This window comes from Salvelinus fontinalis, chromosome 40 (assembly GCF_029448725.1).
Source record: "Salvelinus fontinalis isolate EN_2023a chromosome 40, ASM2944872v1, whole genome shotgun sequence".
In the NCBI taxonomy this organism is placed as follows: Eukaryota; Metazoa; Chordata; class Actinopteri; order Salmoniformes; family Salmonidae; genus Salvelinus; species Salvelinus fontinalis.
In genome coordinates, this window is record NC_074704.1 from 2,171,146 (window position 1) to 2,243,234 (window position 72,089).

Consider the following 72,089-nt stretch of genomic DNA (forward strand, 5'->3'; position numbering starts at 1 on the left):
TTCCCCCCCTGTCAGTCACAGAACCTTAGAATCGTCCTAACTTCCCCCCCTGTCAGTCACAGAACCTTAGAATCGTCCTAACTTCCCCCCCTATACGGCGCCCTTGTCAGTCACAGGCCCTTAGAATCGTCCTAACTTCCTCCCCTATACGGCGCCCCTGTCAGTCACAGGCCCTTAGAATCGTCCTAACTTCCCCCCCCCTGTCAGTCACAGAACCTTAGAATCGTCCTAACTTCACCCCCCCTGTCAGTCACAGAACCTTAGAATCGTCCTAACTTCCCCCCCTGTCAGTCACAGAACCTTAGAATCGTCCTAACTTCACCCCCCCTGTCAGTCACAGGCCCTTAGAATCGTCCTAACTTCACCCCCCCTGTCAGTCACAGGCCCTTAGAATCGTCCTAACTTCCCCCCCTGTCAGTCACAGAACCTTAGAATCGTCCTAACTTCCCCCCCTGTCAGTCACAGAACCTTAGAATCGTCCTAACTTCCCCCCCTGTCAGTCACAGAACCTTAGAATCGTCCTAACTTCCCCCCCTGTCAGTCACAGAACCTTAGAATCGTCCTGACTTCCCCCCCCTGTCAGTCACAGAACCTTAGAATCGTCCTAACTACCCCCCCTGTCAGTCACAGAACCTTAGAATCGTCCTGACTTCCCCCCCTGTCAGTCACAGGCCCTTAGAATCGTCCTAACTTCCCCCCCTGTCAGTCACAGGCCCTTAGAATCGTCCTAACTTCCCCCCCTGTCAGTCACAGGCCCTTAGAATCGTCCTAACTTCCCCCCCTGTCAGTCACAGAACCTTAGAATCGTCCTAACTTCCCCCCCCTGTCAGTCACAGGCCCTTAGAATCGTCCTAACTTCCCCCCCTGTCAGTCACAGAACCTTAGAATCGTCCTAACTTCCCCCCCTGTCAGTCAGAGAACCTTAGAATCGTCCTAACTTCCCCCCCTGTCAGTCACAGAACCTTAGAATCGTCCTAACTTCACCCCTCTGTCAGTCACAGAACCTTAGAATCGTCCTAACTTCACCCCCCCTGTCAGTCACAGAACCTTAGAATCGTCCTGACTTCCCCCCCTGTCAGTCACAGAACCTTAGAATCGTCCTAACTTCACCCCCCCTGTCAGTCACAGAACCTTAGAATCGTCCTAACTTCCCCCCCCTGTCAGTCACAGAACCTTAGAATCGTCCTAACTTCCCCCCCTGTCAGTCACAGAACCTTAGAATCGTCCTAACTTCACCCCCCCTGTCAGTCACAGAACCTTAGAATCGTCCTAACTTCCCCCCCTGTCAGTCACAGAACCTTAGAATCGTCCTAACTTCCCCCCCTGTCAGTCACAGAACCTTAGAATCGTCCTAACTTCACCCCCCCTGTCAGTCACAGAACCTTAGAATCGTCCTAACTTCCCCCCCCTGTCAGTCACAGAACCTTAGAATCGTCCTAACTTCCCCCCCTGTCAGCCACAGGCCCTTAGAATCGTCCTAACTTCCCCCCCTATACGGCGCCCCTGTCAGTCACAGGCCCTTAGAATCGTCCTAACTTCCCCCCCTGTCAGTCACAGAACCTTAGAATCGTCCTAACTTCCCCCCCTGTCAGTCACAGGCCCTTAGAATCATCCTAACTTCCCCCCCTATACGGCGCCCCTGTCAATCACAGGCCCTTAGAATCGTCCTAACTTCCCCCCCTATACGGCGCCCCTGTCAGTCACAGGCCCTTAGAATCGTCCTAACTTCCCCCCCTACACGGCGCCCCTGTCAGTCACAGGCCCTTAGAATAGTCCTAACTTCCCCCCCTATATGGCGCCCCTGTCAGTCACAGGCCCTTAGAATCGTCCTAACTTTCCCCCCCTATACGGCGCCCCTGTCAGTCACAGCCCCTTAGAATCGTCCTAACTTCCTCCCCTATACGGCGCCCCTGTCAGTCACAGGCCCTTAGAATCGTCCTAACTCCCCCCCCCTGTCAGTCACAGCCCCTTAGAATCGTCCTAACTTCCCCCCTCTGTCAGTCACAGCCCCTTAGAATCGTCCTAACTTCCTCCCCTATACGGCGCCCCTGTCAGTCACAGGCCCTTAGAATCGTCCTAACTTCCCCCCCCTGTCAGTCACAGCCCCTTAGAATCGTCCTAACTTCCCCCCTCTGTCAGTCACAGCCCCTTAGAATCGTCCTAACTTCCCCCCCCTATACGGCGCCTCTGTCAGTCACAGGCCCTTAGAATCGTCCTAACTCCCCCCCTATAAGGCGCCCCTTAGAATCGTCCTAACTTCCCCCCCTATACGGCGCCCCTTAGAATCGTCCTAACTTCCCCCCCCTATACGGCGCCCCTTAGAATCGTCCTAACTTCCCCCCCTATACGGCGCCCCTTAGAATCGTCCTAACTTCCCCCCCTATACGGCGCCCCTTAGAATCGTCCTAACTTCCCCCCTATACGGCGCCCCTGTCAGTCACAGAACCTTAGAATCGTCCTAACTTCCCCCCCTATACGGCGCCCCTTAGAATCGTCCTAACTTCCCCCCCTATACGGCGCCCCTTAGAATCGTCCTAACTTCCCCCCCTATACGGCGCCCCTGTCAGTCACAGAACCTTAGAATCGTCCTAACTTTCCCCCTCTATACGGCGCCCCTGTCAATCACAGAACCTTAGAATCGTCCTAACTTCCCCCCCTATACGGCGCCCCGGCAGGGGATCAATAACATGGGCCTGGTTTAGTTGGAAGCCCTTTCACCACGTCAAGGTACAGGCCGAGAGAAGGATTTCGTTTTTTAATTAAGGCCTTTAACGTCCCTGCACTATCTTTGTAGTGTGTGACCTGATGGAGCTTGGATAGGTGTAGCAATATGGTGATGACTCAACCCGGCTTTGAAATGGACTCCGGGACACTTCTGCCATATTACATACACAGATCTAGAACCTCCAGATATGCAGATACTAACTAGAAACCAATGTCCAATTCCATACCAACCCTTGGTCTAAAATGTGATTTGGAATTGGACACAAAAGATTAATGGCTAGGGAGCAGGGGTTAAGGACCAGGTAGCCTAGTGGACCGGACTACAGGTATTAATCTGACCCAGGCTCCAGGGTAGGCGTCTCATTGAGGGGATTCCATTAATCTGACCCAGGCTCCAGGGTAGGCGTCTCATTGAGGGGATTCCATTAATCTGACCCAGGCTCCAGGGTAGGCGTCTCATTGAGGGGATTCCATTTATCTGACCCTGGCTCCAGGGTATCAAATCAAATCAAATGTATTTATAAAGCCCTTCTTACATCAGCTGATATCTCAAAGTGCTGTACAGAAACCCAGCCTAAATCAATGCAGGTGTAGAAGCACGGTGGCTAGGAAAAACTCCATAGAAAGGCCAAACCTAGGAAGAAACCTAGAGAGGAACCAGGCTATGAGGGGTGGCCAGTCCTCTTCTGGCTGTGCCGGGTGGAGATTATAACAGAACATGGCCAGGATGTTCAAATGTTCATAAATGACCAGCATGGTCAAATAATAATAATCACAGTAGTTGTCGAGGGTGCAGCAAGTCAACACCTCAGGAGTAAATGTCAGTTGGCTTTTCATAGCCGATCATTAAGAGTATCTCTACCGCTCCTGTGGTCTCTACAGAGTTGAAAACAGCAGGTCTGGGACAGGTAGCACATCCGGTGAACAGGTCAGGGTTCCATAGCTGTGTTTTGCACCGGGTCAAAACAAAGGAGTAGGATCCTGTATTTTCACATGCTAAAGTTACAGCTTTTGATTAAAACGCTTTATCTGCCTTCCCAATGAAAACTAGTGTGACATGTCAAGGGCTGGTCCTGTGTTTCATAAGCTGGAATAAGGTCCTATAAATGTTCCATGAGCTGGAATAAGGTCCTATGACTGTTCCATGATCTGGAATAAGGTCCTATAAATGTTCCATGATCTGGAATAAGGTCCTATAAATGTTCCATGTGCTGGAATAGGGTCCTATAAATGTTCCCTGAGCTGGAATAAGGTCATATAAATGTTCCATGAGCTGGAATAAGGTCCTATAAATGTTCCATGAGCTGGAATAAGGTCCTATAAATGTTCCATGAGCTGGAATAAGGTCCTATAAATGTTGCATGAGCTGGAATAAGGTCCTATAAATGTTCCATGAGCTGGAATAAGGTCCTATAAATGTTGCATGAGCTGGAATAAGGTCCTATAAATGTTCCATGAGCTGGAATAAGGTCCTATAAATGTTGCATGAGCTGGAATAAGGTCCTATAAATGTTTCATGAGCTGGAATAAGATTCTATAAATGTTCCACGAGCTGGAATCAAGGTCCTATAAATGTTCCACGGGCTGGAATAAGGTCCTATAAATGTTCCATGAGCTGGAATAAGGTCCTATAAATGTTCCATGAGCTGGAATAAGGTTCTATAAATGTTTCATGAGCTGGAATAAGGTCCTATAAATGTTCCATGAGCTGGAATAAGGTCCTATAAATGTTCCATGAGCTGGAATAAGGTCCTATAAATGTTCCATGAGCTGGAATAAGGTCCTATAAATGTTCCATGAGCTGGAATAATGTCCTATAAATGTTCCATGAGCTGGAATAAGGTCCTATAAATGTTCCATGAGCTGGAATAAGGTCCTATAAATGTTCCACACACCATTCATCAAAAAGATGATTTCTCTCAAATTTTGTGCACATTATTTGACATCCCTGTTAGTGAGTATTTCTCCAAGATAATCCATGTTGAAGTCATTGTCTGTCTGTCTGTCTGTCTGTCTGTCTGTCTGTCTGTCTGTCTGAGCTGAGTCTGTTTAATTAGACCCATAGTCACCCTCTCATATCCCTATCTTCATAACATATGTTATCTACACACACACACACCCAGACACACACACACACACACACACACACACACACACACACACACACACACACACACACACACACACACACACACACACACACACACACACACACACACACACACACACACACACACACACACACACACACACACACACACACACAGTGCTGAAAAGTCACATGATTTCTGAGAAAGGAGCGCAAAAGCGAAAGTGAAAGTGTGTTCTGACCAGCTGGCAGGAACCCAAGGCCCTTGGGAACAGACACGTGCGTGTATACACACACACACGGGCACACACACGGGCATGTATACACACACACACGGGCACACACACGGGCACGTACGCACATGAACACACACGGGCACGTACTCACACACACACACACATGGGAACACACACGGGCACGTACGCACACGAACACACACAGGCATGTACTCACACACACACACACACATGGGAACACACACGGGCACGTGCGTGCACTCACACACACTCACACACACGGGCATGTACGCACGCACTCACACACACGGGCACACACACAGGCATTTATGCACACGAACACACACAGGCATGTATACACACACACACGGGCATGTACGCACATGAACACACACAGGCACGTACTCACACACAAACACACACACACATGGGAACACACACGGGCACGTACACACACACAAACACACACACACACGGGCACGCACGCACACACACACATGGGAACACACACGGGCACGTGCGTACACACACACACATGGGAACACACACGGGCACGTACACACACACACACACACACACACACACAAACATGGGAACACACACGGGCACGTACACACACACATACACACACACACACACACACACACACACACACACACACGGGCACGTACGCACACACACACACATGGGAACACACACACACACATGGGAACACACACACACACACACACACACACACACACACACACACACACACACACACACACACACACACACACACACACACACACACACACACACACACACACACACACACACACACACACACACTTATGGAAACACACCTATAGCCTTGCAGCCTGGTCTCAGACTAGACGGAACATATTTAACGTATAACCTGGGACGCTCAAATGACACTAAACAAAACTATAAACGCAACATGTAAAGTGCTCGTTCCTTGTTTCATGGGCTGAAATAAAATATAGCAGAAATTTGCCGTACGTATAAAAAGCTTATTTCTCTCACATTTTGTGCAGAGATGTGTTTGCATCGCTGTGCCAAGATATTCCATCCACCTGACAGGTGTGGCATATCAAGAAGCTGATTAAACAGCATGGTCATTACACAGGTGCACCTTGTGCTGGGGACAATAAAAGGTCACTCTAAAAGGTGCAGTTTTGTCAAACAACACAATGCCAAAGATGTCTCAAATTTTGAGGGAGCCTGCAATTGGCATGATGACTGCAGGAATGCACCCCAGAGCTGTTGCCAGAGAATTTAATGTTAATTTCTCTACCATAAGCCACTTCCGACGTTGTTTTAGAGTATTTGGCAGTACATCGAACCTGCCTCACAACCGCAGACCACCTGTAACCAGGCCAACCCAGGACCTCCACATCCGGCTTCTACACCTGCGGGTTCATCACAGTGTGAGTGTGTGTGTGTGTGTGTGTGTGTGTGTGGGGGGGGGGGGGGGGGTTCTGCTGAGGAATATTTCTGTCTGTAATAAAGCCTTTTTGTGGGGGGAAAACGAATTCTGATTGGTTGGGCCTGGCTCCTTAGTGGATGGGCCTGGCTCCTTAGTGGGTGGGCCTGGCTCCTTAGTGGCTGGGCCTAGCTCCTTAGTGGGCCGGCCTATGCAACATGCAACGATTTCTAATGTTTTACTGAGTTACAGTTCGTTTAAGGAAATCAGTCGATTGAAATAAATTCAGCTACGCCCTGCCCATAGCTACGCCCTGCCCATAGCTACGCCCTGCCCATAGCTACGCCCACCCATAGCTACGCTCTGCCCAGTCATGTGAAATCCATAGATTAGGGCCGAATGAATTTATTTACATTGACTGATTTCCTTCTATGATCTGTGACTCAGTTAAACCTTAGAAATTGTTGCATGTTGCGTTGATATTGTTGTTCAGTTTAGATTCACCCCGTCACACACTCAGGTAGCCTAGTGGTTAGAGGGGGTGGGGGCAGGTAGCCTAGTGGTTAGAGGGGGTGGGGCAGGTAGCCTAGTGGTTAGAGGGGGTGGGGGCAGGTAGCCTAGTGGTTAGAGGGGGTGGGGGCAGGTAGCCTAGTGGTTAGAGGGGGTGGGGGCAGGTAGCCTAGTGGTTAGAGGGGGTGGGGGCAGGTAGCCTAGTGGTTAGAGGGGGTGGGGGCAGGTAGAGAAGTGGTTAGAGGGGGTAGGGGCAGGTAGCCTAGTGGTTAGAGGGGGTGGGGGCAGGTAGCCTAGTGGTTAGAGGGGGTGGGGGCAGGTAGCCTAGTGGTTAGAGGGGGTGGGGGCAGGCAGCCTAGTGGTTAGAGGGGGTGGGGGCAGGTAGCCTAGTGGTTAGAGGGGGTGGGGGCAGGTAGCCTAGTGGTTAGAGGGGGTGAGGGCAGGTAGCCTAGTGGTTAGAGGGGGTGGGGGCAGGTAGCCTAGTGGTTAGAGGGGGTGAGGGCAGGTAGCCTAGTGGTTAGAGGGGGTGGGGGCAGGTAGCCTAGTGGTTAGAGGGGGTGGGGGCAGGCAGCCTAGTGGTTAGAGGGGGTGGGGGCAGGTAGCCTAGTGGTTAGAGGGGGTGGGGCCCGGTAGCCTAGTGGTTAGAAGGGGTGGGGGCAGGTAGCCCAGTGGATAGAGGGGGTGGGGGCAGGTAGCCTAGTGGTTAGAGGGGGTGGGGGCAGGTAGCCTAGTGGTTAGAGGGGGTGGGGGCAGGTAGCCTAGTGGTTAGAGGGGGTGGGGGCAGGTAGCCTAGTGGTTAGAGGGGGTGGGGGCAGGTAGCCTAGTGGTTAGAGGGGGTGGGGGCAGATAGCCTAGTGGTTAGAGGGGGGGGGCAGGTAGCCTAGTGGTTAGAGGGGGTGGGGGCAGGTAGCCTAGTGGTTAGAGGGGGTGGGGGCAGGTAGCCTAGTGGTTAGAAGGGGTGGGGGCAGGTAGCCTAGTGGTTAGAGGGGGTGGGGGCAGGTAGCCTAGTGGTTAGAGGGGGTGGGGGCAGGTAGCCTAGTGGTTAGAGGGGGTGGGGGCAGGTAGCCTAGTGGTTAGAGGGGGTGGGGGCAGGCAGCCTAGTGGTTAGAGGGGGTGGGGGCAGGTAGAGAAGTGGTTAGAGGGGGTGGGGGCAGGTAGCCTAGTGGTTAGAGGGGGTGGGGGCAGGTAGAGAAGTGGTTAGAGGGGGTGGGGGCAGGTAGCCTAGTGGTTAGAGGGGGTGGGGGCAGGTAGCCTAGTGGTTAGAGGGGGTGGGGGCAGGCAGCCTAGTGGTTAGAGGGGGTGGGGGCAGGTAGCCTAGTGGTTAGAGGGGGTGGGGGCCGGTAGCCTAGTGGTTAGAAGGGGTGGGGGCAGGTAGCCCAGTGGATAGAGGGGGTGGGGGCAGGTAGCCTAGTGGTTAGAGGGGGTGGGGGCAGGTAGCCTAGTGGTTAGAGGGGGTGGGGGCAGGTAGCCTAGTGGTTAGAGGGGGTGGGGGCAGGTAGCCTAGTGGTTAGAGGGGGTGGGGGCAGGTAGCCTAGTGGTTAGAGGGGGTGGGGGCAGATAGCCTAGTGGTTAGAGGGGGGGGGGCAGGTAGCCTAGTGGTTAGAGGGGGTGGGGGCAGGTAGCCTAGTGGTTAGAGGGGGTGGGGGCAGGTAGCCTAGTGGTTAGAAGGGGTGGGGGCAGGTAGCCTAGTGGTTAGAAGGGGTGGGGGCAGGTAGCCTAGTGGTTAGTGGGGGTGGGGGCAGGTAGCCTAGTGGTTAGAGGGGGTGGGGGCAGGTAGCCTAGTGGTTAGAGGGAGTGGGGGCAGGTAGCCTAGTGGTTAGAGGGGGTGGGGGCAGGCAGCCTAGTGGTTAGAGGGGGTGGGGGCAGGTAGAGAAGTGGTTAGAGGGGGTGGGGGCAGGTAGCCTAGTGGTTAGAGGGGGTGGGGGCAGGTAGAGAAGTGGTTAGAGGGGGTGGGGGCAGGTAGCCTAGTGGTTAGAGGGGGTGGGGGCAGGTAGCCTAGTGGTTAGAGGGGGTGGGGGCCGGTAGCCTAGTGGTTAGAAGGGGTGGGGGCAGGTAGCCCAGTGGATAGAGGGGGTGGGGGCAGGTAGCCTAGTGGTTAGAGGGGGTGGGGGCAGGTAGCCTAGTGGTTAGAGGGGGTGGGGGCAGGTAGCCTAGTGGTTAGAGGGGGTGGGGGCAGGTAGCCTAGTGGTTAGAGGGGGTGGGGGCAGGTAGCCTAGTGGTTAGAGGGGGTGGGGGCAGATAGCCTAGTGGTTAGAGGGGGGGGGGGGCAGGTAGCGTAGTGGTTAGAGGGGGTGGGGGCAGGTAGCCTAGTGGTTAGAGGGGGTGGGGGCAGGCAGCCTAGTGGTTAGAAGGGGTGGGGGCAGGTAGCCTAGTGGTTAGAGGGGGTGGGGGCAGGTAGCCTAGTGGTTAGAGGGGGTGGGGGCAGGTAGCCTAGTGGTTAGAAGGGGTGGGGACAGGTAGCCTAGTGGTTAGAGGGGGTGGGGGCAGGTAGAGAAGTGGTTAGAGGGGGTGGGGGCAGGTAGCCTAGTGGTTAGAGGGGATGGGGGCAGGTAGCCTAGTGGTTAGAGGGGGGGGGGGGGGGGGGCAGGTAGCCTAGTGGTTAGAGGGGGGGGGGGGCAGGTAGCCTAGTGGTTAGAGGGGGTGGGGGCAGGTAGCCTAGTGGTTAGAGGGGGTGGGGGCAGGTAGCCTAGTGGTTAGAGGGGGTGAGGGCAGGTAGCCTAGTGGTTAGAGGGGGTGGGGGCAGGTAGCCTAGTGGTTAGAGGGGGTGGGGGCAGGTAGCCTAGTGGTTAGAGGGGGTGGGGGCAGGTAGCCTAGTGGTTAGAGGGAGTGGGGGCAGGTAGCCCAGTGGTTAGAGGGGGTGGGGGCAGGTAGCCTAGTGGTTAGAGGGGGTGGGGGCAGGTAGCCTAGTGGTTAGAGGGGGTGGGGGCAGGCAGCCTAGTGGTTAGAGGGGGTGGGGGCAGGTAGAGAAGTGGTTAGAGGGGGTGGGGGCAGGTAGCCTAGTGGTTAGAGGGGGTGGGGGCAGGTAGAGAAGTGGTTAGAGGGGGTGGGGGCAGGTAGCCTAGTGGTTAGAGGGGGTGGGGGCAGGTAGCCTAGTGGTTAGAGGGGGTGGGGGCCGGTAGCCTAGTGGTTAGAAGGGGTGGGGGCAGGTAGCCCAGTGGATAGAGGGGGTGGGGGCAGGTAGCCTAGTGGTTAGAGGGGGTGGGGGCAGGTAGCCTAGTGGTTAGAGGGGGTGGGGGCAGATAGCCTAGTGGTTAGAGGGGGGGGGGGGGGCAGGTAGCCTAGTGGTTAGAGGGGGTGGGGGCAGGTAGCCTAGTGGTTAGAGGGGGTGGGGGCAGGCAGCCTAGTGGTTAGAAGGGGTGGGGGCAGGTAGCCTAGTGGTTAGAGGGGGTGGGGGCAGGTAGCCTAGTGGTTAGAGGGGGTGGGGGCAGGTAGCCTAGTGGTTAGAAGGGGTGGGGACAGGTAGCCTAGTGGTTAGAGGGGGTGGGGGCAGGTAGAGAAGTGGTTAGAGGGGGTGGGGGCAGGTAGCCTAGTGGTTAGAGGGGATGGGGGCAGGTAGCCTAGTGGTTAGAGGGGGGGGGGGGGGGGGCAGGTAGCCTAGTGGTTAGAGGGGGGGGGGGGGGCAGGTAGCCTAGTGGTTAGAGGGGGTGGGGGCAGGTAGCCTAGTGGTTAGAGGGGGTGGGGGCAGGTAGCCTAGTGGTTAGAGGGGGTGAGGGCAGGTAGCCTAGTGGTTAGAGGGGGTGGGGGCAGGTAGCCTAGTGGTTAGAGGGGGTGGGGGCAGGTAGCCTAGTGGTTAGAGGGGGTGGGGGCAGGTAGCCTAGTGGTTAGAGGGAGTGGGGGCAGGTAGCCCAGTGGTTAGAGGGGGTGGGGGCAGGTAGCCTAGTGGTTAGAGGGGGTGGGGGCAGGTAGCCTAGTGGTTAGAGGGAGTGGGGGCAGGTAGCCCAGTGGTTAGAGGGGGTGGGGGCACATAGCCCAGTGGTTAGAGCGTTGGGCCACTAACCGAAAGGTAGCTGGATCGAATCCCCGAGCTGACAAGTTAAAAATCTGTCGTTCTGCCCCTGAACAAGGCAGTTAACCCACTGTTCCCCTGAACAAGGCAGTTAACCCACTGTTCCCCTGAACAACGCAGTTAACCCACTGTTCCCCTGAACAAGGCAGTTAACCCACTGTTCCCCTGAACAAGGCAGTTAACCCACTGTTCATCCTGAACAAGGCAGTTAACCCACTGTTCCCCTGAACAACGCAGTTAACCCACTGTTCCCCTGAGCAAGGCAGTTAACCCACTGTTCCCCTGAACAAGGCAGTTAACCCACTGTTCCCCTGAACAAGGCAGTTAACCCACTGTTCCCCTGAACAAGGCAGTTAACCCACTGTTCCCCTGAACAAGGCAGTTAACCCACTGTTCCCCTGAACAAGGCAGTTAACCCACTGTTCCCCTGAACAAGGCAGTTAACCCACTGTTCCCCTGAACAAGGCAGTTAACCCACTGTTCATCCTGAACAAGACAGTTAACCAACTGTTCCCCTGAACAAGGCAGTTAACCCACTGTTCCCCTGAACAAGGCAGTTAACCCGCTGTTCCCCTGAACAAGGCAGTTAACCCGCTGTTCCCCTGAACAAGGCAGTTAACCCACTGTTCCCCTGAACAAGGCAGTTAACCCACTGTTCCCCTGAACAAGGCAGTTAACCCACTGTTCCCCTGAACAAGGCAGTTAACCCACTGTTCATCCTGAACAAGGCAGTTATCCCACTGTTCCCCTGAACAAGGCAGTTAACCCACTGTTCCCCTGAACAAGGCAGTTAACCCACTGTTCCCCGGTAGGCAGTCATTGTAAATAAGAATTTGTTCTGCACTGACTTGCCTAGTTAAATAAAGGTTAAATCTCTCGCTCACACACACACCTGATCAGAACCTAACCCACAGGTTACAGTAAACAGGTACAGTAGGTAGGTACAGTAGGTAGGTACAGTAGGTAGGTACAGTAGGTATGGAAGCCAAAAAACCCTTTGTCACCCGTGTCACACTCCTGCTGCCAGAGACGAAATGTCATTGCAGATTTCCGCCCTCCCATCTCATCACATGAACATGAACACATGAACAGGATTCTCGTCCTGCCCTTCTCACCATGGCATCATACGTGTACAGATTTTAATATACCTACTATATACTGTCTAACAAGGGACCGGTTTAATGAAGTATTACAATGTATAACGAAAGCGAACGTTTCGAGGGTTCTTGGAAAACGCATGCGGTCACAGGACTCGGGACACTTTAATGGGGGGGGAGGAGTTACGGTGATGTGTTCGTTTGAACTTTTTGGGGGATTTGGTTAAATTCGAGATACCGTTTCAGGCAGACGGCAGTAACGACAACGTGGTTGACTGGCAGGCTAATACATCCAAGATCTGTACACCTTAAGTAGCACATATGGTTACATGTGTCTGAAAACGGGACATGAAAACCTTGACGGTGACGGCAATGTAAGGGTGTGATTTATCCACGCTGAGTATCTACATTCTTAAAGTGCGAAGTCTCCCACCACCGACCCATTTGGTTATTAACGTCTCATGCGTCTCCAGAAAACGGTAAGCACCTGACGCTCGCCAACTTGCTCCGTTTGGAACAAGACGACGGTCATATTTTTTGTTTCATTTATCGGGAATATATAAAGGCATTTTACTTTGAATGGAGCTGGGCGGTGTTGTGCTGTAATGGGTTAAACAGATGAGTTATATAAGGAATATAAAGAACGTTTGAATGGCAACTGGTGAGCTGTAGCTTGAACAACGAGAGAGTTTTGCAGAATGAGCTGGTTTGCATGTCCAGGCGTTATGAATGAACCCACAGCAGAGCTGTTACGACCGTCAGACTGAAAGTGAAAGTGTTTCCTACAACCCGTCTTGCTGATGCCGCTGCCAGAATCTTCCAAACAGACTGTTATCTTCTTATGTTTATAACAGCCAATGAACAGGAAGATAAGACACTGTCCTGTTAGCAGCTATAACTAGGAAGATACTACACTGTTTGATTATTTGTTTTATTTGACCTTTTATTTTTTTTAAATCAAAATCAAATTTTATTGGTCACATACACATATTTAGCTAATGTTATTGCGGGTGTAGCGAAATGCTTGGCAGGTCAATGAAGAACACATTATTATTTAGAATGATTTCCTGGCAAGAAGCAGAAAGCCTGCGGGGGGCGGGGGGCGGGGCTTAAAAGAAAGGAGTGGCGCAGCGGTCTAAGGCACTACAGACCCTGGTTCCATTCCAGGCTGTATCACAGCGGTCTAAGGCACTACAGACCCTGGTTCCATTCCAGGCTGTATCTCAGCGGTCTAAGGCACTACAGACCCTGGTTCAATTCCAGGCTGTATCACAGCGGTCTAAGGCACTGTATCTCAGTGCTAGAGTCGTCACTACAGACCCTGGTTCCATTCCAGGCTGTATCACAGCGGTCTAAGGCACTACAGACCCTGGTTCCATTCCAGGCTGTATCACAGCGGTCTAAGGCACTACAGACCCTGGTTCAATTCCAGGCTGTATCACAGCGGTCTAAGGCACTGTATCTCAGTGCTAGAGGCGTCACTACAGACCCTGGTTCCATTCCAGGCTGTATCACAGCGGTCTAAGACACTCTATCTCAGTGCTAGAGTCGTCACTACAGACCCTGGTTCCATTCCAGGCTGTATCACAGCGGTCTAAGACACTCTATCTCAGTGCTAGAAGGCGTCACTACAGACCCTGGTTCCATTCCAGGCTGTATCACAGCGGTCTAAGGCACTGTATCTCAGTGATAGAGTCGTCACTACAGACCCTGGTTCCATTCCAGGCTGTATCACAGCGGTCCAAGGCACTGTATCTCAGTACTAGAGGCGTCACTACAGACCCTGGTTCCATTCCAGGCTGTATCACAGCGGTCTAAGGCCCTGTATCTCAGTGCTAGAGGCGTCACTACAGACCCTGGTTCCATTCCAGGCTGTATCACAGGGGTCTAAGGCACTGTATCTCAGTGCTAGATGCGTCACTACAGACCCTGGTTCCATTCCAGGCTGTATCACAGGGGTCTAAGGCACTGTATCTCAGTGCTAGAGGCGTCACTACAGACCCTGGTTCCATTCCAGGCTGTATCACAGCGGTCTAAGGCACTACAGACCCTGGTTCCATTCCAGGCTGTATCACAGCGGTCTAAGGCACTACAGACCCTGGTTCCATTCCAGGCTGTATCACAGCGGTCTAAAGCACTACAGACCCTGGTTCCATTCCAGGCTGTATCACAGCGGTCTAAGGCACTACAGACCCTGGTTCCATTCCAGGCTGTATCTCAGCGGTCTAAGGCACTACAGACCCTGGTTCAATTCCAGGCTGTATCACAGCGGTCTAAGGCACTGTATCTCAGTGCTAGAGTCGTCACTACAGACCCTGGTTCCATTCCAGGCTGTATCACAGCGGTCTAAGGCACTACAGACCCTGGTTCCATTCCAGGCTGTATCACAGCGGTCTAAGGCACTACAGACCCTGGTTCAATTCCAGGCTGTATCACAGCGGTCTAAGGCACTGTATCTCAGTGCTAGAGGCGTCACTACAGACCCTGGTTCCATTCCAGGCTGTATCACAGCGGTCTAAGACACTCTATCTCAGTGCTAGAGTCGTCACTACAGACCCTGGTTCCATTCCAGGCTGTATCACAGCGGTCTAAGACACTCTATCTCAGTGCTAGAAGGCGTCACTACAGACCCTGGTTCCATTCCAGGCTGTATCACAGCGGTCTAAGGCACTGTATCTCAGTGATAGAGTCGTCACTACAGACCCTGGTTCCATTCCAGGCTGTATCACAGCGGTCCAAGGCACTGTATCTCAGTGCTAGAGGCGTCACTACAGACCCTGGTTCCATTCCAGGCTGTATCACAGCGGTCTAAGGCCCTGTATCTCAGTGCTAGAGGCGTCACTACAGACCCTGGTTCCATTCCAGGCTGTATCACAGGGGTCTAAGGCACTGTATCTCAGTGCTAGATGCGTCACTACAGACCCTGGTTCCATTCCAGGCTGTATCACAGGGGTCTAAGGCACTGTATCTCAGTGCTAGAGGCGTCACTACAGACCCTGGTTCCATTCCAGGCTGTATCACAGCGGTCTAAGACACTGTATCTCAGTGCTAGAGTCGTCACTACAGACCCTGGTTCCATTCCAGGCTGTATCACAGCGGTCTAAGGCACTGTATCTCAGTGCTAGAGGCGTCACTACAGACCCTGGTTCCATTCCAGGCTGTATCACAGCGGTCTAAGGCACTGTATCTCAGTGCTAGAGTCGTCACTACAGACCCTGGTTCCATTCCAGGCTGTATCACAGCGGTCCAAGGCACTGTATCTCAGTGCTAGAGGCGTCACTACAGACCCTGGTTCCATTCTAGCCTGTATAACAACCGGCCGTGATTGGGAGTCCCATAGGGCGGTGCACAATTGGCCCAGCGTCCTCTGGGGTTTGGCCAGGTTTGACCGTCATTGTAAATAAGAATTTGTTGACTTGCCTAGTTAAATAAAGGTTAAAGCACAGATACACTACATGACCAAAAGTATGTGGACACCTGCTCCTCGAACATCTCATTCCAAAATCATGGGCATTAATATGGAGTTGGTCCCCCCTTTTGCTGCTATAACAGCCTCCACTCTTCTGGGAAGGCTTTCCAGTAGATGTTGGACCAACATTAAACAACACAACATGGTACAGCATTAACTAGGACAGATAACATCACTAGGAACAAAGGAGACAGAGACACCACCATGTTAGATGAAGGGAGACCTATTAAACAACACCACATGTACCCCCCTCCTGAGGTGCGGACTCTGGACGCACCCCCTTAAAACTCTAGGGGAGGGTCTGGGTGGGCATCTGTCCGCGGTGGCGGCTCCGGCGGTGGACGAGGACACCACTCCACCATTGTCTTTGTCCCCCTCCTTAGCGTCCTTTGAGTGGCGACCCTCGCCCCCGACCCTGGTCTAGGAACCTTCACAAAAGTCCCCCCTAGATAGAGGAGACAGCTCAGGACAGAGAGGTAGCTCAGGACAGAGGGTCAACTCCGGACTGAAAAGCAGCTCCGGACAGAGAGGCAGCTCTGGACTGAAGGGCAGCTCTGGACTGAAGGGCAGCTCTGGACTGAAGGGCAGCTCTGGACTGAAGGGCAGCTCCGGACTAATGGCAGCTCATGACTGAGGGGCAGCTCATGACTGAGGGGCACCTCATGACTGAGGGGCACCTCATGACTTGAAGGCAGCTCATGACTGGAGGGCAGCTCATGACTGGAGGGCAGCTCATGACTGGAGGGCAGCTCATGACTGGAGGGCAGCTCATGACTGGAGGGCAGCTCATGACTGGAAGGCAGCTCATGACTGGAGGGCAGCTCATGACTGGAGGGCAGCTCATGACTGGAGGGCAGCTCATGACTGGCGGGCGGCTCTGGCAGCTCCTGACTGGCGGGCGGCTCTGGCAGCTCCTGACTGGCGGGCGGCTCTGGCAGCTCCTGACTGGCGGGCGGCTCGGGCAGCTCCTGACTGGCGGGCGGCTCGGGCAGCTCCTGACTGGCGGGCGGCTCTGGCAGCTCCTGACTGGCGGGCGGCTCTGGCAGCTCCTGAATGGCGGGCGGCTCTAGCGGCTCCCGACTGGCGGACGGCTCTGACGGCTCGGGACAGACGGGCGGCTCTGACGGCTCGGGACAGACGGGCGGCTCTGACGGCTCAGGACAGACGGGCGGCTCTGACGGCTCGGGACAGACGGGCGGCTCTGACGGCTCGGGACAGACGGGCGGCTCTGACGGCTCGGGACAGACGGGCGGCTCAGACGGCGCTGGGCAGACGGATGGCTCAGACGGCACTGGGCAGGCAGGCGGCTCAGACTGCGCTGGGCAGGCAGGCAGCTCAGAGGGAGCTGGGCAGGCAGGCAGCTCAGACGGAGCTGGACAGGTAGGCAGTGCAGGCGGCGTTAGGCAGACGGCCGACTCTGACCTGCTGAGGCGCACAGTAGGCCTGGTGCGTGGTGCCGGAACTGGTGGTACCGGACTGGAGACACGCACCTCAAGGCTAGTGCGGGGAACAGGAACAGGGCACACTGGATTCTCAAAGCGCACTATAGGTCTGGTGCGTGGTGCCGGAACTGGTGGTACCGGGCTGAGGGCACGCACCTCAGGGCGAGTGCGGGGAGAAGGAACAGTGCGTACAGGGCTCTGGAGACGCACAGGAGGCTTGGTGCGTGGTGCCGGAACTGGTGGTACTGGGCTGGGGCGGGAAGGTGGTGTCGGATATACCGGACCGTGCAGGCGTACTGGCTCCCTTGAGCACCGAGCCTGCCCAACCTTACCTGGTTGAATGCTCCCCGTAGCCCGTCCAGTGCGGGGAAGTGGAATAACCCGCACTGGGCTGTGTTGGCGAACCGGGGACACCATACGTAAGGCTGGTGCCATGTACACCGGCCCAAGGAGACGCACTGGAGACCAGACGCGTTGAGCCGGCTTCATCGCACCTGGCTCAATGCTCAATCTAGCCCGGCCGATACGTGGAGCTGGAATGTACCGCACCGGGCTAAGCACACGTACAGGAGACACCATGCGGTCTTCCGCATAACACGGTGTCTGCCCGTACTCCCGCTCTCCACGGTAAGCATGGGAAGTGGGCGCAGGTTTCCTACCTGGCCTCGCCACACTACCTTTTATCCCCCCCAATACATTTTTGGGATTTCTTCTCGGGCTTCCTGGCCAGCCGTGTTCCCTCATAACACCGGTTTCCCTTCTCAGCTGCTTTCGCTCTCCTAGCTGCCTCCACCTGTTCCCATGGAAGGTGATCCTTACCAGCCAGGATCTCCTCCCATGTGTAGCAACCCTTTCCGTCCAACACGTCCTCCCAAGTCCATTTCTCCTGGTCCCGCTGCTGCTGCCGCTGCTGCCCGTTGCTACGCTGCTTGGTCCGAGATTGGTGGGTGGTTCTGTAACGGCCGCCTTCCCTCTCTTCACGAGAAGAGAGGCTGTAACAGGGATCGGACCAACACGCAGCGTAGCCAGTGCTCAACATGTTTAATAAAACGAAAACAGTGAACCGTTACAACAATACAAAATAACAAAACGTGGCAAACCGAAACAGCCCTATCGGGTGCAGAGAAAACACAGAGACAGGAAACAACCACCCACCAAAATCCCAACACAAAACAAGCCACCTATATATGATTCTCATTCTCAATCAGGGACAACGATTGACAGTTGCCTCTGATTGAGAACCATATTAGGCTGGACACAGAAACAGACAAACTAGACACACAACATAGAATGCCCACCCAGCTCACGTCCTGACCAACACTAAACAAGCAAAACACATAAGAACTCTGGTCAGGACGTGACAATAATACAAGCAGCACAAAGAGACAGACCATAATACAAGCAGCACAAAGAGACAGACCATAATACAAGCAGCAGAAAGAGACAGACCATAATACAAGCAGCACAAAGAGACAGACCATAATACAAGCAGCACAAAGAGACAGACCATAATACAAGCAGCACAAAGAGACAGACCATAATACAAGCAGCAGAAAGAGACAGACCATAATACAAGCAGCACAAAGAGACAGACCATAATACAAGCAGGAAAATCAGCAGCCTGCGTTACTGGGTTCCCATAACAACTACAGCTGTGTGTGTGTGTGTGTGTGTGTGTGTGTGTGTGTGTGTGTGTGTGTGTGTGTGTGTGTGTGTGTGCGTGCGTGCGTGTTATTATACAGCATCTCAATACCACTGTCGCCTGTCTGTCTCTTCTCCAGGATCTCTCCAGATCATTCTGGATCTCTCTCTCCTCGCCCCTATAGTGGATTTGGATATGGGATAGTGATCCACCAATCGGATGGTAGCGATCTGGTGATGGGGAATCCAGTGGAGGGCTCTCTTCTGTATGATGGTCAGAGACACTCTGGCAGGAACCACAGTGGAACCATCGCAGAACCACACGGCACCCACACAGAACCAGGATGGAACCCAGAAGCTTCCAGGGGCAACCCTAGAACAGGTAGAACAACAGAACCAACTCCTAGAACTCGAGAACTTAGAACTCCTAGGTCAAGAGAATGAACTCTTAGAACCTGTGAACCTAGAAGAACAGATCCAACTCTTAGAACTAGAGAATACGGTTCAGACCAGCACAGACACCTGGACCAGACCTTCAGACAAGACCAGTTCTGGCGGTCCCCTCCATCCCTGGTGGCCTCAACAGAGCAGCTTTAGAGCGGCTAGACCCACTGTCCCTTTCCCCTGGCCAAGACCCAGTGTCCCTCTCCACTGGCCAAGACCCAGTGTCCCTCTCCCCTGGCCAAGACCCAGTGTCCCTCTCCACTGGCCAAGCCCCAGACCCTGCTCTGTCCCCATTCCTCTCCCCTGCCTCAGACCACCTCTCCACTTGCCATATCCGATCCCAGACTCCTGGATCACACACCTCCGGCCCTTCTTCAGCCAGCAGGAGTATGTTCTAGTGCGCCACACACACCGTCAGCTGGTTCACAGTGGCTACTACTGGGGCCCTATGGAGATGGAGGAGGCCCACAGCACACTTCTACACACACCGCCTGGGAGCTTCCTCATCAGGTATACACCACACCCTGCTACACACACCGCCTGGGAGCTTCCTCATCAGATATACACCACACACTGCTACACACACCGCCTGGGAGCTTCCTCATCAGATATACACTACACCCTGCTACACACACCGCCTGGGAGCTTCCTCATCAGATATACACCACACACTGCTACACCCACCGCCTGGGAGCTTCCTCATCAGATATATACCACACCCTGCTACACACACCGCCTGGGAGCTTCCTCATCAGGTATACACCACACCCTGCTACACACATTGCCTGGGAGCTTCCTCATCAGGTATACACCACACACTGCAACACACACCGCCTGGGAGCTTCCTCATCAGATATACACCACACACTGCTACACACACCGCCTGGGAGCTTCCTCATCAGATATATACCACACCCTGCTACACACACCGCCTGGGAGCTTCCTCATCAGATATACACCACACCCTGCTACACACACCGCCTGGGAGCTTCCTCATCAGATATACACCACATCCTGCTACACACACCGCCTGGGAGCTTCCTCATCAGGTATACACCACACCCTGCTCCACACACCGCCTGGGAGCTTCCTCATCAGATGTACACCACACACTGCTACACACACCGCCTGGGAGCTTCCTCATCAGGTATACACCACACCCTGCTACACACACTGCCTGGGAGCTTCCTCATCAGGTATACACCACACACTGCTACACACACCGCCTGGGAGCTTCCTCATCAGGTATACACCACACCCTGCTCCACACACCGCCTGGGAGCTTCCTCATCAGATATACACCACACACTGCTACACACACTGCCTGGGAGCTTCCTCATCAGATATATACCACACCCTGCTACACACACCGCCTGGGAGCTTCCTCATCAGATATACACCACACACTGCTACACACACTGCCTGGGAGCTTCCTCATCAGATATACACCACACCCTGCTACACACACCGCCTGGGAGCTTCCTCATCAGGTATACACCACACCCTGCTACACACATTGTTCCTCGTCAGGAAACAAACAAGCACACCCCCCCCTGCTGTTCCGCCCTGTGTAACGTTGTGCTGTCATGTGGTTGTGTGGTTGCCAGGGACAGCAGTCAGCCGGACGTCTTCTTCACCCTCAGTTACCACGGCGACCAGGGGCCCATCAGTGTCCGCGTCCTCTTAACCAGTCAGAGGTTCCGCCTCAACGGCAGTAACAAGGCCTTTGATTCACTGTTCGCCTTGCTGCGGTTCTACATGGAGTCATCCCATAGGCGGCTGCGGACGGCGTGGCGCAGGGAGCGACCAATGACCTTACAGCAGCTGTGTAGGGGGCGAGTCATCGAGTTGTACGGAGCGGAGAGGATAGATTCACTACCTGAGCTTAACCAGTTGGTCACACAGTATCTACAGGACTATCCTTATAGTATATAGACACACCCTCCTACCGGAGAGTTTGGGGATCAGTCCCATTTCAGCAGACTGAAACTTTCTGAACGGTACTGACCAAAACTAAAATGGAATGGAGCCCCAGAAAACGGAAAGTGAATTTGCTGTTTCTTACTCTCTCTGTCTCTGGTCTGTGGTTCTTATCTGTGTGGTTCTGTCTCTGATCTGGTTCTCTGGTTCTGTCTGTGGTTCTGTCTCTGGTCTGTTGTTCTGTCTCTAGTCTGGTTCTGTGGTTCTGTCTCTGGTCTGTGGTTATGTGGTTCTGTCTGTGGTTCTGTGGTTCTGTCTCTGGTCTGGTTCTGGTCTCTCTGTGGTTCTGTCTCTTGGGCCAGTTCTATGGCTGGTCATGTCATCTACTGTAGTTCTGATCTGTGGTTCTGAAGGTTGGTTTCCCAACCCTTATTCCTTATTCTAAAATGGATCAAATAATTATTTTCCTCATCAATCTACACACAATACTCCATAATGACATCACAATACCCCATAATGACAAAGCGAAAACAGGTTTTTAGAATTTTGGGCAAAAAATAAAACAGATACCTTATTTCCATGAGTATTCAGACCCTTTACTATGAGACTTCAAATTGAGCTCAAGTGCATCCTGTTTACATTGATCATCCTTGAGATGTTTCAACGATTTGATTGGAGTCCACCTGTGGTAAATTCAATAGATTGGATATGATTTGGAAAGGCACACACCTGTCCCACAGTTGACAGTGCATGTCAGAGCAAAAACCAAGCCATGAGGTCGAAGGAATTGTCCGTAGAGCTCCGAGATGACAGGATTTTGTCGAGGCACAGATCTGGGGAAAGGTACCCAAAAATGTCTGCAGTATTGAAGTGGCCTCCATCATTCATAAATGGAAGAAGTTTGAAACCACCAAGACTTCATAGAGCTGCCCGCCCAGACAAATTGACCAATCGGGGAGCAATGCTACATGCTATTGAGTAAAGCCAGTGTGTCTATGTATGAGGATGACTCAACACTGTACACGTCAGCTACCACAGCGACTGAAATGACTGCAACACTTAACAAAGAGCTGCAGTTAGTTTCAGAATGGGTGGCAAGGAATAAGTTAGTCCTAAATATTTCAAAAACTAAAAGCATTTTATTTGGACAAATCATTCACTAAACCCTAAACCTCAACTGCCTCTCGTGATGAATAATGTAGAAATTGAACAGGTTGAGGTGACTAAACAGCTTGGAGCAGGTGCGGACTGAAACAATCATTCAGGCCGGGAATGTAACTCCATCCCAGGCCACCCTGTTCACGCAAACCACCAGACCGCTCCTGTTGTAGGCCAACCCTATTCGTTGATGTAACAGGTACCAAACTAGTTCTACATGTGTCCACTATGTTCATCTGGGTAGAAAGTTATCCACATGACACAATGCAAACATTTGGGACTGATCAACAAGTAGCCTGTCTGAACGTTGAGTTTTCATGGTATGCTATGGCTATGGGTGCACCCTCAAACACTCACCAGGAATACACCAATCATAGCACATACACATGTACAAGGCTAGACACACAAAACAATTAGCCTGCACTTTAAAAAAAAAAATAGAATGAGATATTCAGAGTTAGTTCAAATGATTATCTTTATATTCCAGGATCAAGGAAATCAAAAAGTGTCAAAAAAACTTCACACACATTCACTGAACGTGAACATAAGTAACAATGTAAGTATAATACAAAACATCTAAAAAAACATAACTCTACAAAAATAAAATGTAGATTACAATGTTCCCTCACTGGTGTCCGTAAAGCAAACAGCACAACAATAAACACATCTACACACTGAGTCAAATGACATTGAACGTTGGCTACATAACTGCAAGAATAACACGAAAGTCCCCCCAAAACAACATGCTTCTGTACAAAAACTTGAACTCAACAGCAAATGTTCTTTCCCCCTTGTCCGCCTGTTAAGGAAGAGTCCTAGCATAGCTCCTTCAGAGTAACCAGGAAGTAATTACCACTAGTAAACCAGTAGTAACTCACCGCTGTAACTCACCGCTCTCTGACATCTTGTCAATGATATCATCTTTGTCAAGTCATGAAATAATTACTACTAGTAACAATATAAAGCTTAAGAAACTAGCCGTGATTGTCGGCCATGTTTTCCAAGTTATATCACACGTTCCGTGACCTGCCTCCTCTTTCTGACCTGGTCTCGTTGAACTGACATTATCACTCAGAAGGGTTACGGATGTCTGCTTTGCTGGCTCTGAGGATAAAGGCTTCTGCACTTTCTCTATGGGTCTTGCTTCTCTCATGTTCCTGTACTCTCTGATGGACATGTTTCCTTTCCTCCTTTGATAAATGCACTTTCACTGGCTGAAGGTTTTGTGACATACTGCAAGACATACTGAGCAGAACAGGGAGGGAGTTACTTCATCAGCCATTTTCTGTTTGTTCCATCTTTAGAGTGGAATACATTGGGAATGACTCTTTGAGGGGTTTATTTTGGGTGGTACTGAAAAAAATAAGTCAAAATCCTTGGACTGAGGACGGGGCAAAATAATCAAATGGATTTTCAGTGCTTTCGCTGTCCCTTCCTATTTTCCCTGTACTGGGCTCTGAACCTCTCTCTCTCTGCACATCTGGTTGCTCTGCAGAATGAGATTAACATTGTAAATAACCTAAACTTAAACGTGTTTTACTTGTGCAAGTCATCGATTGTATGCCCCCCGATTACAGTCCTACTGATAATCTCATAAATAAAGCACATATGAATGTAAAATCATAGCCTCCTTGTTTAGGTTTGTGCTCTGAAGTTGTACCTGAAGGTTACTGCTCTGAGTCTGACTCTGAACCGACCACCATCTCCAGTTCTGCAGGAGCACCTGAAGGTTCCTGCTCTGAGTCTGACTCTGAACTGACCACCATCTCCAGTTCTGCAGGAGCACCTGAAGGTTCCTTCTCCACCTTTACAAAGAAAAGACTCTGTTATCTAACTATCATTAGTGTATCAGTAGGCTACATTAATACAGCTCTGGGATGTCCCGGTGGTCCCGACGGCCAGTCCGTCATTGGCTTGGAGTAACCCTGGATTGTAAACTGTCATGGTCAGAACATATTGATACAACAGTAGCTAAGATGGGGAGAAGTCGGTCCATAATAAAGTGCTGCTCTACCTTCTTAATTAACAGCACTATCAACAAGACAGGTCCTACAGGCTCTAGTTTCTACCTTCTTAATTAACAGCAACTGGACGACTGTTCAGTCGTGTGGTCAGGAACCACAAAGAGGGACTTAGGAAAATTGCAGTTGTCTCAGAACAGGGCAGTACGGCTGGCTCTTAAATGTACACAGAGAGCTAACATTACTAATATGCATGTCAATCTCTCCTGGCTCAAAGTGGAGGAGAGATCGATTTCATCACTACTTGTATTTATGAGAGGTATTGACATGTTGAAAGCACCAAGATGTCTGTTTGAACTACTGGCACACAGCTCAGACACCCATACATACCCCACAAGACATGCCACCAGAGGTCTCTTCACAGTCCCCAAGTCCAGAACAGAACTATGGGAGGCGCACAGTACTACATAGAGCCATGACTACATGGAAGTCTATACCACATAAGGTAAGTGATGCCAGCAGTAGAATCAGATTTAAAATTAAGGTAAAAAATACACCTTATGGAACAGCGGGGACTGTGAAGAGACAGGCAAAGGTACAGACACACGCACACGCGTTATCACGCCCTGACCACAGTTTGCTTTGTATGTTTCTATGTTTTGTTTGGTCAGGGTGTGATCTGAGTGGGCATTCTATGTTGTTTGTCTGGTTTGTCTATTTCTGTGTTTGGCCTGATATGGTTCTCAATCAGAGGCAGGTGTTAGTCGTTGTCTCTGATTGGGAACCATATTTAGGTAGCCTGTTTTGTCATTGTGGGTTGTGGGTGATTGTCTATGTGTTAGTTGCCTGTGTCTGCACGTTTATATATAGCGTCACGTTCGTTTTGTTGTTTTTGTATTAGTTTGGTGTTTCTTCTTTAATACATAGAAGAATGTATTCACTTCACGCTGCGCCTTGGTCCTCCTCTCTTCCACATTACGACGAACGTGACACGCGTTTGTGGTATTGTTGTATTGGTGTTTACATTTTGTATTGTGGTGTTTACATTTTGTATTGTGGTGTTTACATTTTGTATTGTGGTGTTTACATTTTGTATTGTGGTGTTTACATATTGTATTGTGGTGTTTACATTTTGTATTGTGGATATGTAGTGATGTAATAATGTTGTATGATGTGCTGTTTTATATTTTGTTTTCTGTGTGATTTAACTGCCTTAATGTTGCTGGACCCAGGAAGAGTAGCTGCCTTGACAGGAACTAATGGGGATCCACAAGAAACCCCAGGAAGAGTAGCTGCCTTGACAGGAACTAATGTTGATCCATAATAAACCCCAGGAAGAGTAGCTGCCTTGACAGGAACTAATGGGGATCCATAATAAACCCCAGGAAGAGTAGCTGCTGCCTTGACAGGAACTAATGGGGATCCATAATAAACCCCAGGAAGAGTAGCTGCTGCCTTGGCAGGAACTAATGGGGATCCATAATAAACCCCAGGAAGAGTAGCTGCTGCCTTGGCAGGAACTAATGGGGATCCATAATAAACCCCAGGAAGAGGAGCTGCTGCCTTGGCAGGAACTAATGGGGATCCATAATAAACCCCAGGAAGAGTAGCTGCTGCCTTGGCAGGAACTAATGGGGATCCATAATAAACCCCAGGAAGAGTAGCTGCTGCCTTGGCAGGAACTAATGGGGATCCATAATAAACCCCAGGAAGAGTAGCTGCTGCCTTGACAGGAACTAATGGGGATCCATAATAAACCCCAGGAAGAGTAGCTGCCTTGGCAGGAACTAATGTAGATCCATAATAAACCCCAGGAAGAGTAGCTGCTGCCTTGGCAGGAACTAATGGGGATCCATAATAAACCCCAGGAAGAGTAGCAGCTGCCTTGGCAGGAACTAATAGGGATCCATAATAAACCCCAGGAAGAGTAGCTGCTGCCTTGGCAGGAACTAATGTTGATCCATAATAAACCCCAGGAAGAGTAGCTGCCTTGGCAGGAACTAATGTAGATCCATAAGAAACCCCAGGAAGAGTAGCTCCCTTGGCAGGAACTAATGTAGATCCACAAGAAACCCCAAGAAGAGTAGCTGCCTTGGCAGGAACTAATGGGGATCCATAATAAACCCCAGGAAGAGTAGCTGCTGCCTTGGCAGGAACTAATGTTGATCCATAATAAACCCCAGGAAGAGTAGCTGCCTTGGCAGGAACTAATGTAGATCCATAAGAAACCCCAGGAAGAGTAGCTCCCTTGGCAGGAACTAATGTAGATCCACAAGAAACCCCAGGAAGAGTAGCTGCCTTGGCAGGAACTAATGGGGATCCATAATAAACCCCAGGAAGAGTACCTGCTGTCTTGGCAGGAACTAATGGAGATCCATAATAAACCCCAGGAAGAGTAGCAGCTGCCTTGGCAGGAACTAATGGAGATCCATAATAAACCCCAGGAAGAGTAGCTGCTGCCTTGGCAGGAACTAATGGAGATTCATAATAAACCCCAGGAAGAGTAGCTGCTGCCTTGGCAGGAACTAATGGAGATCCATAATAAACCCCAGGAAGAGTAGCTGCCTTGGCAGGAACTAATGGGGATCCATAATAAATACAAAACCCGTTGGTCACTCTGACAGAGCTCCAGAGTTCCTCTGTGGAGATGGGAGAACCTTCCAGAAGGACAACTATCTCTGCAGCACTCCACCAATCAGGCCTTTATGGTAGAGTGGCCAGACGGAAGCCACTCTTCAGTAAAAGGCACACGACAGTCGCTTGGAGTTTGCAAAAAGGCACCTACAGGACTCTCAAGATTTTCTGGTCTGATGAAACCAAGATTGAAGTCTTGGTTCTGAATGCCAAGCGTCACATCTGGAGGAAACCTGGCACCATCCCTACGGTGAAGCATGGTGGTGGCAGCATCATGCTGTGGGGATGTTTTTCAGCAGCAGGGCCTGGGAGTCTAGTCAGGATCGAGGCAAAGATGAACGGAGCAAAGTTCAGAGAGATCCTTGATGAAAACCTGCTCCAGAGCGCTCAGGACCTCAGACCGGGGCAAAGGTTCACCTTCCAACAGGACAACGACCCTAAGCACACGGCCAAGACAACGCAGGAGTGGCTTTGTGACAAGTTTCTGAATGTCCCTGAGTGGCCCAGCAAGGGCCCGGACTTGAACCCAAAGATGCTTCAACAAAGTACTGAGACAAGGGTCTGAATACTTATGTAAATGTTATATTTAAGTTTTTTATTTTCAATAAATTAGCAAACATTTCTAAAAACCTGTTTTTGCTTTGTCATTATGGGATATTGTGTGTAGATTGATGAGGGGTGTGGGGGGACAATTTAATTAATTTTAGAATAAGGCTGTAACGTAACAAAATGTGAAAAAGTGAAGGGGTCTGAATACTTTCCGGATGAACTGTATATTGAATGTGTGTTAACTATACAGCTGTTGTCTTATAATCAACGTGTGTCTGTTAAATATAGCAAAGACTTCTTCAGCGTTTTCAATGTTATTTAAAAATGAATACAATATTTTTATACTGTTTCATGATAAAATTACTGCTTGATATACACACATACACAAAGGAGACAGGAGAGCAGGAATGAAAGGAGGGAGGTAGGCTTTGACTTTATTGTTGGAACCGGCGCTGCTAGTGAACCGTCGGTTGTTGGAGTGACAGCGACATGAGCTGGTCAGAGCGGGTAAGAACGTAAACACTCGTATTACTAATGAAAACATTTAATTTAAAAAACAGTCCGTTAATACCTAACAAAACATAAAACAAGTCTTAGCAACAGCTTAAGTAGCCCAGACGACCGGATAGCCTACTGTATAAGACGGCTAGATGTAGGCTATATTAAAATACCAACGTAGCGTGTTTCTCTCACAGAAAGAAAGTGCGCATCTTCTCTTTCCAGATGATGCTGATGCGAGAACATCTCTCTCCATCTCTTTGGTGGGTTAGATAGGAGGTCCAGTCGGACCCATTTCACCGCGACACCTGCTTTATTCTATCCACCATTAACAACGGACAGGGCTGTCAGAGCAGAACGAATGAGCAAATAGCGGACAGGTCTGGACGAGAACACCCGTCTCGCGGCTCACTATGAAACAGGTAGGCTAGGTTGCCGTGTGTTGTTGTTTTAATGAAATGCTTTCTCCGGTCAGTCGGTAGCTAGCTAGTGGTCTAACGGTTTGTGTCATTACGGTTGTGTGTTGCGCCGGTTCAGGGTGGTCTCGTGGACGACACGGAGGATGTGGAGTTGGATTTCAGTACCGAGGAGGAGGAGCAGAGAGCGCTCAGGGGGGCAAAGATCCGGTAAGAGAGAGATCAGAGCAGTAACCTACCCTCTATAGGTCTACATGGATGTACCCAGTAATAGAGACCAGAGCAGTAACCTACCCCCTATAGGTCTACATGGATGTACCCAGTAATAGAGACTAGGGAGGTAACCTACCCTCTATAGGTCTACATGGATGGACCCAGTAATAGAGACTAGAGAGGTAACCTACCCTCTATAGGTCTACATGGATGGACCCAGTAATAGAGACTAGAGCAGTAACCTACCCTCTATAGGTCTACATGGATGTACCCAGTAATAGAGACTATAGCAGTAACCTACCCTCTATAGATCTACATGGATGTACCCAGTAATAGAGACTAGGGAGGTAACCTACCCTCTATAGGTCTACATGGATCTACCCAGTAATAGAGACTAGTGAGGTAACCTACCCTCTATAGGTCTACATGGATGGACCCAGTAATAGAGACTAGAGAGGTAACCTACCCTCTATAGGTCTACATGGATGTACCCAGTAATAGAGACTAGAGAGGTAACCTACCCTCTATAGATCGACATGGATGTACCCAGTAATAGAGACTAGAGAGGTAACCTACCCTCTATAGGTCTACATGGATGTACCCAGTAATAGAGACTAGAGAGGTAACCTACCCTCTATAGGTCTACATGGATGTACCCAGTAATAGAGACTAGAGAGGTAACCTACCCTCTATAGGTCTACATGGATGTACCCAGTAATAGAGACTAGAGAGGTAACCTACCCTCTATAGGTCTACATGGATGTACCCAGTAATAGAGACTAGAGAGGTAACCTACCCTCTATAGGTCTACATGGATGTACCCAGTAATAGAGACTAGAGAGGTAACCTACCCTCTATAGGTCTACATGGATGTACCCAGTATTTTTTTTATTTTTTTTTATTTAACCTTTTTTTAACCAGGTAGGCAAATTGAGAACACGTTCTCATTTACAATTGCGACCTGGCCAAGATAAAGCAAAGCAGTTCGACACATACAACAACACATAGTTACACATGGAGTAAAAACAAACATATAGTCAATAATACAGTGAAAAAAAATAAGTCTATATACAATGTGAGCAAGTGAGGTGAGATAAGGGAGGTCAAGGCAAACAGATATATGTATAAATAAATAAAAATATAAAAAGGCCATGGAGGCGAAGTGAGTACAAGACAGCAAGTAAAATAAAAACAACAAAAAAACACTGGAATGGTTGGTTTGCATTGGAAGAAAGTGCAAAGTAGAGACAGAAATAATGGGGTGCAAAGGAGCAAAATAAATTAATAAATAAATACAGTAGGTAAAGAGGTAGTTGTTTGGGCTAAATTGTAGATGGGTTATGTACAGGTGCAGTATTCTATGAGCTGCTCTGACAGCTGGTGCTTAAAGCTAGTGAGGGAGATAGGTGTTTCCAGTTTCAGAGATTTTTGTAGTTCGTTCCAGTCATTGGCAGCAGAGAACTGGAAGGAGAGGCGTCCAAAGGAAGAATTGGTTTTGGGGGTGACTAGAGAGATATACCTGCTGGAGCGCGTGCTACAGGTAGGTGCTGCTATGGTGACCAGCGAGCTGAGATAAGGGGGGACTTTACCTAGCAGGGTCTTGTAGATGACCTGGAACCAGTGGGTTTGGCGACGAGTATGAAGCGAGGGCCAGCCAACGAGAGTGTACAGGTCGCAGTGGTGGGTAGTATATGGGGCTTTGGTGACAAAACGGATGGCACTGTGATAGACTGCATCCAATTTATTGAGTAGGGTTTTGGAGGCTATTTTGTAAATGACATCACCGAAGTCGAGGATTGGTAGGATGGTCAGTTTTACAAGGGTATGTTTGGCAGCATGAGTAAAGGATGCTTTGTTGCGGAATAGGAAGCCAATTCTAGATTTGACTTTGGATTGGAGATGTTTGATGTGGGTCTGGAAGGAGAGTTTACAGTCTAACCAGACACCTAGGTATTTGTAGTTATCCACATATTCTAAGTCAGAGCCGTCCAAAGTAGTGATGTTGGACCGGCGGGCAGGAGCAGGCAGCGATCGGTTGAAGAGCATGCATTTGGTTTTACTTGTATTTAAGAGCAGTTGGAGGCCACGGAAGGAGAGTTGTATGGCATTGAAGCTCGCCTGGAGGGTTGTTAACACAGTGTCAAAAGAAGGGCCAGAAGTATACAGAATAGTGTCGTCTGCGTAGAGGTGGATCAGAGAATCACCAGCAGCAAGAGCGACATCATTGATGTAAACAGAGAAGAGAGTCGGTCCAAGAATTGAACCCTGTGGCACCCCCATAGAGACTGCCAGAGGCCCGGACAACAGACCCTCCGATTTGACACACTGAACTCTATCAGAGAAGTAGTTGGTGAACCAGGCGAGGCAATCATTAGAGAAACCAAGGCTGTCGAGTCTGCCAATGAGGATGTGGTGATTGACAGAGTCAAAAGCCTTGGCCAGGTCAATGAATACGGCTGCACAGTATTGTTTCCTATCGATGGCGGTTACGATATCGTTTATGACCTTGAGCGTGGTTGAGGTGCACCCATGACCAGCTCTGAAACCAGATTGCATAGCGGAGAAGGTGTGGTGTGATTCGAAATGGTCGGTAATCTGTTTGTTGACTTGGCTTTCAAAGACCTTAGAAAGGCAGGGTAGGATAGATATAGGTCTGTAGCAGTTAGGGTCAAGGGTGTCCCCCCCTTTGAAGAGGGGGATAACCGCAGCTGCTTTCCAATCTTTGGGGATCTCAGACGACACGAAAGAGAGGTTGAAGAGGCTAGTAATAGGGGTGGCAACAATTTCAGCAGATAGTTTTAGAAAGAAAGGGTCCAGATTATCTAGCCCGGCTGATTTGTAAGGGTCCAGATTTTGCAGCTCATTAAGAACATCAGCTGACTGTATTTGGGAGAAAGAGAAATGGGGAAGGCTTGGGCGAGTAGCAGAGGGGAGGGCAGTGCTGTTGTCCGGGGTAGGGGTAGCCAGGTGGAAAGCATGGCCAGCCGTAGAAAAATGCTTATTGAAATTCTCAATTATAGTGGATTTGTCGGTGGTGACAGTGTTTCCTATCTTCAGAGCGGTTGGAAGCTGGGAGGAGGTGTTCTTATTCTCCATGGACTTTACGGTGTCCCAGAACTTTTTTGAATTTGTGTTGCAGGAAGCAAATTTCTGCTTGAAAAAGCTAGCCTTGGCTGTTCTAACTGCCTGTGTATATTGGTTTCTGGCTTCCCTGAAAAGTTGCATATCACGGGGGCTGTTCGATGCTAATGCAGAACGCCATAGGATGTTTTTCTGTTGGTTAAGGGCAGTCAGGTCAGGAGAGAACCAAGGGCTATATCTGTTCCTGGTTCTAAATTTCTTGAATGGGGCATGCTTATTCAAGATGGTGAGGAAGGCATTTAAAAAAAATGACCAGGCATCCTCTACTGACGGGATGAGATCAATATCCTTCCAGGATACCCCGGCCAGGTCGATCAGAAAGGCCTGCTCGCTGAAGTGTTTCAGGGAGCGTTTGACAGTGATGAGTGGAGGTCGTTTGACCGCTGACCCATTACGGATGCAGGCAATGAGGCAGTGATCGCTGAGATCTTGGTTGAAAACAGCAGAGGTTTATTTGGAGGGCAAGTTTGTTAGGATGATATCTATGAGGGTACCCGTGTTTACGGAATTGGGGTGGTACCTGGTAGGTTCATTGATAATTTGTGTGAGATTGAGGGCATCAAGCTTAGATTGTAGGGTGGCTGGGGTGTTGAGCATGTTCAAATTTAGGTCGCCTAGCAGCACGAGCTCTGAAGATAGATGGGGGGCAATCAGTTCACATATAGTGTCCAGAGCACAGCTGGGGGCAGAGGGTGGTCTATAGCAGGCGGCAACGGTGAGAGACTTGTTTTTAGAGAGGTGGATTTTTAAAAGTAGAAGTTCAAATTGTTTGGGAACAGACCTGGATAGTATAACAGAACTCTGCAGGCAGTCTTTGCAGTAGATTGCAACACCGCCCCCTTTGGCCGTTCTATCTTGTCTGAAAATATTGTAATTGGGGATAAAAATGTCTGAATTTTTGGTGGTCTTTCTAAGCCAGGATTCAGACACGGCTAAAACATCCGGGTTGGTAGAGTGTGCTAAAGCAGTGAACAAAACAAACTTAGGGAGGAGGCTTCTAATGTTAACATGCATGAAGCCAAGGCTATTACGGTTACAGAAGTCATCAAAAGAGAGCGCCTGGGGAATAGGAGTGGAGCCAGGTACTGCAGGGCCTGGATTCACCTCTACATCACCAGAGGAACAGAGGAGAAGTACGATAAGGGTACGGCTAAAAGCTATGAGAATTGGTCGCCTAGAGCTACTAGAGCAGAGAGTAAAAGGAAGTTTCTGGGGGCGATAAAATAGTTTAAAGGAATAATGTACAGACAAAGGTATGGTAGGATGTGAATACAGTGGAGGTAAACCTAGGTATTGAGTGATGATGAGAGAGATCTTGTCTCTAGAAACATCATTGAAACCAGGTGATGTCATCGCATATGTGGGTGGTGGAACTGAGAGGTTGGATATGGTATAGAGAGCAGGGCTAGAATCTCTACAGAGAAATAAGCCAATAAACACTAACCAGAACAGCAATGGACAAGGCATATTTACATTAAGGAGAGGCATGCTTAATCGAGTGATCAATAAGGGTCCAGTGAGTAGAGGTTGGTTGGGGTCGTGGCGATCCAGACAGCTGGCCGGGTCAATGGCTATCGGTAGCAGCATAGGATGGAGGTCTGTTTGTAGATACCTCGTGCGTTTCCGTCGGTAGGTTCCGTGTAGTGGGGTTTTGTTCAGATAGCAGCCGATAAGACAGCTAACGATTAGCGGGCCTCAGATGAGCGTTCAGGTAACGTCGGGACGGAGGTGCCGGTTGGATAAATCCCTCGGGCAGATAACGTCGGCAGTCAGTCGTGAAGGCCCGGTGGGGTTCAGTATCTGCAGCAGCAACAAAAGAAACGGGTCCGGATGGTGATGGAACTCCTCAGCTGGCTAGCTCCAGCATGATTTGAGTTTGCTCCGGGGTCGACGCAAGCCAATAGTCACACGGTATGCAGCTAGCTAGCTGCGAAATCAAGGTGCAAGTGTCCAGAGCCTGCGGTTGGAATCCGGGGAAACTGAGAGAAAAAAAGTCCCGGAATGCTCCGGTCCGAGTCGCGTTGCACAAAAGTGCCGGTAGATTATCGAGCTAAAGGAATAGCTGATGACCGCAAAACGTGGGCAGCTGAAACACCAACGCTAGCCAGCAAACCGGCTAATTTCGGGGCAGCTACAGATTAGCTTCTGGCTAGCTATCGGAGTAGCTTCTGGTTAGCTTTCAGGCTAGCTTCTGAATTAGCCCCTGGCTATCTTCCACGATGGATTTTCAGATTGAGGTAAGTAATACTTATTGTAATTGGAGAAGCGGGTTGCAGGAAAGCTTTTGCATGAAAGCTTTTGTAGTTGAGTTCTTGGATAATAAAATAAATTAAAGATATGTGAAGAAAAGGTGTAAATATATATATATACAGGACACGACACGACAATACGGAAAAAGACGTCTGAACTGCTAAGCCACCTTGGATAAGAGTAATAGAGACTAGAGCGGTAACCTACCCTCTATAGGTCTACATGGATGTACCCAGTAATAGAGACTATAGCAGTAACCTACCCTCTATAGGTCTACATGGATGTACCCAGTAATAGAGACTAGAGAGGTAACCTACCCTCTATAGGTCTACATGGATGTACCCAGTAATAGAGACTAGAGAGGTAACCTATCCTCTATAGGTCTACATGGATGTACCCAGTAATAGAGACTAGAGAGGTAACCTATCCTCTATAGGTCTACATGGATGTACCCAGTAATAGAGACTAGTGAGGTAACCTACCCTCTATAGGTCTACATGGATGTACCCAGTAATAGAGACTAGAGAGGTAACCTACCCTCTATAGGTCTACATGGATGTACCCAGTAATAGAGACTAGAGAGGTAACCTACCCTCTATAGGTCTACATGGATGTACCCAGTAATAGAGACTAGAGAGGTAACCTACCCTCTATAGGTCTACATCGATGTATAGTACTCGGGAGTTTGGACACACCTTCTCATTCAAGGGTTTTTCATTAATTTGATAGTAGTAACCAAAAATAATAGTAACAATAGTGATAATAGTATGAAATAACACATATGGAATCATGTAGTAACCAAAAAAGTGTTAAACAAAGATTCTTCAAAGTAGCCACCCTTTGCCTTGATGACAGCTTTGCACATTCTTGGAATTCTCTCAACCAGCTTCATGCGTTTGTCACCTGGAATGCATTTCAATTAACAGGTGTGCCTTGTTAAAAGTTAATAGGTGGAATTTTTTTCCTTCTTAATGCGTTTGAGCCAATCAGTTGTGTTGTGACAAGGTAGGGGTGGTATACAGAAGACCAAGTCCATATTATGGCAAGAACAGCTCAAATAAGCAAAGAGAAACGACAGTCCATCATTACTTTAAGACACGAAGGTCAGTCAATATGGACAATTTCAAGTTTCTTCAAGTACAGTCACATCTGCAGCAGAGGTAACTCTGGTTCTTCCTTATCTGTGGCAGTCCTCATGAGAGACAATTTCAATATAGCGCTTGATGGTTTTCTGACTGTACTTGAAGAAACTTGACATTTTACATATTGACTGACCTTCATGTCTTAAAGTAATGATGGACTGTCGTTTCTCTTTGCTTATTTGAGCTGTTTTTGCCATAATATGGACTTGGTCTTTTACAAAATAGGGCTATCTTCTGTATACAACCCCTACCTTGTCACAACACAACTGATTGGCTCAAGAAATTCCACAAAATAACTTTTAACAAGGCACACCTGTTAATTAAAATGCATTCCAGGTGACTACCTCATCAAGCTGGTTGAGAGAATTCAAAGAATGTGCAAAGCTGTCATCAATCATCCCAGCTGTGCTCTGGACACCATATGTGAACTGATTGCCCCCCATCTATCTTCAGAGCTCGTGCTGCTAGGCGACCTAAATTGGAACATGCTTAACACCCCAGCCATCCTACAATCTAAGCTTGATGCCCTCAATCTCACACAAATTATCAATGAACCTACCAGGTACCACCCCAATTCCGTAAACACGGGCACCCTCATAGATATCATCCTAACCAACTTGCCCTCCAAATACACCTCTGCTGTTTTCAACCAAGATCTCAGCGATCACTGCCTCATTGCCTGCATCCGTAATGGGTCAGCGGTCAAACGACCCCCACTCATCACTATCAAACGCTCCCTGAAACACTTCAGCGAGCAGGCCTTTCTGATCGACCTGGCCGATGTATCCTGGAAGGATATTGATCTCATCCCGTCAGTAGAGGATGCCTGGATATTTTTTACAAATGCCTTCCTCACCATCTTGAATAAGCATGCCCCATTCAAGAAATTTAGAACCAGGAACAGATATAGCCCTTGGTTCTCTCCTGACCTGACTGCCCTTAACCAACAGAAAAACATCCTATGGCGTTCTGCATTAGCATCGAACAGCCCCCGTGATATGCAACTTTTCAGGGAAGTTAGAAACCAATATACACAGACAGTTAGAAAAGCCAAGGCTAGCTTTTTCAAGCAGAAATTTGCTTCCTGCAACACAAATTCAAAAAAGTTCTGGGACACTGTAAAGTCCATGGAGAATAAGAACACCTCCTCTCAGCTTCCAACTGCACAGAAGATAGGAAACACTGTCACCACCGACAAATCCACTATAATTGAGAATTTCAATAAGCATTTTTCTACGGCTGGCCATGCTTTTCACCTGGCTGCCCCTACCCCGGTCAACAGCACTGCCCTCCCCTCTGCTACTCGCCCAAGCCTTCCCCATTTCTCTTTCTCCCAAATACAGTCAGCTGATGTTCTGAAAGAGCTGCAAAATCTGGACCCTTACAAATCAGCCGGGCTAGATAATCTGGACCCTTTCTTTCTAAAACTATCTGCTGAAATTGTTGCCACCCCTATTACTAGCCTTTTCAACCTCTCTTTCGTGTCGTCTGAGATTCCCAAAGATTGGAAAGCAGCTGCGGTTATCCCCCTCTTCAAAGGGGGGGACACTCTTGACCCTAACAGCTACAGACCTATATCTATCCGACCCTGCCTTTCTAAGGTATTCGAAAGCCAAGTCAACAAACAGATTACCGACCATTTCGAATCCCACCATACCTTCTCCAATATGCAATCTGGTTTCAGAGCTGGCCATGGGTGCACCTCAGCCACGCTCAAGGTCATAAACGATATCTTAACCGCCATCGATAGGAAACAATACTGTGCAGCCGTATTCATTGACCTGGCCAAGGCTTTTGACTCTGTCAATCACCACATCCTCATTGGCAGACTCGACAGCCTTGGTTTCTCTAATGATTGCCTCGCCTGGTTCACCAACTACTTCTCTGATTGAGTTCAGTGTGTCAAATCGGAGGGTCTGTTGTCCGGGCCTCTGGCAGTCTCTATGGGGGTGCCACAGGGTTCAATTCTTGGACCGACTCTCTTCTCTGTATACATCAATGATGTCGCTCTTGCTGCTGGTGATTCTCTGATCCATCTCTACGCAGACGACACTATTCTGTATACTTCTGGCCCTTCTTTTGACACTGTGTTAACAACCCTCCAGGCGAGCTTCAATGCCATACAACTCTCCTTCCGTGGCCTCCATTTGCTCTTAAATACAAGTAAAACTAAATGCATGCTCTTCAACCGATCGCTGCCTGCACCTGCCCGCCTGTCCAACATCACTGCTCTGGACGGCTCTGACTTAGAATATGTGGATAACTACAAATACCTAGGTGTCTGGTTAGACTGTAAACTCTCCTTCCAGACTCACATCAAACATCTCCAATCCAAAGTTAAATCTAGAATTGGCTTCCTATTCCGCAACAAAGCATCCTTCACTCATGCTGCCAAACATACCCTTGTAAAACTGACCATCCTACCAATCCTCGACTTCGGTGATGTCATTTACAAAATAGCCTCCAAAACCCTACTCAATAAATTGGATGCAGTCTATCACAGTGCCATCCGTTTTGTCACCAAAGCCCCATATACTACCCACCACTGCGACCTGTACACTCTCGTTGGCTGGCCCTCGCTTCATACTCGTCGTCAAACCCACTGGCTCCAGGTCATCTACAAGACCCTGCTAGGTAAAGTCCCGCCTTATCTCAGCTCGCTGGTCACCATAGCAGCACCTACCTGTAGCACGCGCTCCAGCAGGTATATCTCTCTGGTCACCCCCAAAACCAATTCTTCTTTTGGCCGCCTCTCCTTCCAGTTCTCTGCTGCCAATGACTGGAACGAACTACAAAAATCTCTGAAACTGGAAACACTTATCTCCCTCACTAGCTTTAAGCACCAGCTGTCAGAGCAGCTCATAGATTACTGCACCTGTACATAGCCCATCTATAATTTAGCCCAAACAACTACCTCTTTACCTACTGTATTTATTTATTTATTTATTTTGCTCCTTTGCACCCCATTATTTCTATCTCTACTTTTTTCTATCTCTACTATCTCTACTTTTTTTACTTTTTTTACTTGCTATATTGTATTTACTTCGCCACCATGGCCTTTTAATATTTTTATTTATTTATATATTTTGTTTGCCTTCACCTCCCTTATCTCACCTCACTTGCTCATATTGTATATAGACTTATTTTTCACTGTATTATTGACTGTATGTTTGTTTTTACTCCATGTGTAACTATGTGTTGTTGTATGTGTCGAACTGCTTTGCTTTATCTTGGCCAGGTCGCAATTGTAAATGAGAACGTGTTCTCAATTTGCCTACCTGGTTAAATAAAGGTGAAATAAAAAAAATAAAAAAATAAAGCCAAAAGGTGGCTACTTTGGTTACCACATGATTCCATATGTGTTATTTCATAGTATTGACGTCTTCACTATTATTCTACAATGTAGAAAATAGTACAAATAAAGAAAATCCATGGAATGAGTAGGTGTGTCTTAACTTTTGACTAGTACTGTATATATATTCCACAATTTTCGCTTTTTGGATATAAAAATAGCAAAATTACCAGGTTTGAAATGATTCTGTTTAAGTCTGACTGTCTGATTGACTGACTGTCTGACTGACTGTCTGACTGTCTGACTGACTGACTGTCTGACTGACTGACTGTCTGACTGACTGTCTGACTGTCTGACTGGCTGTCTGACTGTCTGTCTGTCTGAATGTCTGTCTGTCTGACTGACTGACTGTCTGACTGACTGACTGTCTGATTGACTGACTGGCTGATTGACTGACTGACTGTCTGATTGACTGACTGACTGTCTGATTGACTGACTGACTGTCTGACTGACTGTCTGGCTGACTGTCTGGCTGACTGTCTGACTGACTGATTTTCCAGACACCCCCTCGCCTCCTTCCTGCACCTGTTCTTCCGAGTGGCTGCCATAGTAACCTACCTGCTCTGTGATTGGTTCACCAAGAGCTTTACTTCCTGCTTCATTATGATCATCACTCTGCTGTCCTGTGACTTCTGGTCTGTTAAGGTGAGAACACACACACACACACACACACACACACACACACACACACACACACACACACACACACACACACACACACACACACACACACACACACACACACACACACACACACACACACACACACACACACACACACACACTCTCTCTCTCTCTCTCTCTCTCTCTCTCTCTCTCTCTCTGTCTCTCTCACACTTTCTCACGTGTGTGTGTCAGAATGTGACAGGCAGGTTGTTGGTGGGTCTGCGATGGTGGAACCAGATCGATGAGGATGGGAGAAGCCTCTGGGTGTTTGAGGACAGGAAGGTGAGACGCTGGTGTCTGATGTCTATGTGTGTAGTCCTCTGGTGTCTATGTGTGTAGTCCTCTGGTGTCTATGTGTGTAGTCCTCTGGTGTCTATGTGTGTTGTCCTCTGGTGTCTATGTGTGTAGTCCTCTGGTGTCTATGTGTTGTGTAGTCCACTGGTGTTATGTGTGTAGTCCTCTGGTGTCTATGTGTGTAGTCCTCTGATGTCTATGTGTGTAGTCCTCTGGTGTCTATGTGTGTAGTCCTCTGGTGTCTATGTGTGTAGTCCTCTGGTGTCTATGTGTGTAGTCCTCTGGTGTCTATGTGTGTAGTCCTCTGGTGTCAATGTGTGTAGTCCTCTGGTGTCTATGTGTGTAGTCCTCTGGTGTCTATGTGTGTAGTCCTCTGGTGTCTATGTGTTGTGTAGTCCTCTGGTGTCTATGTGTGTAGTCCTCTGGTGTCTATGTGTGTAGTCTTCTGGTGTCTATGTGTGTAGTCCTCTGGTGTCTATGTGTGTAGTCCTCTGGTGTCTTTGTGTGTAGTCCTCTGGTGTCTATGTGTGTAGTCCTCTGGTGTCTATGTGTGTAGTCCTCTGATGTCTATGTGTTGTGTAGTCCTCTGGTGTTATGTGTGTAGTCCTCTGGTGTCTATGTGTGTAGTCCTCTGGTGTCTATGTGTGTAGTCCTCTGGTGTCTATGTGTGTAGTCCTCTGATGTCAATGTGTTGTGTAGTCCTCTGGTGTCTATGTGTGTAGTCTTCTGGTGTCTATGTGTTGTGTAGTCCTCTGGTGTCTATGTGTGTAGTCCTCTGATGTCTATGTGTTGTGTAGTCCTCTGGTGTCTATGTGTGTAGTCCTCTGATGTCTATGTGTTGTGTAGTCCTCTGGTGTCTATGTGTGTAGTCCTCTGGTGTCTATGTGTGTAGTCCTCTGGTGTCTATGTGTGTAGTCCTCTGGTGTCTATGTGTGTAGTCCTCTGGTGTCTATGTGTGTAGTCCTCTTGTGTCTATGTGTGTAGTCCTCTGGTGTCTATGTGTGTAGTCCTCTGATGTCTATGTGTGTAGTCCTCTGGTGTCTATGTGTGTAGTCCTCTGATGTCTATGTGTGTAGTCCTCTGATGTCTATGTGTTGTGTAGTCCACTGGTGTTATGTGTGTAGTCCTCTGGTGTCTATGTGTTGTGCAGTCCACTGGTGTTATGTGTGTAGTCCTCTGGTGTCAATGTGTGTAGTCCTCTGGTGTCTATGTGTGTAGTCCTCTGGTGTCTATGTGTGTAGTCCTCTGATGTCTATGTGTTGTGTAGTCCTCTGATGTCTATGTGTTGTGTAGTCCTCTGGTGTCTATGTGTGTAGTCCTCTGGTGTCTATGTGTGTAGTCCTCTGGTGTCTATGTGTGTAGTCCTCTGGTGTCTATGTGTGTAGTCCTCTGGTGTCTATGTGTGTAGTCCTCTGGTGTCTATGTGTGTAGTCCTCTGGTGTCTATGTGTGTAGTCCTCTGGTGTCTATGTGTGTAGTCCTCTGATGTCTATGTGTGTAGTCCTCTGGTGTCTATGTGTGTAGTCCTCTGGTGTCTATGTGTGTAGTCCTCTGATGTCTATGTGTTGTGTAGTCCTCTGGTGTTATGTGTGTAGTCCTCTGGTGTCTATGTGTGTAGTCCTCTGGTGTTATGTGTGTAGTCCTCTGGTGTCTATGTGTGTAGTCCTCTGGTGTTATGTGTGTAGTCCTCTGATGTCTATGTGTGTAGTCCTCTGATGTCTATGTGTGTAGTCCTCTGGTGTCTATGTGTGTAGTCCTCTGGTGTCTATGTGTGTAGTCCTCTGGTGTCTATGTGTGTAGTCCTCTGGTGTCTATGTGTTGTGTAGTCCTCTGATGTCTATGTGTGTAGTCCTCTGGTGTCTATGTGTGTAGTCCTCTGGTGTCTATGTGTGTAGTCCTCTGGTGTCTATGTGTTGTGTAGTCCTCTGGTGTCTATGTGTGTAGTCCTCTGGTGTCTATGTGTGTAGTCCTCTGGTGTCTATGTGTGTAGTCTTCTGGTGTCTATGTGTGTAGTCCTCTGATGTCTATGTGTGTAGTCCTCTGGTGTCTATGTGTGTAGTCCTCTGATGTCTATGTGTGTAGTCCTCTGGTGTCTATGTGTGTAGTCCTCTGGTGTTATGTGTGTAGTCCTCTGGTGTCTATGTGTGTAGTCCTCTGGTGTCTATGTGTGTAGTCCTCTGGTGTTATGTGTGTAGTCCTCTGATGTCTATGTGTGTAGTCCTCTGGTGTCTATGTGTGTAGTCCTCTGATGTGTATGTGTGTAGTCTTCTCCCCAGGCCGGTGGTACGGAGGTGGAGGCCAGGATCTTCTGGTCGGGTCTGATCATCTGTCCTCTCATCTGGACCGGCTTCTTCTTCACCACCCTGTTCTGTCTGAACATACACTGGCTGGTAACACACACACACACACACACGCACGCACGCACGCACACACACACACACACACACACACACACACACACACACACACACACACACACACACACACACACACACACACACACACACACACACACACACACACACACACACACACACACAGACTCACACGTACTCCCTCTCCCCCCAGGTGTTGGTGGTAGCCAGTATCTCTCTCCAGGGGGCGAATCTATATGGTTACCTGCGCTGCAAGAACAGCAGACAGGAAGCCCCACCCACATCCACTTCCTCTTTCCTGCAGGGACAGCACTTCCTCCAGCGGGTGAGGTTAGGGGTTAGAGGTGAGGGGTTAGAGGTTAGAGGTTATAGGCAGTTGTCCACGTTAATCCCTCCCTGGCTGTTTCATAATGACTATGACTAGTAGAGATCAGAGGGTAGAGGTTATGTACAGTTTTGGGGAGTAGTAGAGGTCAGAGGTTATTTTGTGCCCAATAGAAATGAATGGTCTCCAGTTTGATGTAGTCATTGCATGCTAGGAATCAAATCAAATCAAATAGGAATATGGGACCAGATACTACACTTTTAACTACTTTATTTTAAATTAATCTTTAGGGGTGTCAATAATCTTTAGGGGTGTCAACAATCTTTAGGGGTGTCAATAATCTTTAGGGGTGTCAATAATCTTTAGGGGTGTCAATAATATTTAGGGGTGTCAACAATCTTTAGGGGTGTCAATAATCTTTAGGGGTGTCAATAATCTTTAGGGGTGTCAACAATCTTTAGGGGTGTCAACAATCTTTAGAGGTGTCAATAATCTTTAGGGGTGTCAATAATATTTAGGGGTGTCAATAATCTTTAGGGGTGTCAATAATCTTTAGAGGTGTCAATAATCTTTAGAGGTGTCAATAATCTTTAGGGGTGTCAACAATAATACTTTTATGGGTCGTATAAAATAATTTCCAAATGTTTTTGAGCCTAGAATATAGCCAGTTTTTTTTTTTTTTTTTTTTTTTTTTTAATACAGTCATTATTGAAACAGGCAGGGAGGGACTAACTTGGACAATAATGACATCTTTAATTGGTCCAGTAAGAAACCCCTATTGTGATTTCTTGTTTTGCTACTCTGTTCTCTAATGAACAGGACTCTGATTAACTGGTCTCTGTTCTCTAATGAACAGGACTCTGTTTGACTGGTCTCTGTTCTCTAATGAACAGGACTCTGTTTGACTGGTCTCCTCTGTTCTCTAATGAACAGGACTCTGTTTAACTGGTCTCCTCTGTTCTCTAATGAACAGGACTCTGTTTAACTGGTCTCCTCTGTTCTCTAATGAACAGTACTCTGTTTGACTGGTCTCCTCTGTTCTCTAATGAACAGGACTCTGTTTGACTGGTCTCCTCTGTTCTCTAATGAACAGGACTCTGTTTAACTGGTCTCCTCTGTTCTCTAATGAACAGGACTCTGGTTAACTGGTCTCCTCTGTTCTCTAATGAACAGGACTCTGTTTAACTGGTCTCCTCTGTTCTCTAATGAACAGGACTATGTTTGACTGGTCTCCTCTGTTCTCTAATGAACAGGACTCTGTTTAACTGGTCTCCTCTGTTCTCTAATGAACAGGACTCTGTTTAACTGGTCTCCTCTGTTCTCTAATGAACAGGACTCTGTTTAACTGGTCTCTGTTCTCTAATGAACAGGACTCTGTTTGACTGGTCTCTGTTCTCTAATGAACAGGACTCTGTTTGACTGGTCTCTGTTCTCTAATGAACAGGACTCTGTTTAACTGGTCTCCTCTGTTCTCTAATGAACAGGACTCTGTTTAACTGGTCTCCTCTGTTCTCTAATGAACAGGACTCTGTTTAACTGGTCTCTGTTCTCTAATGAACAGGACTCTGTTTGACTGGTCTCTGTTCTCTAATGAACAGGACTCTGTTTGACTGGTCTCTGTTCTCTAATGAACAGGACTCTGTTTAACTGGTCTTCTCTGTTCTCTAATGAACAGGACTCTGTTTGACTGGTCTCCTCTGTTCTCTAATGAACAGGACTCTGTTTGACTGGTCTCTGTTCTCTAATGAACAGGACTCTGTTTAACTGGTCTCTGTTCTCTAATGAACAGGACTCTGGTTAACTGGTCTCCTCTGTTCTCTAATGAACAGGACTCTGTTTAACTGGTCTCCTCTGTTCTCTAATGAACAGGACTCTGTTTAACTGGTCTCTGTTCTCTAATGAACAGGACTCTGTTTGACTGGTCTCTGTTCTCTAATGAACAGGACTCTGTTTAACTGTTCTCTGTTCTCTAATGAACAGGACTCTTTTTGACTGGTCTCCTCTGTTCTCTAATGAACAGGACTCTGTTTGACTGGTCTCTGTTCTCTAATGAACAGGACTCTGTTTGACTGGTCTCCTCTGTTCTCTAATGAACAGGACTCTGTTTAACTGGTCTCCTCTGTTCTCTAATGAACAGTACTCTGTTTGACTGGTCTCCTCTGTTCTCTAATGAACAGGACTCTGTTTGACTGGTCTCATCTGTTCTCTAATGAACAGGACTCTGTTTAACTGGTCTCCTCTGTTCTCTAATGAACAGGACTCTGTTTGACTGGTCTCTGTTCTCTAATGAACAGTACTCTGTTTGACTGGTCTCCTCTGTTCTCTAATGAACAGGACTCTGTTTAACTGGTCTCTGTTCTCTAATGAACAGGACTCTGTTTAACTGGTCTCCTCTGTTCCTGGTTTCAGTCTGATATCATCTCCAGAATACTGTGATGGAATCACCTGCAGCTGCCTTCTTCTCCGAGTGTGTGTGTGTGTGTGTGTGTGTGTGTGTGTGTGTGTGTGTGTGTGTGTGTGTGTGTGTGTGTGTGTGTGTGTGTGTGTGTGTGTGTGTGTGTGTGTGAGACAGACAGAGCAGGACATGTTCTGGAACTCAGAAGGGGATTTACAGAAGCATCTCCAAGGCCTCCCAACATCAAAGCTCCTGGAATTTACATTAGTTTCATATTCAGCATTTTAATTATTTTGATTTCAATTTATATTTCTATGAATATATACAGTATTTTTTACTTCTGACGTTGTTATAACCTGTTTCCTGTCTGTCTGATGGCTAATAGAACAAACACAGCTGTCTGTTTCCTGTCTGTCTGATTGCTAATAGAACAAACACAGCTTCCTGTTTCCTGTCTGTCTGATGGCTAATAGAACAAACACAGCTTCCTGTTTCCTGTCTGTCTGATGGCTAATAGAACAAACACAGCTTCCTGTTTCCTGTCTGTCTGATGGCTAATAGAACAAACACAGCTGTCTGTTTCCTGTCTGTCTGATGGCTAATAAAACACTGAAGAAGTGAAGCTTTGTCTCTCATTCTGTAGATGTACTGACTATGACTGTGATATGTGATATGTGGTTGAGGATAACGGGGCGGCAGGTAACCTAGTGGTTGGAGGAGCCGAAACGGTGAAAGTTCTGTCGACGTGCCCTTGAGCAAGGCACTTAACCCTCTTAATACTACGGCTGACTCTGTAAAACAACACATTTCACTGCACCTATCTGGTGTATGTGACAATAAAATATATACAGTGCATTCGGAAAAGTATTCAGACCCCTTGACTTTTTACACATTTTGTTACGTTACCGCCTTGTTCTAAAATGTATTAAATTATTATTTTTCCTCCTCATCAGTCTACACACAATACCCCATAATGACACCACAATACCCCATAATGACATCACAATACCCCATAATGACAAGGTGAAAACAAGTTTTTAGATTTTTTTTGCAAATGTATTAAAAATAGAAAGCAGAAATACCTAATTTACATAAGTATTCAGACCCTTTACTGTGAGAGTTGAAATTGAGCTCAGGTGCATCCTGTTTACATTGATCATCCTTGAGATGTTTCTACAACTTGATTAGAGTCCACCTGTGGTAAATTCAATCGATTGGACATGATTTGGAAAGGCACACACCTGTCTATATAAGGTCCCACAGTGCATGTCAGAGCAAAAACCAAGCCATGAGGTCGAAGGAATTGTCCGTAGAGCTCAGAGACAGGATTGTCAAAGCACAGATCTATGGAAAGGTGCCAAAACATTTCTGCAGCATTGAAGAACACAGTGGCCTCCATCATTCTTAAATGGAAGAAGTTTGGAACCACCAAGACTCTTCCTAGAGCTGACTGCCCGGCCAAACTGAGCAATCGGGGGAGAAGGACCTTGGTCAGGGAGGTGACCGAGAACCCGATGGTCAATCTGACACTCCTTCTCCTACTCTGACACTCTGGCTCTAGAGTTCCTCTGTAGAGATGGAAGAAACTTCCAGAAGGACAACCATCTCTGCAGCACTCCACAAATCAGGCCTTTAAGGTAGACAGAGGAGTGGCCAGACAGAAGTCACTCTTCTGTAAAAGGCACACGACAGCCCGCTTGGAGTTTGCCAAAAGGCACTGAAAGACTCTCAGACCATGAGAAACAATATTCTCTGGTCTGATGAAACCAAGATTGAACTCTTTGGCCTGAATGCTAAGTGTTATGTCTGGAGGAAACCTGGCACCATCCGTACGGTGAAGCATGGTGGTGGCAGCATCATGCTGTGGGGATGTTTTTCAGCGGCAGGGACTGGGACACTATTCAGGATCGAGGGAAAGATGAACAGACTAAAGTACAAAGAGATCCTTGATGAAAACCTGCTCCAGAGTGCTCAGGACCTCAGACTAGGGGTGAAGGTTCACCTTCCAACAGGACAACGACCCTAAGCACACAGCCAAGACAACGCAGGAGTGGCTTCGGGACAAGTCTCTGAATGTCATTGAGTGGCCCAGCCAGAGCCCGGACTTGAACCCGATCGAACATCTCTGGAGAGACCTGGAAATAGCTGTGCAACAACGCTCCCCATCCAACCTCACAGGGCTTGAGAGGATCTGCAGAGAAGAATGGGAGAAACTGTGCCAAGCGTGTAGCATCATAACCAAGAAGACTCGATGCTGTAATCATTGCCAAAGGTGCTTCAACAAAGTACTGAGTAAAAGTTCTGAATACTTATGAAAATATGTATCTATTTGCAAAAATGTCTAAAAAACAGTTTTTGCTTGGTCATTATGGGGTATTGTGTGTAGATTGACAAAGGGAGAAAAAAAAACTGTTGAATATTTTTTTTTTTTAACAGGGCTTTAACGTAACTAAATGTGGAAAAAGTCAAGGGGTCTGAATACTTTCTGAATGCACCGTAAATAACCTTGAGACAAAGGCACTAACTGGAGGCCGTTCTGGGTAGAAGTGTCTGCTAAATGACTTCAGTGTAAACGTCAGTAACCTAATAGGTAATATAAGACGTTGTGGATAGGAGTGTCTGCTAAATGACTTCAGTGTAAACGTCAGTAACCTAATAGGTAATATAAGACGTTCTGGGTAGGAGTGTCTGCTAAATGACTTCAGTCTGAACGTCAGTAACCTAATAGGTAATATAAGACGTTGTGGATAGGAGTGTCTGCTAAATGACTTCAGTGTAAACGTCAGTAACCTAATAGGTAATATAAGACGTTCTGGGTAGGAGTGTCTGCTAAATGACTTCAGTGTAAACGTCAGTAACCTAATAGGTAATATAAGACGTTCTGGGTAGGAGTGTCTGCTAAATGACTTCAGTGTAAACGTCAGTAACCTAATAGGTAATATAAGACGTTCTGGGTAGGAGTGTCTGCTAAATGACTTCAGTGTAAACGTCAGTAACCTAATAGGTAATATAAGACGTTCTGGGTAGGGGTGTCTGCTAAATGACTTCAGTGTAAACGTCAGTAACCTAATAGGTAATATAAGACGTTCTGGGTAGGAGTGTCTGCTAAATGACTTCAGTGTAAACGTCAGTAACCTAATAGGTAATATAAGACGTTCTGGGTAGGGGTATCTGTTAAATGACTTCAGTGTAAACGTCAGTAACCTAATAGGTAACATAAGACGTTCTGGGTAGAAGTGTCTGCTAAATGACTTCAGTTTAAACGTCAGTAACCTAATAGGTAATATAAGACGTTCTGGGTAGGAGTGTCTGCTAAATGACTTCAGTTTAAACGTCAGTAACCTAATAGGTAATATAAGACGTTCTGGGTAGGAGTGTCTGCTAAATGACTTCAGTTTAAACGTCAGTAACCTAATAGGTAATACAAGACTAGACCATTAAAAGAACACAACATATCTGGTCTGGTTAAGGCACAGCATGACTTGTATCAAAATGTGGCCTTTCACGGTTACCGTCTACCACCACTAGATGGTGGTGTTACACTGTCAACTGTCCACTTCTACGTAGAACCAAGCTTCTGTGAATGGTTTTAGTGTCAGATAACTGCAGAAAGGGAGAGGGAAAAGGGGGAGATACCTAGTCAGTTGTACAACTGAATGCCTTCAACTGAAATGTGTCTTCCGCATTTTTAACCCAACCCCTCTGAATCAGAGAGGTGCGGGGGGGGGGGGGGGGGGGGGGGGCTGCCTTGATTGACATCCACGTCTTCGTCGTCCGGGGAACAGTGGGTTTACCATGTCAGTAGGCCCTACACCTAGATGAGATAACAGTGAACCGGCTACTTCAGACACCTAGATGAGATAACAGTGAACCAGCTACTCCAGACACCTAGATGAGATAACAGTGAACCGGCTACTTTAGACACCTAGATGAGATAACAGTGAACCGGCTACTTCCTAGATGAGATAACAGTGAACCGGCTACTTCAGACACCTAGATGAGATAACAGTGAACCGGCTACTTCAGACACCTTGATGAGATAACAGTGAACCGGCTACTTCTTTGATGAGATAACAGTGAACCGGCTATTTCAGACACCTTGATGAGATAACAGTGAACCGGCTACTTCCTTGATGAGATAACAGTGAACCGGCTACTTCAGACACCTTGATGAGATAACAGTGAACCGGCTACTTCCTTGATGAGATAACAGTGAACCGGCTACTTCAGACACCTAGATGAGATAACAGTGAACCGGCTACTTCCTAGATGAGATAACAGTGAACCGGCTACTTCAGACACCTAGATGAGATAACAGTGAACCCGCTACTTCAGACACCTAGATGAGATAACAGTGAACCGGCTACTTCAGACACCTAGATGAGATAACAGTGAACCGGCTACTTCAGACACCTAGATGAGATAACAGTGAACCGGCTACTTCCTAGATGAGATAACAGTGAACGGCTACTTCAGACACCTAGATGAGATAACAGTGAACCGGCTACTTCAGACACCTAGATGAGATGACAGTGAACCGGCTACTTCAGACACCTAGATGAGATAACAGTGAACCGGCTACTTCAGACACCGATTCTTATTTATTTTAGGCTCAAAAGAAGCTCCTCTTTTTACATCTGGACGGCCATTTTATATTCCGTTGTGTTTTTTTTTTTTTTTCTCTCTCCCATAATACAAACAAAGACTTTCTAAACCCAGACACTCAACATCGTTTCTACGTATAAACGTAGCTAGCCAACATTGCCATAACATCCCCTACAAGCATGATCAGTGATTTCTATCGGAGAAGCAGTTTCTGCCTATCTTCATACTCTACTGTACTGTCTTTGTTCCAAACGACCGTAAATAAAGCCCTGAGTGATTATTTATTTATTACCAGGGTTCAATGGCCAAAGAAACAGAACACTGTGTACATGTATGAAACAAAGAACATGTCACTATGACGTCATCCTGCCAAATGCTACTGTGACATCACCGAAGTCTGTAGTTTTTCAAATGTTATTCATTATTGCATCATAGTTTATTCCATGATGACATCACTTCAGCCCTATACAATGGACCCCTGGGCCGTCTAAACGTCATTCATAGTTGTATCACCTATCAATCACAATGTCCAGAAGATGAGAAGAGCATCTTCCACCAGCCGCCCTGTCTGCAGGCGCCGCCGCTCTAGGGTGTCCCGGCGTGGCAGGAGAGGAGGCTGCAGGAGGCGTTCGCCAGGCTGGGTGGCCGACCTGACCTAACCGTCCCGCTTCTCTCTCCCCACCAACCCCTGGTCGTGTAGAGATGTTCAAGTCTACCTCAAGATATTTCTGGACTTATGAATCAATGATATGTACCCATTGATTCTTGAAGAATATTGCTTATAAATCAATGATATGTACCCATTGATTCTTGAAGAATATTGCTTATAAATCAATATGTACCCATTGATTCTTGAAGAATATAACTTCTAAATCAATGATATGTACCCATTGACTCTTGAAGAATATAACTTCTAAATCAATGATATGTACCCATTGATTCTTGAAGAATATAACTTATAAATCAATGATATGTACCCATTGATTCTTGAAGAATATAACTTCTAAATCAATGATATGTACCCATTGATTCTTGAAGAATATTGCTTGTAAATCAATGATATGTACCCGTTGATTCTTGAAGAATATAACTTATAAATCAATGATATGTACCCATTGATTCTTGAAGAATATTGCTAGTAAATCAATGAAATGTACCCATTGATTCTTGAAGAATATAACTTATAAATCAATGATATGTACCCATTGATTCTTGAAGAATATAACTTCTAAATCAATGATATGTACCCATTGATTCTTGAAGAATATTGCTTGTAAATCAATGAAATGTACCCATTGATTCTTGAAGAATATAACTTATAAATCAATGATATGTACCCATTGATTCTTGAAGAATATTGCTTGTAAATCAATGATATGTACCCATTGATTCTTGAAGAATATAACTTATAAATCAATGATATGTACCCATTGATTCTTGAAGAATATAACTTATAAATCAATGATATGTACCCATTGATTCTTGAAGAATATTGCTTGTAAATCAATGATATGTACCCATTGATTCTTGAAGAATATAACTTATAAATCAATGATATGTACCCATTGATTCTTGAAGAATATAACTTATAAATCAATGAAATGTACCCATTGATTCTTGAAGAATATAACTTATAAATCAATGATATGTACCCATTGGTTCTTGAAGAATATAACTTATAAATCAATGATATGTACCCATTGGTTCTTGAAGAATATAACTTATAAATCAATGATATGTACCCATTGATTCTTGAAGAATATAACTTATAAATCAATGATATGTACCCATTGATTCTTGAAGAATATAACTTATAAATCAATGATATGTACCCATTGATTCTTGAAGAATATAACTTGTAAATCAATGATATGTACCCATTGATTCTTGAAGAATATAACTTATAAATCAATGATATGTACCCATTGATTCTTGAAGAATATAACTTATAAATCAATGATATGTACCCATTGATTCTTGAAGAATATTGCTTATAAATCAATGATATGTACCCATTGATTCTTGAAGAATATAACTTATAAATCAATGATATGTACCCATTGATTCTTGAAGAATATTGCTTACAAATCAATGATATGTACCCATTGATTCTTGAAGAATATAACTTATAAATCAATGATATGTACCCATTGATTCTTGAAGAATATAACTTATAAATCAATGATATGTACCCATTGATTCTTGAAGAATATAACTTATAAATCAATGATATGTACCCATTGATTCTTGAAGAATATAACTTCTAAATCAATGATATGTACCCATTGATTCTTGAAGAATATAACTTCTAAATCAATGATATGTACCCATTGATTCTTGAAGAATATAACTTCTAAATCAATGATATGTACCCATTGATTCTTGAAGAATATAACTTATCAATCAATGATATGTACCCATTGATTCTTGAAGAATATAACTTATAAATCAATGATATGTACCCATTGATTCTTGAAGAATATAACTTATCAATCAATGATATGTACCCATTGATTCTTGAAGAATATAAGTTCCTCATGAGTTTAGCTCCCCATCAGAACCCAAAATATCAGCTGGTTTGTAAAGTAAATGTAAACAAACACACTGTATATCCTCAAACATGGTTTAAACTAGAATGTTGGTGCCACCAGAGATTCTGGGTCCGAGTCCAGGCTCTGTCGCAGCCGGCCGCAACCGGGAGGTCCATGGGGCGATACACAGTTGGCCCAGCGTCGTCCGGGTTAGGGAGGGTTTGGCCGGCAGGGATGTCCTTGTCTCATCGTGCACTCGTGGCTCCTGTGGCGTGCCGGGCGCAGTGTGCGCTAACCAAGGTCGCCAGGTGTATGGTGTTTCCTCCGACACCGGGTTGGATGTGCGCTGTGTCAAGAAGCAACCCTTTCATGGGTTGTGTTTCGGGGATGCATGGCTCTCGACCTTCGCCTCTCACGAGTACGTACGGGAGTTGCAGCGATGAGACAAGACAGTAACTACTACCAATTGGATACCACGAAATTGGGGAGAAAAAGGGGGTAAAATAATAATTGTAAAATAATTTAAAAAATTGAATGTTGATATCATCGATGGTCAGTCCTTGCATCCATAGGTCTGTTTATGAATTTGAAAGCGGTTACATTTCTCCAGGCACATCCCTCAGCTTTTTAGAAAAATCATTATAAAACGACAAGTTATTCATTCGTAAACGTTTTGTAACAATGCACAACATTGACAGACAACTAAGGAAAATAATTGATGTGAATATACACTACCGTTCAAGAAATGTCCTTGTTTTTGAAAGAAAAGCACATTTTTTGTCCATTAAAATAACATCAAATTGATCTATGTAGATATTAATTTTAAAAATCAGCTGTTTCCAGCTATAATAGTCATTTACAACATGAACAATATCTACATTGTATTTCTGATCAATTTGATGCTATTTTTCATGGACCAAAAATGTGCTTTTCTTTCAAAAACAAGGACGTTTCGAAGTGACGCCAAACCTTTGAACGGTAGTGTGTGTTTATAGGCTATTAATGTAAAAGTATAATGTTTAGTCCTATAGGACCATTTTAAGAGCCAGTCATTATAAACCGTACATCATCTATATTCTATAATACAGTAAGCCTACTAAGCTAACATATGGAATTGTTTTAAGAGCCAGTCATTATAAACGGTAAAGCATCTCTATATTATATAATACAGTAAGCCTACTAAGCTAACATATGGAATTGTTTTAAGAGCCAGTCATTATAAACGGTAAAGCATCTCTATATTCTATAATACAGTAAGCCTACTAAGCTAACATATGGAATTGTTTTAAGAGCCAGTCATTATAAACGGTAAAGCATCTCTATATTATATAATACAGTAAGCCTACGAAGCTAACATATGGAATTGTTTTAAGAGCCAATCATTATAAACGGTAAATCATCTATATTATATAATACAGTAAGCCTACTAATCTAACATATTGAATTGTTTTAAGAGCCAATCATTATAAACGGTACATCCTCTATATTATATAATACAGTAAGCCTACTAATCTAACATATGGAATTGTTTTAAGAGCCAATCATTATAAACGGTACATCCTCTATATTATATAATACCGTAAGCCTACTAAGCTAACATAATGAATTGTTTTAAGAAGGTAATCATACAGAGGACTATTTAGATATTTGATTTGGAATTTTAAGACTCCTTGAAGTATCCCCCCCATAAAATATATGAAAAAATTAATTGATAAAAAAATGACTTTGAGCACTACTTCTATTAGCCCATACAAACGCATTGCATAACAGACTCACTACTGCTATTAGCCCATACAAACACATTGCATAACAGACTCACTACTGCTATTAGCCCATACAAACACATTGCATAACAGACTCACTAGTGCTATTAGCCCATACAAACACACTGTATAACAGACTCACTACTGCTATTAGCCCATACAAACACATTGCATAACAGACTCACTACTGCTATTAGCCCATACAAACACACTGTATAACAGACTCACTACTGCTATTAGCCCATACAAACACATTGCATAACAGACTCACTACTGCTATTAGCCCATACAAACACATTGCATAACAGACTCACTACTGCTATTAGCCCATACAAACACACTGTATAACAGACTCACTACTGCTATTAGCCCATACAAACACATTGCATAACAGACTCACTACTGCTATTAGCCCATACAAACACACTGTATAACAGACTCACTACTGCTATTAGCCCATACAAACACATTACATAACAGATTCACTACTGCTATTAGCCCATACAAACACATTACATAACAGACTCACTACTGCTATTAGCCCATACAAACACATTACATAACAGACTCACTACTGCTATTAGCCCATACAAACACATTGCATAACAGACTCACTACTGCTATTAGCCCATACAAACACATTACATAACAGACTCACTACTGCTATTAGCCCATACAAACACATTGCATAACAGATTCACTACTGCTATTAGCCCATACAAACACATTGCATAACAGATTCACTACTGCTATTAGCCCATACAAACACATTGCATAACACACTCACTACATGGAACAACAGTCCCAAAAGGACGTTAGTTCTGAAGTGTCCAAAAGGACGTTAGTTCTGAAGTGTCCAAAAGGACGTTAGTTCTGAAGTGTCCAAAAGGACGTTAGTTCTGAAGTGTCCAAAAGGACGTTAGTTCTGAAGTGTCCAAAAGGACGTTAGTTCTGAAGTGTCCAAAAGGACGTTAGTTCTGAAGTGTCTTATTTCTGAGACATATAAGAAAGATCAGGATTTTTTTTTTTAAAGGTTTTATTATTCTTTTACATGTATTTAACCCCTTATTTTTTGTCGCTAAACATTTCCATTCATTTTTCCAACTGGTAGCGGTGGACATTCAGACGAGTCTTGTGAGGCCCCGTGGGCGTCCAAGAGGAAAACCAACCGTCATGTTGGTGAGAGTCTCACCTTTCCTCAGACCGTTAATATTACTGTTTGGATGCTACAGACAGACGTTGGCAGATCGGCTGTACCAAGGTTGACAAAACAACATCTATGTTTGGAACACACTCATTCTCATTCACTGCAGCCATATTATTACACAGGCGCCGTATGACAGGCTAGAATGATTGCCCCCCCCCCCCCCCCCCCCCCCCCCCCCCGCCGCACACACAGCATTAGGAATCAGAATATTAATACAATGAATATTTATAATACAAATATGTATTTGCCTGCCAAAGCCTGAGGTACACTGAATAATAACATCTGCATAGTAAATAGTAACTTACTTATTATTCGTATTATTGTTATTATTATTATTATTGTTGTTTCTATTATTATTGTTGTTTATCATTCCAAATAGTAGTGGTATGGGTAGTAGGGTGATGGTAGTGATAGCAGTTTAGTGATGGTGGTGGTGAAGATGACAGTTATTTAGTTATAGATGTTTAGATGTTTATATTTATTACATTTATACTATTGACTGTCACCATTTTATTGTTGTTATTTTTGTATTTAATTTTTGAATTATTATTTACTACCATTTTATACTATTATTTGTTTATTGTTTAGAATTGTATTGCAATGTATATTTGTTGTTGCTTTGGCAATATTGACACAATGTTTTTCATGCCAATTAAGCAGCTTGAATTTTTATTTTAATTTGAGAGAGAGAGAGAGAGAGAGAGTGAGAGATGAGAGAGGGATGAGAGAGAGAGAGTGAGAGATGAGAGAGGGATGAGAGAGAGAGAGAGAGTGAGAGATGAGAGAGGGATGAGAGAGAGAGAGAGAGAGAGAGAGAGAGAGAGAGAGAGAGAGAGAGAGAGAGGGATGAGAGAGGGATGAGAGAGAGAGAGAGAGGGAGGGAGAATTGAATTTGAAATCGTTCTAAGTACTGTAACAGGTATTCTATGGGCCTCCAGCAGTTCTATCATGATGTCACAATGTCCCTGTCATAAACCCGGAGTCATCAGGTTATAAAACAACAGTATTTAAGGGCTCTCTGTCTGTCACCGAGAGCAGCCGGACAGCAGGTCCCACCCGGACGCTCAGGATCTCCAGCACCGATGGAAGTCTACGGATCCTTGCGGCCTTGCCCCTCTGGATTCTTACCGACCCTGACCACCATGAGAGACAGCTACAAGGGCTTCACTGCCACGCATCTTCAGCCACAGCACGTCAGCTTCGACCTAACGGGAAGCGGGAAGTCCAAACCCAGGCTGGTCTCTGTTCAGCGGAAATCCACGGAGCCGTTCGAGACCCCTTGGGGAGAGGAACAGCTCGTTAGGATGCCGCCTCTCAAACCGACCCCGGTGGCCATGTGTCAGATCACCCGGGAAGATTGGCTGGGCGCCAACAACGTAAACTACCGGCGCTTGGAGAGCAGCAGGCGACACGCGGAAAGCTTTTGGCGCGAGACCTCCCGGTTGATCCAGAGTAAAGAGCAGCTGACTCGGCGAACGCAGTCTGACAGCTCCCGGTGGATCGGTGAACGGATAACGGAAATCTCGTTCTGGCGGAGCGAGCTGGGGTTCGAGCTCGAGCAGCTTCTCCGCGACACCGAGAGGCTACGTCAGGTCAAATTTCGGTTGGACAGGGCCTTAAAGGAGACCGACGGCCCATTGCAGGTGAGAGAGTGACAGAAAGATGATCGATAAACACGAATGAGATAATTTATCTATGTATTGATTAGGAGTTTCTGAGGATAGTGAGATACTACGGTGATGGGTGTCTTGGCATTTTCTTCTTTAACGTGTTTAATACGATTCCGGGTTGAAAAGTCCTGTGTTTTGTAAGATAAGGGAAGAGCTGGTTAAGCTGTAGAACTAGTAGCCGCAGTAAATATACAACTTGGTCTGTATTCAAAATTACACATAGAATTCCCTCTATATACTAGTGCACCAGCCTTAATAACATAGAATTCCCTCTATATACTAGTGCACCAGCCTTAATAACATAGAATTCCCTCTATATACTAGTGCACCAGCCTTAATAAGAATTAGGGTGTTATTTGTTACGCACATTTAAACATATCATTGGGATTGATAGTGTCTACTGTAAAGGGAACCAGACTGGCACCCAGGCTAGTGTCTACTGTAAAGAAAACCAGACTGGCACCCAGGCTAGTGTCTACTGTAAAGGGAACCAGACTGGCACCCAGGCTAGTGTCTACTGTAAAGAGAACCAGACTGGCACCCAGGCTAGTGTCTACTGTAAAGGGAACCAGACTGGCACCCAGGCTAGTGTCTACTGTAAAGAGAACCAGACTGGCACCCAGGCTAGTGTCTACTGTAAAGAAAACCAGACTGGCACCCAGGCTAGTGTCTACTGTAAAGAGAACCAGACTGGCACCCAGGCTAGTGTCTACTGTAAAGAAAACCAGACTGGCACCCAGGCTAGTGTCTACTGTAAAGAAAACCAGACTGGCACCCAGGCTAGTGTCTACTGTAAAGAGAACCAGACTGGCACCCAGGCTAGTGTCTACTGTAAAGACAACCAGACTGGCACCCAGGCTAGTGTCTACTGTAAAGGGAACCAGACTGGCACCCAGGCTAGTGTCTACTGTAAAGAGAACCAGACTGGCACCCAGGCTAGTGTCTACTGTAAAGGGAACCAGACTGGCACCCAGGCTAGTGTCTACTGTAAAGGGAACCAGACTGGCACCCAGGCTAGTGTCTACTGTAAAGAGAACCAGACTGGCACCCAGGCTAGTGTCTACAGTAAAGTAAATAATGTGTTATAGAATGAAACTAAATGGTTGTGTGTGTGTGTGAGTGTCTGCGTGTGTTTATTTATGTGTGTGTGTGTGTGTGTGTGTGTGTGTGTGTGTGTGTGTGTGTGTGTGTGTGTGTGTGTGTGTGTGTGTGTGTGTGTGTGTGTGTGTGTGTGTGTGTGTGTGTGTTGGTCAGATGTCGCAGGAGTGCCAGTTCCAGTGTCAGAAACTCAACGACGGAGTCATCGATGTAGTGGAGAAAGAACTGGTGCAGGTGAAACACAAACACACATTGTAGAAGGTTTATTTAGAGACTAAGTCCACCACCCCAGGTATGTCTGACCTGTCCTGTCTACATCGCTTTTATTTCCAATCACCTTCGTTCTGTGGTAACAATGCTATTCTCCCTCCCTCCCTCCCTCCCTCCCTCCCTCCCTCCCTCCCTCCCTCCCTCCCTCCCTCCCTCCCTCCCTCCCTCTCCTGCCATCTCTCCCCTCCCTCTCTCTCCCTCCATCTCTCTCCATCTCCATCCCTCCCTCCATCTCTCTCTCTCTCCTTCCATCTCTCTCCCTCTCCCACTCCTGCCATCTCCCTCCCTCCCTCCCTCCCTCCCTCCCTCCCTCCCTCCCTCCCTCCCTCCCTCCCTCCGTCTCCCTCTCTCTCCCTCTCTCTCTCCATCTCTCTCCCTCTCCCTCTCCTGCAATCTCTCTCTCCCTCTCTCTCCCTCCATCTCTCTCCCTCTCCTTCCATATCTCTCTTCAGGAGGTAACAGTGATCAGGTCTTCTCAGGAACAGTTGGAGAGGATCAGAGATAAAGTCCAGAAACAGCTGGAGTGAGTACACACACACACGCACATGCACGCGCACACGCACACACACACACACACACACACACACACACACACACACACACACACACACACACACACACACACACACACACACACACACACACACACACACACACACACACACACACACACACACACACACACACACACACGCAGTTGACCTTTAGTTGTAACTACAGAGCCCACTACACTACAGATTACTCAGACTACTGCTGAGATGAATCACTGCAACAAGAATTAAGTTGAACAAACAATCACAAACCATCGTTTTATTTCTGGACATTGTTTTGTGGAATAACTGGAATAAGTCAGACTCAACACTTGATGATAACGTGGCAGGGGCCGGCTAACTGGATTAAGTCAGACTCAACACTTGATGATAACGTGGTAGGGGCCGGCTAACTGGATTAAGTCAGACTCAACACTTGATGATAACGTGGCAGGGACCGGCTAACTGGATTAAGTCAGACTCAACACTTGATGATAACGTGGTAGGGGCTGGCTAACTGGATTAGGTCAGACTCAACACTTGATGATAACGTGGTAGGGGCTGGCTAACTGGATTAGGTCAGACTCAACACTTGATGATAACGTGGTAGGGGCTGGCTAACTGGATTAAGTCAGACTCAACAGGGCCTGGATGGATTGATGTGTGTCTGTGTCTCTCTGTGTGTGTGTGTGTGTGTTTGTGTGTGCGTACGTGCGTGCGTGCATGTGTGTGTGTGTGTGTGTGCGTGTGTGTATGTGTGTGTGTGTGCAGGTCCAACAGGAGAGTGCAACACCAGTTGGAAAAAGACATGGATGATAAACACAGAGCTCTCCAGATCGACAGCCACTGTCACACACTGACCAACTGTTATACTGCTACCAACTATTACCCTGACCTCAGCCTGGTAGATACCAGGTAACACTGACCAACTGTTATACTGCTACCAACTATTACCCTGACCTCAGCCTCCTGGATACCAGGTAACACTGACCAACTGTTATACTGCTACCAACTATTACCCTGACCTCAGCCTCCTGGATACCAGGTAACACTGACCAACTGTTATACTGCTACCAACTATTACCCTGACCTCAGCCTGGTAGATACCAGGTAACACTGACCAACTGTTATACTGCTACCAACTATTACCCTGACCTCAGCCTGGTAGATACCAGGTAACACTGACCAACTGTTATACTGCTACCAACTATTACCCTGACCTCAGCCTCCTGGATACCAGGTAACACTGACCAACTGTTATACTGCTACCAACTATTACCCTGACCTCAGCCTGGTAGATACCAGGTAACACTGACCAACTGTTATACTGCTACCAACTATTACCCTGACCTCAGCCTCCTGGATACCAGGTAACACTGACCAACTGTTATACTGCTACCAACTATTACCCTGACCTCAGCCTGGTAGATACCAGGTAACACTGACCAACTGTTATACTGCTACCAACTATTACCCTGACCTCAGCCTGGTAGATACCAGGTAACACTGACCAACTGTTATACTGCTACCAACTATTACCCTGACCTCAGCCTCCTGGATACCAGGTAACACTGACCAACTGTTATACTGTTACCAACTATTACCCTGACCTCAGCCTGGTAGATACCAGGTAACACTGACCAACTGTTATACTGCTACCAACTATTACCCTGACCTCAGCCTGGTAGATACCAGGTAACACTGACCAACTGTTATACTGCTACCAACTATTACCCTGACCTCAGCCTCCTGGATACCAGGTAACACTGACCAACTGTTATACTGCTACCAACTATTACCCTGACCTCAGCCTGGTAGATACCAGGTAACACTGACCAACTGTTATACTGCTACCAACTATTACCTTGACCTCAGCCTGGTAGATACCAGGTAACACTGACCAACTGTTATACTGCTACCAACTATTACCCTGACCTCAGCCTGGTAGATACCAGGTAACACTGACCAACTGTTATACTGCTACCAACTATTACCCTGACCTCAGCCTGGTAGATACCAGGTAACACTGACCAACTGTTATACTGCTACCAACTATTACCCTGACCTCAGCCTCCTGGATACCAGGTAACACTGACCAACTGTTATACTGCTACCAACTATTACCCTGACCTCAGCCTGGTAGATACCAGGTAACACTGACCAACTGTTATACTGCTACCAACTATTACCCTGACCTCAGCCTCCTGGATACCAGGTAACACTGACCAACTGTTATACTGCTACCAACTATTACCCTGACCTCAGCCTGGTAGATACCAGGTAACACTGACCAACTGTTATACTGCTACCAACTATTACCCTGACCTCAGCCTCCTGGATACCAGGTAACACTGACCAACTGTTATACTGCTACCAACTATTACCCTGACCTCAGCCTGGTAGATACCAGGTAACACTGACCAACTGTTATACTGCTACCAACTATTACCCTGACCTCAGCCTCCTGGATACCAGGTAACACTGACCAACTGTTATACTGCTACCAACTATTACCCTGACCTCAGCCTGGTAGATACCAGGTAACACTGACCAACTGTTATACTGCTACCAACTATTACCCTGACCTCAGCCTGGTAGATACCAGGTAACACTGACCAACTGTTATACTGCTACCAACTATTACCCTGACCTCAGCCTCCTGGATACCAGGTAACACTGACCAACTGTTATACTGCTACCAACTATTACCCTGACCTCAGCCTCCTGGATACCAGGTAACTCTGACCAACTGTTATACTGCTACCAACTATTACCCTGACCTCAGCCTCCTGGATACCAGGTAACACTGACCAACTGTTATACTGCTACCAACTATTACCCTGACCTCAGCCTGGTAGATACCAGGTAACACTGACCAACTGTTATACTGCTACCAACTATTACCCTGACCTCAGCCTCCTGGATACCAGGTAACACTGACCAACTGTTCTACTGCTACCAACTATTACCCTGACCTCAGCCTGGTAGATACCAGGTAACACTGACCAACTGTTATACTGCTACCAACTATTACCCTGACCTCAGCCTGGTAGATACCAGGTAACACTGACCAACTGTTATACTGTTACCAACTATTACCCTGACCTCAGCCTCCTGGATACCAGGTAACACTGACCAACTGTTATACTGCTACCAACTATTACCCTGACCTCAGCCTGGTAGATACCAGGTAACACTGACCAACTGTTATACTGCTACCAACTATTACCCTGACCTCAGCCTCCTGGATACCAGGTAACACTGACCAACTGTTATACTGCTACCAACTATTACCCTGACCTCAGCCTGGTAGATACCAGGTAACACTGACCAACTGTTATACTGCTACCAACTATTACCCTGACCTCAGCCTGGTAGATACCAGGTAACACTGACCAACTGTTATACTGCTACCAACTATTACCCTGACCTCAGCCTGGTAGATACCAGGTAACACTGACCAACTGTTATACTGCTACCAACTATTACCCTGACCTCAGCCTGGTAGATACCAGGTAACACTGACCAACTGTTATACTGCTACCAACTATTACCCTGACCTCAGCCTCCTGGATACCAGGTAACACTGACCAACTGTTATACTGCTACCAACTATTACCCTGACCTCAGCCTGGTAGATACCAGGTAACACTGACCAACTGTTATACTGCTACCAACTATTACCCTGACCTCAGCCTCCTGGATACCAGGTAACACTGACCAACTGTTATACTGCTACCAACTATTACCCTGACCTCAGCCTCCTGGATACCAGGTAACACTGACCAACTGTTATACTGCTACCAACTATTACCCTGACCTCAGCCTCCTGGATACCAGGTAACACTGACCAACTGTTATACTGCTACCAACTATTACCCTGACCTCAGCCTCCTGGATACCAGGTAACACTGACCAACTGTTATACTGCTACCAACTATTACCCTGACCTCAGCCTGGTAGATACCAGGTAACACTGACCAACTGTTATACTGCTACCAACTATTACCTTGACCTCAGCCTCCTGGATACCAGGTAACACTGACCAACTGTTATACTGCTACCAACTATTACCCTGACCTCAGCCTCCTGGATACCAGGTAACACTGACCAACTGTTATACTGCTACCAACTATTACCCTGACCTCAGCCTCCTGGATACCAGGTAACACTGACCAACTGTTATACTGCTACCAACTATTACCCTGACCTCAGCCTCCTGGATACCAGGTAACACTGACCAACTGTTATACTGCTACCAACTATTACCCTGACCTCAGCCTGGTAGATACCAGGTAACACTGACCAACTGTTATACTGCTACCAACTATTACCCTGACCTCAGCCTGGTAGATACCAGGTAACACTGACCAACTGTTATACTGCTACCAACTATTACCCTGACCTCAGCCTCCTGGATACCAGGTAACACTGACCAACTGTTATACTGCTACCAACTATTACCCTGACCTCAGCCTGGTAGATACCAGGTAACACTGACCAACTGTTATACTGCTACCAACTATTACCCTGACCTCAGCCTCCTGGATACCAGGTAACACTGACCAACTGTTATACTGCTACCAACTATTACCCTGACCTCAGCCTCCTGGATACCAGGTAACACTGACCAACTGTTATACTGCTACCAACTATTACCCTGACCTCAGCCTCCTGGATACCAGGTAACACTGACCAACTGTTATACTGCTACCAACTATTACCCTGACCTCAGCCTGGTAGATACCAGGTAACACTGACCAACTGTTATACTGCTACCAACTATTACCCTGACCTCAGCCTCCTGGATACCAGGTAACACTGACCAACTGTTATACTGCTACCAACTATTACCCTGACCTCAGCCTCCTGGATACCAGGTAACACTGACCAACTGTTATACTGCTACCAACTATTACCCTGACCTCAGCCTGGTAGATACCAGGTAACACTGACCAACTGTTATACTGCTACCAACTATTACCCTGACCTCAGCCTCCTGGATACCAGGTAACACTGACCAACTGTTATACTGTTACCAACTATTACCCTGACCTCAGCCTCCTGGATACCAGGTAACACTGACCAACTGTTATACTGCTACCAACTATTACCCTGACCTCAGCCTGGTAGATACCAGGTAACACTGACCAACTGTTATACTGCTACCAACTATTACCCTGACCTCAGCCTGGTAGATACCAGGTAACACTGACCAACTGTTCTACTGCTACCAACTATTACCCTGACCTCAGCCTCCTGGATACCAGGTAACACTGACCAACTGTTATACTGCTACCAACTATTACCCTGACCTCAGCCTGGTAGATACCAGGTAACACTGACCAACTGTTATACTGCTACCAACTATTACCCTGACCTCAGCCTCCTGGATACCAGGTAACACTGACCAACTGTTATACTGCTACCAACTATTACCTTGACCTCAGCCTGGTAGATACCAGGTAACACTGACCAACTGTTATACTGCTACCAACTATTACCCTGACCTCAGCCTGGTAGATACCAGGTAACACTGACCAACTGTTATACTGCTACCAACTATTACCCTGACCTCAGCCTCCTGGATACCAGGTAACACTGACCAACTGTTATACTGCTACCAACTATTACCCTGACCTCAGCCTGGTAGATACCAGGTAACACTGACCAACTGTTATACTGCTACCAACTATTACCCTGACCTCAGCCTGGTAGATACCAGGTAACACTGACCAACTGTTATACTGCTACCAACTATTACCCTGACCTCAGCCTCCTGGATACCAGGTAACACTGACCAACTGTTCTACTGCTACCAACTATTACCCTGACCTCAGCCTGGTAGATACCAGGTAACACTGACCAACTGTTATCCAGCTACCAACTTTTACCCTGACCTCAGCCTCCTGGATACCAGGTAACACTGACCAACTGTTATACTGCTACCAACTATTACCCTGACCTCAGCCTCCTGGATACCAGGTAACACTGACCAACTGTTATACCGCTACCAACTATTACCCTGACCTCAGCCTGGTAGATACCAGGTAACACTGACCAACTGTTATACTGCTACCAACTATTACCCTGACCTCAGCCTCCTGGATACCAGGTAACACTGACCAACTGTTATACTGCTACCAACTATTACCCTGACCTCAGCCTGGTAGATACCAGGTAACACTGACCAACTGTTATACTGCTACCAACTATTACCCTGACCTCAGCCTGGTAGATACCAGGTAACACTGACCAACTGATATACTGCTACCAACTATTACCCCGACCTCAGCCTCCTGGATACCAGGTAACACTGACCAACTGTTATACTGCTACCAACTATTACCCTGACCTCAGCCTCCTGGATACCAGGTAACACTGACCAACTGTTATACTGCTACCAACTATTACCCTGACCTCAGCCTCCTGGATACCAGGTAACACTGACCAACTGTTATACTGCTACCAACTATTACCCTGACCTCAGCCTGGTAGATACCAGGTAACACTGACCAACTGTTATACTGCTACCAACTATTACCCTGACCTCAGCCTCCTGGATACCAGGTAACACTGACCAACTGTTATACTGCTACCAACTATTACCCTGACCTCAGCCTGGTAGATACCAGGTAACACTGACCAACTGTTATACTGCTACCAACTATTACCCTGACCTCAGCCTCCTGGATACCAGGTAACACTGACCAACTGTTATACTGTTACCAACTATTACCCTGACCTCAGCCTCCTGGATACCAGGTAACACTGACCAACTGTTATACTGCTACCAACTATTACCCTGACCTCAGCCTCCTGGATACCAGGTAACACTGACCAACTGTTATACTGCTACCAACTATTACCCTGACCTCAGCCTCCTGGATACCAGGTAACACTGACCAACTGTTATACTGCTACCAACTATTACCCTGACCTCAGCCTGGTAGATACCAGGTAACACTGACCAACTGTTATACTGCTACCAACTATTACCCTGACCTCAGCCTGGTAGATACCAGGTAACACTGACCAACTGTTATACTGCTACCAACTATTACCCTGACCTCAGCCTCCTGGATACCAGGTAACACTGACCAACTGTTATACTGCTACCAACTATTACCCTGACCTCAGCCTGGTAGATACCAGGTAACACTGACCAACTGTTATACTGCTACCAACTATTACCCTGACCTCAGCCTGGTAGATACCAGGTAACACTGACCAACTGTTATACTGCTACCAACTATTACCCTGACCTCAGCCTCCTGGATACCAGGTAACACTGACCAACTGTTATACTGCTACCAACTATTACCCTGACCTCAGCCTGGTAGATACCAGGTAACACTGACCAACTGTTATACTGCTACCAACTATTACCCTGACCTCAGCCTCCTGGATACCAGGTAACACTGACCAACTGTTATACTGCTACCAACTATTACCTTGACCTCAGCCTGGTAGATACCAGGTAACACTGACCAACTGTTATACTGCTACCAACTATTACCCTGACCTCAGCCTCCTGGATACCAGGTAACACTGACCAACTGTTATACTGCTACCAACTATTACCCTGACCTCAGCCTCCTGGATACCAGGTAACACTGACCAACTGTTCTACTGCTACCAACTATTACCCTGACCTCAGCCTGGTAGATACCAGGTAACACTGACCAACTGTTATACTGCTACCAACTATTACCCTGACCTCAGCCTCCTGGATACCAGGTAACACTGACCAACTGTTCTACTGCTACCAACTATTACCCTGACCTCAGCCTGGTAGATACCAGGTAACACTGACCAACTGTTATCCAGCTACCAACTTTTACCCTGACCTCAGTCTCCTGGATACCAGGTAACACTGACCAACTGTTATACTGCTACCAACTATTACCCTGACCTCAGCCTGGTAGATACCAGGTAATGGACTCTCACACGGTTTTCTTCAAACACTTCATTCAACCAGGTGCAACACACAAAGGAAACCCTGACAACACGTGTTTTGTCCCTCCTCCCTCCCGGTAGTGTCTCAGTGCCGGTGTCGTGGGTGCAGTATTCGGAGGACAACATCGGGAATTCGGCGTCGGAGCGGCGAGCCACCCGGGACGTAACGGAGCTGGTGGAGCGAACCCTGGTTGCCACGGCGAGAGACATGTGGTCTCAGTACAGCCGTGTCAACGCCGCCTTCACACTCCGTGTCAACCAGAACACACACGCTAAGAACACGCTACAGCAGCACCTGGCCAAGGTGGGGGGGGGGGGGGGGGGGGGTCTGTATGTGTCTTTTTGTCATTGTTTTGTGTGTCCATGTGTGTTTGTGTGCTGACCCCCCTCCCTCTCCATCTCTCTCCAGACCCTGCAGGAGATGCACCAGACGGAGCGTACCATCTCCGATTTGGAGGGGTCCATCTGGGCGAAGAGAGCTCCCCTCAGAGTGGCTCAGTCCAGGCTGGAGGAACGCACCCATAGACCTAACATGGAGCTCTGCAGGGACCACCCACATACCAGGTAACACACACACACACACACACACACACACACACACACACACACACACACACACACACACACACACACACACACACACACACACACACACACAGGGAGACACCAGATACACACACTCTCACACTTACATAGCATGTAGGCTAAGTGGCTAACATAGCATGCAGGCTAAGTGGCTAACATAGCATGTAGGCTAAGTGGCTAATATAGCATGTAGGCTAAGTGGCTAACATAGCATGTAGGCTAAGTGGCTAACATAGCATGTAGGCTAAGTGGCTAACATAGCATGTAGGCTAAGTGGCTAACATAGCATGTAGACTAAGTGGCTAACATAGCATGTAGGCTAAGTGGCCAACATAGCATGTAGGCTAAGTGGCTAACATAGCATGTAGGCTAAGTGGCTAACAATATATTTATCTGTATGCGTTTCTCTCTGTCTCTCAATTCAATTCAAGGGGCTTGATTGGCATGGGAAACATATGTTAACATTACTAAAGAAAGTGAAGTAGATAATAAACAAAAGTGAAATAAACAATAAAAATGAACAGTAAACATCACAAAAGTTCCAAAACAATAAAGACATTAGAAATGTTTATACAGTCGTGGCCAAAAGTTTTGAGAATGACACAAATATTAATTTTCACAAAGTCTACTGCCTCAGTTTGTATGATGGCAATTTGCATATACTCCAGAATGTTATGAAGAGTGATCAGATGAATTGCAAAAAGTCCCTCTTTGCCATGCAAATGAACTGAATCCCCCCCCAAAGAAATCCCACTGCATTTCAGCATTTCCATTCGAACTCAGGTGTGAGTGTTGACGAGGACAAGGCTGGAGATCACTCTGTCATGCTGATTGAGTTCGAATAACAGACTGGAAGCTTCAAAAGGAGGGTGGTACTTGGAATCATTGTTCTTCCTCTGTCATCCATGGTTACCTGCAAGGAAACACGTTCCATCATCATTGCTTTGCACAAAAAGGGCTTCACAGGCAAGGATATTGCTGCCAGTAAGATTGCACCTAAATCAACCATTTCTTGGATCATCAAGAACTTCAAGGAGAGCGGTTCAATTGTTGTGAAGAAGGATTCAGGGCGCCCAAGAAAGTCCAACAAGCGCCAGGACCGTCGCCTAAAGTTGATTCAGCTGCAGGATCGGGGCACCACCATTACAGAGCTTGCTCAGGAATGGTGGCAGGCAGGTGTGAGTGCATCTGCATGCACAGTGAGGCGAAGACTTTTGGAGGATGGCCTGGTGTCAAGAAGGGCAGCAAAGAAGCCACTTATCTCCAGGAAAAACATCAGGGACAGTCTGATATTCTGCAAAAGGTACATGGATTGGACTGCTGAGGACTGGGGTAAAGTCATTTTCTCTGATGAATCCCCTTTCCGATTGTTTGGGGCATCTGTAAAAAAGCTTGTCTGAAGAAGACAAGGTGAGCGCTACCATCAGTCTTTTTTCATGCCAACAGTACAGCATCCTGAGACCATTCATGTGTGGGGTTGCTTCTCAGCCAAGGGAGTGGGCTCCCTCAAATTTTGCTTCAGAACACAGCCATGAATAAAGAATGGTACCAACACATCCTCCGAGAGCAACTTCTCCCAACCATCCAGGAACAGTTTGGTGATGAACAATACCTTTTCCAGCATGATGGAGCACCTTGCCATAAGGCAAAAGTGATAACTAAGCGGCCCGGGGAACAAAACATAGATATTTTGGGTCCATGGCCAGAAAACTCCCCAGACCTTAAAACTTCTTCTGGATAGGGGGCAGCATTTTCATGTCTGGATGAAAAGCGTTCCAAGAGTAAACTGCCTCCTACTCAGTCCCAGATGCTAATATATGCATATTATTAGTAGTATTGGATAGGAAACACTCTGAAGTTTCTAAAACTGTTTGAATGATGTCTGTGAGTATAACATAACTCATATGGCAGGCAAAAACCTGAGAAAAAATCCAACCAGGAAGGTGGAAATCTGAAGTTTGTAGTTTTTCAACTCAGCCCCTATTGAATATACAGAGGGATATGGGTCATCTTGCACTTCCTAAGGCTTCCACTAGATGTCAACAGTATTTAGAACCTTGTCTGATGCTTCTACTGTGAAGTGTGGCCGAATGAGAGGGGATTGAGTCAGAGGTCTGCCAGCAGCCACGAGCTGACCAAGCGCGTTCACATGAGAGGTAGCTCCCGATCCATTTGCTTTTCTGAAGACAAAGGAATTCTCCGGTTGGAACAATATTGAAGATTTATGTTAAAAACATCCTAAAGATTGATTCTATACTTAGTTTGACACGTTTCTACGACCTGTAATATAACTTTTTGGACTTTTCGTCCGTACTTTCCGTTGGACTTGCACGCTCGTCGTGAGTTTGGATTTGTTTACCAAACGCGCTAACAAAATTAGGTATTTGGACATAAATGATAAACTTTACTGAACAAATCAAAAATTTATTGTGGAACTGGGATTCCTGGGAGTGCATTCTGATGAAGATCATCAAAGGTAAGTGAATATTTATAATGATATTTCTGACTTATGTTGACTCCAACATGGCGGATATCTTCTTGGGTTGTGTTGGTCTTTCTGAGCGCCGTACTCAGATTATTGTATGGTTTGCTTTTTCCGTAATAAAAAAATAATAATCTGACACAGCAGTTGCATTAAGGAGAAGCATATCTTTAAATCTGTGAATAATACTTGTATCTTTTATCAATGTTTATTATGAGTATTTCTGTGATTTGATGTGGCTCTGTGCAAATTCACGGGAAGTTTTGGAGGCAAAGCCAAATGTAAACTGAGGTTTTTGGATATAAATATGAACTTGATCGAACAAAACATACATATATTGTGTAACATGTTGTCCCGGGAGTGTCATCTGATGAAGAATATCAAATGTTAGTGATTAATTTCATCAATATTTCAGCTTTTTGTGACTCCTCTCTTTGGTTGGAAAATCGCTGTATGCCTTCTGTGACTAGTTGCTGACCTAACATAACATGTTCTGCTTTCGCAGAAAAGCTTTTATGAAATCGGACACTGTGGTTGGATTAAAGAGAATTTTATCGTTAAAATGGTGTCTAATACTTGTATGTTTGAGAAAATTGAATTATGAGATTTCTGTTGATTGAATTTGGCGCCCTGCAATTTCATTGGCTGTTGGCGAGGGACGAAACCCCAGTTCTAGACAGGTTAATCCCATTGAGAACTTTTGGTCAATCCTCATGAGGCGGGTGGACAAACAAAACCCCACAAATTCTGACAAACTCCAAGCATTGATTATGCAAGAATGGGCTGCCATCAGTCAGGATGCGGCCTAGAGGTTAATTGACAGCATGCCAGGGCGGATTGCAGAGGTCTTGAAAAAGAAGGGTCAACACTGCAAATATTGACTCATTGCATCAACTTCATGTGATTGTCAATAAAAGCCTTTGACACTTATAACACTTGTAACATCTGACAAAAATATCTAAAGACACTGAAGCAGCAAACTTTGTGGAAATTAATATTTCTGTCATTCTCAAAACCTTTGGCCACGACTGTATATATGTAAATATAATATGACTCTCTCTCTGTCTCTGTCTCTCTGCATCTCTGCTTCTCTGCCTCTCACTCTCTGTCTGTCTGTCTGTCTGTCTGTCTGTCTGTCTGTCTGTCTGTCTCTCTGTCTGTCTGTCTGTCTCTCTGTCTGTCTGTCTGTCTGTCTGTCTGTCTGTCTGTCTGTCTGTCTCTCTGTCTGTCTGTCTGTCTGTCTCTCTGTCTGTCTGTCTGTCTCTCTGTCTGTCTGTCTGTCTCTCTGTCTGTCTGTCTGTCTGTCTGTCTCTCTGTCTGTCTGTCTGTCTGTCTGTCTGTCTGTCTGTCTGTCTGTCTGTCTGTCTGTCTGTCTGTCTCTCTCTCGCTGTCTCTCTTTCTCTCTCTGTCTCTCTCAATTCAATTCAATTCAAGGGGCTTTATTGGCATGGGAAACATATGTTAACATTTCCAAAGCAATTGAGGTAGATAATATACAAAAGTGAAATAAACAATAAAAATTACACATAAAGAAGTTTAAAAATAATAAAGACATTACAAATGTCATATTATGTATATATACAGTGTTGTAACGATGTGCAAATGGTTAATGTACAAAAGAGAAGAAGAAAAAGCATAAATATGTGTTGTATTTACAATGGTGATTGTTCTTCACCGGTTGACCTTTTCTTGTGGCAAATCTTGCTGCTGTGATGCACACTGTGGTATTTCACCCAGTAGATACGGGAGTTTATCAAAATCGATTCAAAATCGAATTCTAATTCTCTGTGCATCTGTGTAATCTGAGGGAAATATGTGTCTCTAATATGGTCATACATTGGGCAGGAGGTTAGGAAGTACAGCTCAGTTTCCACCTCATTTTGTGGGCAGTGAGCACATAGCCTGTCTTCGCTTGAGAGCCATGTCTGCCTACAGCGGCCTTTCTCAAAAACAATACCTTTCTCTCTCTCCCTCTCCCTCTCCCTCTCCCTCTCCCTCTCTCTCTCTCTCTCTCTCTCTCTCTCTCTCTCTCTCTCTCTCTCTCTCTCTCTCTCTCTCTCTCTCTCTCTCTCTCTCCCTCTCTCTCTCCCTCTCCCTCTCCCTCTCCCTCTCCCTCTCCCTCTCTCTATTCCAGGTTACTGTCTGAGGTGTCTGGTCTCCAGGACACAGTTTTATCTCTAAGACAGAGGTTGTCTGAAGCCCAGGCTACCCTGCAGCAGCTGGCTGACTGTAAGAGTGTTTTAGAACAGGAGCTCTACACTAAGGCCCTCTCCCTCTTTATCGACCAGGAGAGATGTCTAGGACTCCGCAAGACATACCCCTCCACCCCTAGACTGGTGGGATACACGTAGACAAGACATACCCCTCTAGACCAGTGGGATACACGTAGACAAGACATACCCCTCTAGACTGGTGGGTTACACGTAGACAAGACATACCCCCCTAGACTGGTGGGACACACATAGACAAGACATACCCCTCTAGACTGGTGGGATACACGTAGACAAGACATACCCCCCTAGACTGGTGGGTTACACGTAGACAAGACATACCCCCCTAGACTGGTGGGTTACACGTAGACAAGACATACCCCTCTAGACTGGTGGGTTACACGTAGACAAGACACACCCCCCTAGACTGGTGGGACACACATAGACAAGACATAAACAGACACACAGAGACAGATTGAAGGTCCTTTCTCTTCTCTTCTGTGGTTCTGTTGAATAAAGGTGTCTAAGTCATATCTGGTGTCCCATTCTCTTCTGTCATTTATATCTGGTGTCCCATTCTCTTCTGTCATTTATATCTGGTGTCCCATTCTCTTCTGTCATTCATATCTGGTGTCCCATTCTCTTCTGTCATTCATATCTGGTGTCCCATTCTCTTCTGTCGTTCAGATCTGGTGTCCCATTCTCTTCTGTCATTCAGATCTGGTGTCCCATTCTCTTCTGTCATTCAGATCTGGTGTCCCATTCTAAATCAGATCTGGTGTCCAATTCTAAGTCAGATCTGGTGTC

At 46.8% G+C, this 72,089-nt stretch overlaps 3 protein-coding genes across 5 annotated transcripts; all 3 read left to right on the forward strand.

Annotated features, from left to right (window-relative positions):
- The first annotated feature begins 12,039 nt into the window (after positions 1-12,039).
- LOC129839119 (suppressor of cytokine signaling 1-like) lies at positions 12,040-23,782 on the forward strand. 2 transcript variants are annotated; one of them, XM_055906387.1, is made up of 3 exons: positions 12,040-12,567; positions 18,781-20,574; positions 20,692-20,860. In XM_055906387.1, exons 2-3 carry the CDS (start codon positions 18,909-18,911, stop codon positions 20,769-20,771), a joined length of 1,746 nt encoding a protein of 581 aa, XP_055762362.1. In that variant the 5' UTR covers positions 12,040-12,567; positions 18,781-18,908; the 3' UTR covers positions 20,772-20,860. The 2 variants fall into 2 exon arrangements, with proteins under 2 accessions (XP_055762362.1, XP_055762363.1); XM_055906388.1 differs by having other exon boundaries at positions 12,050-12,567; positions 18,781-19,594; positions 20,692-23,782.
- Positions 23,783-26,552: 2,770 nt separating this feature from the next.
- LOC129839120 (Golgi apparatus membrane protein TVP23 homolog A-like) lies at positions 26,553-45,239 on the forward strand. 2 transcript variants are annotated; one of them, XM_055906390.1, is made up of 7 exons: positions 26,553-28,226; positions 28,342-28,430; positions 38,819-38,963; positions 39,177-39,266; positions 41,542-41,667; positions 41,846-41,996; positions 44,387-45,239. In XM_055906390.1, the coding sequence occupies exons 1-7, from the start codon at positions 28,218-28,220 to the stop codon at positions 44,389-44,391; spliced, it is 615 nt and encodes a 204-aa protein (XP_055762365.1). In that variant the 5' UTR covers positions 26,553-28,217; the 3' UTR covers positions 44,392-45,239. The 2 variants fall into 2 exon arrangements, with proteins under 2 accessions (XP_055762365.1, XP_055762364.1); XM_055906389.1 differs by having other exon boundaries at positions 26,554-28,226; positions 41,846-41,977.
- Positions 45,240-55,316: 10,077 nt separating this feature from the next.
- LOC129839196 (tektin-3-like) lies at positions 55,317-71,815 on the forward strand. The gene is made up of 7 exons (XM_055906504.1): positions 55,317-56,121; positions 57,403-57,480; positions 57,969-58,039; positions 58,818-58,953; positions 66,028-66,309; positions 66,415-66,569; positions 71,207-71,815. The coding sequence occupies exons 1-7, from the start codon at positions 55,561-55,563 to the stop codon at positions 71,421-71,423; spliced, it is 1,500 nt and encodes a 499-aa protein (XP_055762479.1). The 5' UTR covers positions 55,317-55,560; the 3' UTR covers positions 71,424-71,815.
- The last annotated feature ends 274 nt before the right edge of the window (positions 71,816-72,089 follow it).

Coding starts and splice junctions, on each gene's coding strand:
- LOC129839119 (XM_055906387.1), top strand. CDS start 18,909: ATGATGGTCAGAGACACTCTGGCAGGAACCACAGTGGAACCATCGCAG. Junction 20,575..20,691: donor CCTGGGAGCTTCCTCATCAG/GTATACACCACA, acceptor TGTGGTTGCCAG/GGACAGCAGTCAGCCGGACG.
- LOC129839196 (XM_055906504.1), top strand. CDS start 55,561: ATGGAAGTCTACGGATCCTTGCGGCCTTGCCCCTCTGGATTCTTACCG. Junction 66,310..66,414: donor TACAGCAGCACCTGGCCAAG/GTGGGGGGGGGG, acceptor ATCTCTCTCCAG/ACCCTGCAGGAGATGCACCA. Junction 66,570..71,206: donor AGGGACCACCCACATACCAG/GTAACACACACA, acceptor TCTCTATTCCAG/GTTACTGTCTGAGGTGTCTG.
- LOC129839120 (XM_055906389.1), top strand. Junction 28,431..38,818: donor CTCAGGGGGGCAAAGATCCG/GTAAGAGAGAGA, acceptor CTGATTTTCCAG/ACACCCCCTCGCCTCCTTCC. Junction 38,964..39,176: donor GTGACTTCTGGTCTGTTAAG/GTGAGAACACAC, acceptor TGTGTGTGTCAG/AATGTGACAGGCAGGTTGTT.